General features: G+C 43.8%; 2 protein-coding genes and 1 long non-coding RNA gene across 3 annotated transcripts; 2 read left to right on the top strand and 1 right to left on the bottom strand.

Annotated features, from left to right (window-relative positions):
• Window positions 1-22,249: 22,249 nt before the first annotated feature.
• On the top strand, window positions 22,250-22,885 carry LOC139050356 (tigger transposable element-derived protein 4-like). The gene has a single exon (XM_070526594.1). The coding sequence runs from the start codon at window positions 22,250-22,252 to the stop codon at window positions 22,883-22,885; it is 636 nt and encodes a 211-aa protein (XP_070382695.1).
• A 1,704-nt stretch (window positions 22,886-24,589) lies between these two features.
• Window positions 24,590-40,418, bottom strand: LOC135921443 (uncharacterized). The gene is made up of 11 exons (XM_065455806.2): window positions 40,235-40,418; window positions 35,717-35,811; window positions 34,746-35,031; window positions 32,655-32,744; window positions 31,990-32,052; window positions 31,796-31,855; window positions 30,679-30,732; window positions 29,493-29,543; window positions 28,416-28,510; window positions 25,951-26,173; window positions 24,590-24,787 (listed from the first exon to the last, which is right to left on the bottom strand). Exons 1-11 carry the CDS (start codon window positions 40,416-40,418, stop codon window positions 24,675-24,677), a joined length of 1,314 nt encoding a protein of 437 aa, XP_065311878.2. The 3' UTR covers window positions 24,590-24,674.
• Window positions 40,419-42,200: 1,782 nt separating this feature from the next.
• On the top strand, window positions 42,201-47,050 carry LOC139050623 (uncharacterized). The gene is made up of 3 exons (XR_011508981.1): window positions 42,201-42,424; window positions 43,632-44,892; window positions 46,472-47,050. It is a non-coding gene; the product is annotated as an uncharacterized lncRNA (long non-coding RNA).
• Window positions 47,051-70,387: the final 23,337 nt, after the last annotated feature.

The raw sequence follows: 70,387 nt of genomic DNA, 5'->3' as shown, positions 1-70,387 counted from the left end.
GTAGATGGTGAAGGGGAGGGAGGGGGGCTTCTCTTGTCGTTTACTGTATTTTTATTGGATCAACTTGCATCCTAATAGGCTAAGCTGGATAAAAATATTTTTTTTTACTTAACCACTGTCCCCGAATGTCAATTCTTAGTTCCAGCAACATGCGGTGTTCCTCATTGATCAATTATAGGACAATTACTATTCTTGATACATATTGTTACGCGCAGATAACCAGTTACAAGATGCATTTACGAAGATACAGTACGTTGACGGAAACGAAAGAGAGCTCATGCAGGCTACGTTGTCTTTTCGTCCTGTTTGGAGACGTCGTGATTCTCTTATTCACCTCGACATCGCACAACTGCCACCGGAAATATAAAGCACCGCCGCCCTGTGTGGAACAGCTTTAGGCGTGCGACGTGAACGACGTAAGGTGATGACATGCGAAGTGGCATGATTGAGCTGATGGCGACTATATCTCATAGGTAACATTAGCCACTTCGTGTTGGGCGCAGTAAGGGCCCTTCCAGCACGGAAGGAGGTTTTCCCAGAGCCCCATTAGGCTGTAAGGGCGCCAAGTACCGCTAGGGGACCTGATGAAATGTGTGCGTCATGACATCAGCGATCATGAACACTCTTTTGATTTTTTCGGAGGCCAACAGTTCAGTACGGGCAAGCTGCCGCACGTGGTCAGCATGGGCAATAGCACTGTGGGACTATCACATTATAGCAAAGCACTAAAGCGTAGGGAAGTACAGCGTCCAAGGGGCAATGCAGGAGCGAGACCCAACGACACGTAAAACGGAGCTTAACCGGAAGTTTCATGGTGCGAGTAATTATAAGCTAACGTGGCGCAATGTAGCGCAACGTTCCAGTCACGGTGGTCTGGAGTAACGTACTTAGACAGCATGTCTCTGATGGTCCGTTGCAGTCGGTCAGCCAGGCCACTGGCCTGAGGATTATAGAAAGTAGTGAGCTTGAGCTTGGTCGAAAACGAATACAAAGCCAGCGCGAGTGAACTGCCCAGTCAAATAACGTTTTCCATAAAATTATTTTCCAATGACTGTGTTTTGTACATATTCCCTCTAATGCTTCCGATCGAATTCTGCTGCAAAGCGACCTTTTTCCTCATGGCGTTCCAATCAATAAATGACACTTTCTATAAATAAATGTAAGAGCATCCGTATGTCTCACCATAATAATACAAGAAATCTTGCTGATTACACTCTTCATAGCACACCACTGGAAGCTGCCACATGCTATAAGTACCTTGGAATTTGCATAACTGGAAAATCTTTTCTAGAGCATGCTTGCGAATTATGCATTGTTTCGTTCTAGTGACTATATGTACATTATATATATGTTTCGTTCTAGTGTTTAGTTCTAGTATTTAGGAGTTTAGTTTGAATCGGAAATGCTTTGGGAAATACAAAATTGGTAAGCTATGTTCCAAATTGCCGTATGGTTGTCACATATTGTTAAAAGCCCGTCAATGTGTTGACCTTCAAATTTTACTGATAGTTTACTTTGCGTTTATACAGAGTCACTTTTATTATCCTTTAGGCAGTACGTACAAAACCTATGTAGAACCTTTCGTTGGTCTTCAAAAACATTCACTACGAATAGTTGCCTTTTCTAAACATACTGATCCAAGTCAACTTCTGTTTCAGTTGCTTCGTGTTCTGCCGTTCAGTGAGGCGTAGTAAGTAAAAGATGCTCAGGCAATTAATGCGATAATACGCTTTAATAATTCGCTACCAATCACAATAATTTTCCGGCACGAAGCACGAAGGCAGCTACTAACAACTGTGTTAACTTACCATGACGTCACAATGTATATCGACAGAGACTCGTGGAGTTCAATGGTAGTATAATATGGAACGCACTCCCAGGCAGTGGAAAGACTAGTCAACACTTTGTACATTTAAAAAAAAACTTGTTTTATGAATGCTGATGGGGTCTTTCTATTTGTATCGACTGCCAGCTGCATTGAGCTTTGTGCTGCACTAGAATATAGTAGATTACCCTTTCACTTTTATTTTGGAAATGATGAAAGCCGTTGCTTGTCGAGGTGGACGACGGGTGTCACAAGGCTAAGAGCCTTTTAGGTGACTTTCACCGAAAACAAGGCTGACACCAATATTTGCATTCAATATAGAGCTTTCCGATGTTGGGTGGTTGCCAGATTTCTCCGTAGGATGATCATGTAAGAGTGCAGGTGTTGAGTATCGGGGTACACGTTCATTCCAGAACAGTGTGAGGACCGCTTCTGTCATCTCGCTCCACCAAATGCATGTTTTCGCCTTACTCTCTGTGCCTCCTAAAACTGGATACATACAGAAAAAGCACCTACCACCATCAAAGAATTGGCGAAAATTGTTCAGGACATGTCACTGAAGCTTGACAAAATTGATGTAATCAGGACTGACCTTGACGAAATCAAGGAAGCGACTCAGTATATTAGTAATTCCTTTGATGATTTTAAGACCAAGCTAGAGAGTGCCTGCGCGGATCTCAAGACTCTGAAAGACGACAATGAGCAGCTTAAAAAAGAAAACCTGCACCTTAAGCAGGAACTTGCCGCCACACAGAAGGACGTGATTGATTTGAAGCAATAAAGCAGAGCAATGAATTTGGAAATTAAGGGTCTTCCTTTCACTGTTGATGAGAACCTCGAAAATACCGTGCAGGTACTTGGAGCTAAACTTGGTACGGAAGTCTCCGCATCGGACATTGATGTAGTTCATCGCGTATCAACTAAAGATAAAACAATATTCGACATGGTTGTCCGATTTACATCTCGCAAAGTCAGAGACAACTTCCTCCAACTCGCAAAAAGGAAGAAACTTTCCACATTAAACTTGCAATTCGAAGTAGACAATCCTATTTACATAAATGAACATTTATGTCGGGAATTGAAGATCTTGCTCGGCAAGACCACTCAGAAAAGGAAAGAAAAACAGTGGAAATTTTCCTGGGTTTCCAATGGAAAAATTCTTGTCCGGAAAACTGAAACCACGTCAGTCATTCACATCACTTGTGAGGCAGACTTGAATTTCATTGTATGATTTTGTGGCCTCATCAGTAGGTAAGCCATTTTCAGAAATGTGTAATGTGTCGCATCTGAACGCGGCTTTTTCAGCTGCGCATAATCTGAAGATACTACACTGCAATATTAGAAGCTTAACTAAAAATATTGACTCTTTGCCGGTTTTATTAAAGTCCCATTCCTTTGAGTATGATATAATCGCGTTGTCAGAAACGTGGTTGAAACCTGATGAATTCTTTAATATTCCAAATTTTAATTCAGTTTATCTCTCGCGACCAACAAAGACGCGTGGCGGAGGAGTTGCTTTGTATGTACATAAGAATATTCCTTTCAAGCATTGTCCCAAACTGACATGTCAGGTTCCCGATGCATATGATTTCTTATTCCTTGAGCTGAGTTCCAAGTTAACTGTAGGTGTTTTATACCGTTCCCCAAGTTCGCACATTAGTCTTTTTCTGGATGCCTTTGAACCTGCTCTAGAACATCTCGCTTCTATGAATAATCCTGCAATAATATGTGGAGATATTAATATCGACACTCTTAATGACAATGCAGCACCATACGTGAACCTGATTGAGTCTTACGGGTTCCTTAATCAAACAACACAACCAACTCGAGTCACCCCCTCCACAGCGACGCTCATAGACCATATCCTATGCAATTTCGAAACCTCACTGTCTTTCTCTGGAATTATTGATGCTGATATTTCTGACCATTTTCCGGTGTTTTTTCTAGCATCGTGTTCTCCTCTCAAAAAGAAATTAAGAAACGCGTGAAAACAACCATTCATCACAGCCTGTTAAGTTCCCGTATACGCACTTTAGTGATCAATGTTGAGAACCGTAAGAATATAACAAAGAATTCGACCTCCTTATAAATGTTATCTCATCTTGCTTTACAGAAACAATTGTTAATGCAAAATCTTATTATTCTGACCCAATATGTCCTTGGGTAACGACTGAGGTCTTAGCTGCTATACAAACTAAAGATAAATGGTACAGAAAGCACAAGCAGTTCAAAGCTAATGAATACTATCATATACAATATAAAATACATAGAAATAAAGCTCTGGCCTTACTTAGTAAATCCAAAAAGAAGTATCATACAACTCTTATAGAAAGCACCCAACATGCCCCACGGAAAATGTGGAAAATAGTAAACTCGGTCATTACACTTCGAGAGAAGGATCATATATTGCCAGAAATTATCCCACCTACTAGAACCACAGAAAGCCTTACGGAAGACTTCAATCAATACTTTTGTAATATAGGTCCAACTCTTGCGAAACAACTAAGCATGCATGAAGCCCCCGAGCTCCCTGCTCCTGTACTTAATTCTTTTGTTTTTGATGACATTACTCAGGATGAAATCATTTCTACCGTTAAAACAATGACTGGAGGAAGAACATCAGGTAAAGATTAAATACCCTTACTCGTCATTAAACAGCACATCGAGGAACTGAGTGGGCATTTAGAAAAATTATTTAATGCATCCTTCTACATGACCACATATCCAGACGCATTTAGAATAGCGCAAGTTACACCAATATACAAGTCCGGTAGTAAGGATGACATCCAGAACTACCGACCAATATCAATACTTAGTGCCCTTAACGCAGTATTTGAGAAGTTATTGGTGAAACGTTTTACCCATTTTCTAGATAAATATAGCATACTAGTAGATAACCAGCACGGTTTTAGGAAAAACAGATCTACTTCCACGGCTGTACAATATTTAAGTGAATTTATTAACAAAGCATTAAATAACAAAGAGTATGTAGTTGGCATTTTTGTTGACATTAAAAAAGCGTTTGACACTGTGAACCATGATATACTACTATCAAAACTACATCGGTATGGATTCAGAGGTCAAGCGAAGCAGTTTTTCGAAAGCTATCTTTCTGGTCGCAAGCAATGTGTTAAAATCGATAAATCCGTATCAAGCGTTCATTCCATCCTTTGTGGCGTGCCTCAGGGCTCGGTATTGGTACCATTACTATTTGCCTTGTACATAAATGATCTGCCAGATGCTTTGAATTATGCCGAAACTATTATGTATGCTGATGACATAGCCCTTCTCTTCTCTAGTCATGACCCTAATATGCTCGAAAGGCAGGCTAATAGTGATCTTTCTCAGATGTGCCAGTGGTTTTTACACAATAAATTAACAATACACACCTCAAAGACTAAATGCATTGTGTTCTCTAGTCCATATAAAAATTCATATAGCTTAAATGAGTTACGAATAGGCGCAAACCCCCTCGAACGAGTCGATCAACAGGTATATCTTGGTATAACTCTAGATTCAGCTTTCAATTTTAATCCTCACATAATTCGAGTAAGCAGCAACTTGAGATGGGCTTGCTTTATCCTAATAAAAGCTAGAAAGTTCTTCCCGCTTCGCTCATTAAAAATTTTGTATTATTGCCTTTTTTCAAAACAATAAGACTTACTGCGTGGAGTCCTGGGGACTTACGTATAACACGTACTTAAATAAAATAGTAATTTTACAAAAAAGAGCACTTCGAATAATAACACATAGTAAACACACTGATAGATCCGCTCCGCTCTTTCGTCACTTAGACATTACACCTTTTTTTGCTATGCGGGATTTCAAACTAGCTTGTGTGGTTATACATATACTAAACCACAACATCTGACTATCATCATCTGTTTTTGTATATCCATCTCGTCCAACTAGAAATTTTTTCAGTTGTCGTTTTAACCTTCCAGCTGTTAATAATGTGTACGGTAAAAGAACTATCGCCTATGCCACTGCTAAAATTTGGAACCAACTGCCTGCTAACTTAAACGTAGGTCAATTCTCAATCGCCGATATAAAAAATTTTTTCCCAAGCCAGCAATATTCGACTCCACTATAAGTCTGTGTTTTTTCTTTGATGCATTCTTCCTGTTATTTTTTTTTTCCTTTTTTTATGTTGTCCTCCGAACTATTGTATAATTTCCTGAGCATTTCGCCTGTCTTTGTGTATAACTGTAGTATAACTGCTGTTACATGAATTCTGTGTAAAATACTGAGTTGTCTCGCTATAATCATTTTTTTTTTCGCACTTCCTGCATGGGCCCAAGTCTAGCCGAGAAGGCTAAGGGCCCAGATGATTCACATGTATTTCTTATTAGTCGTTTGAATAAACTGATTTTTGAATTGAATTGAACGAGGAACGCATGAAAAATATCAATTGGACAGATAGTGAATTGGGGGCTGTGACCGTGCCCATCAAGAAGAGAACGCAATTAAGCGATCTTTCCGCTTTACCATTAACGTCTTTGACGCGAACATCCGTTCATCAACGAGAAACAAGCTGAAATTATCGAGGGATTATGTAAATGATTTTGTAAGAAAATTAGTGAGTTGTCTGGGCACACATCAATACCAACATGTTTTTACCGCGTCCTTAAGGATTCAGTGAAACATCGAACACATTGATCTGTGTCGCCCCCCCCCCTCCCTCTTTATTTTGTGTCATCGAAGTGACCTAAACTAAATGTCGAAAGGTCCTGGGTATGTTGGAGTTGCATTGTATTTTGGAAGCGTAAGAAACATGCCGTAGTACAAATTCAACGGCGAATAATCATTGTAACAGATCCTATGAAAATTAATCTTATAATATTGTGAACAGTTCTTCTACTTGCGTGTAATAGTCTGGGGTGAGTTAGTCTGGGGTCAACTACCCCAACACATACTGGATTGTATTGGTTCTCTTTTTGCTTCCCCAAGAGGAACCTAATGGTACGGGGAATAATTTATTAACCTGTAAATATTTGGCTGACCTAATGACCGCAGAAAGTGCCATCTGTCGCACTGCGCTCACATCCCTTGCGCATAGAAGTAATAGAGCCGCCAAAATTGCTTACAGTATCTACAAAGTACAGCATTAATAATTCTGCAATTCATGACCTGCAGATGTGGTTACCCGCACAGCTTGCACAAGCGTAGATTTTTGCAATATTGAAGTTCACGAAGAACCCGGTAGACGGCTGCGCAGTGTGAAAAAAGTGAAGTAGTGTTTCCAGGCAGCTTGACCTTCAGGCACTCGAAAACATCCGCAGCGTAGTCATAGTATGTCGAATGTGGCAAGTGTGAGTTACGTGGTACACACAGCGAAAGAAAAACCGAACGTGCCTTTTGGTAACGATTTTCACAAACATTTTATGTCGCTTACTCTTCGGGAAAACAGAAATTGTTAAACATTATTGCCTTGGTCGCTTTTGTGATCGAACCAACCCTTTCATTATAAACAAACACAGTTTTCAATATAAAAAAAATGTTATAGCCTATGATCCGGAGTTCGACATCCCATCGATTGCATTGTTAGTAAGTTTAATAATCAATCCTCCTCGCAGATAAATGTTACACATTGTGCCTCTATGTGCCAAACGACATTTTGATAGCCGAGCAGTAAGTGTTCACGAAGAGTGCTATACTTGTCCAGACAATATTTTTGTATGTTTTGATGACTCTGGTCCTGGTGCATTTCTTCGTTTCAATCACAATGTCACAACATTCCAATTAAAACCAGACAAAGCACTTGCAGAGTGCACACCTGCTAGTTTGCCCTACATGCACTGTTTGTGAAAAAATTTGGCTCGTCATCCCGGCCCTGCGAAAATGGATGTCCAGCGAAACTGTTGAAAGCCACAACTACCACTGCCGAGGGGGTATGCAGTGATTTATTGCTTTAAAGTAATGATATTGTCGCAACGGCAAAAACAGTGGTTATAGAGCGCTATACAGGAGCCACAACAGCGGGTCGCCTTTTTATGCCGAGCGCAACTGCGACTTCTTCTTCACTGCGCCTTGACAAAACGCTCACGCCTACTGGCGTTGTCCTCTTCTTCATGGAGTACTGGCGCGGCATTTGCGTCCTTCCGTAGGAAGCATCGTCCCGATGCGCAATTCAATCGGGACAAAGGGACAATCGGACAGTGTACAATAGAACACAGTCACACACACATACAAAAAACCAGAACAAAAAAAGCAAAAATTAGGTCGACAGGTACGGCTTCATCCGTACCACATGCACTACTTCGGGAAAGTGTTTGCAGCGACTCGACCTGTGTTACTGTCGGGAACGACCTCGTAATTCACGTCGCTCAGGCGCCGAATCACTCTGTACAGCCCAAAGTACCCTCTTAGGTGCTTTTCGGAGAGCTCACGACGGCGTATGGGTATCCAGACCCATACTTTTTCGCCGGGTGTGTAGGAAACGGACCTGTGTCGAAGATCGCACCGTTTCGCATGTTGGTATTCCTGAATGCAGATGCGTACGTGGGCAAGCTGTCTGGCTTCTTTAGCGCGCTAAGTAAATTCCTCAACGTCGGCAGGTTGTCGTCAAATGCGTGTGGCAGCATGTTATCCAGTATTGTCGTGGCTTCGGGACCGTGGACCAAACTGAATGGTGTCATTCCAGTAGTTTCCTGTCGAGCGGTATTGTAGGCGAATGTTACCTAAGGCAAAATCTGATCCCTGTTCTTACGTTCTACGTCGACATGCATACAGAGCATGTCTGCGAGGGTCTTAATGAGACGCTTGGTTAGTCCGTTCGTCTGGGGATGATAAGCAGTTGTTTTCCGGTGGCTGGTAGCACTGAGTCTGAGGAACGAGTCAACAAGTTCGGCAGTGAAGGCAGTTCCTCTGTTGTGATGGCTAATTTTGGGGCGCGGTGCCTAAGAACAACATATTGAATGAAAGAATGAGCTGCTTCGGCTGCTGTGCCCCGCTGGGTAGCTTTCGTCGCCGCGTAACGCGTCAGGTAATCGGTGACAACGATGATCCACCTGTTGCCAGCCGTAGAAGTTTGAAATGGGCCCAGGAAATCCATTCCAACTTGGGCGAATGGCTGGCCTGGTACCTCTACCGGATGTAAGAGACCTGCGGGCTTGCCGGGAGGTGCTTTGCCTCTTTGGCAATCCACACACTCTTGCACGTGATGCCTTACATCAGTGGGTAGCTTCGGCCAGTGATACTCCCGCCGGGCTCGGGATAATGTTCTCGTGTAGCCTAGATGACCTGCGGTGGTTTATCGTGGCATGTTATTGGTATTTTTTTTCGAAGTGACGCTGGTACGACAAGCAGGTACGTGATGCCACTGGCACAAAAGTTCTTCTTACAGCGAACATCGTTCCCGAGGCAAAACGACGGCAGTCCTCTGGCATGAAGTTGGGGAACGTCTTTATTTGGGCCTTTCAAGAAATTATTTAGTGGCAGTATCTCTGGGTCGTGGCGCTGCTCCTGTGAAATGGCGACGGCGTACACAACGCCGAAATATGCAGCGTGCACGTCCACGTCATCAGTACCTGCGGACTCGACGGGTGACCGCGAGAGGCGGTCGGTGTCGGTGTGCCTCTTCCTGATTTGTCAATTATAGTCATGTCGAACTCCTGAAGCCTAAGACTTCAGTGCGCCAAATGGCCAGATGGATCTTTCAGTTTAGTCAGCCAACAAAGGGAATGATGATCGCTGACAACCTTGAATGGACGGCTGTACAAGTACGGGCGAAATTTTATAACCGCCCACACCACGGTGAGGCTTTTCGTCTCGGTAGTCGAGTAGTTTTCCTCCGTACGAGAGAGAGATCGGCTGGCGTAGGCGATTACTTTTTCGAAGCCGTCTTGCCACTGCAGCAATACGGCACCGAGACCAACATTGCTCGCAGCGGTGTGAAGTGCTGTAGCAGCATGCTGGTCGAAGTGCGCAAGAACAGGAAGCGCTTGCAGGCGTTGGCGTAGTTCACTAAATGCTACTTGCTGATTTTCCCCCCACAGATAGGGAACATCGTCGCGTGTCAGGCGTGTTAACGGCGCTGCAATACATGACAAATTCGCAATAAAGCGTCGGCAATATGCGCACAGCCCCAAGAAGCACCTCGCTGCCTTCTGGTCGGACGGTGTGGAGAATTCGACCACAGCGTCTATTTTGGCTGGATCAGGTCGGACACTCTCGTGACTGACGACGTGGCCGAGAAAGCACAGTTCACTGAAACCAAAATGACATTTCTCGGGCTTTAACGTCAGGCCAGCTAAGCGTATGGCTTGGAGAACAGTGAGTAACCGGCTTAGGTGCTCCTCGAATGTAGCTGAGAACACTATGACGTCGTGTAGAGAGACCAAGCATGTTTGCCATTTCAGACATGATAGTACCGTGTCCATTCGACGCTGAAAAGTGGCAGGCGCTGAATACAAACCGAAAGGAAGGACCTTAAATTCGTAAATACCGTCGGGGGTCACGAAGGCAGTTTTCTCACGATCTCTCTCATCGACCTTGATCTGCCAATACCCGCTTAGTAGGTCCATTCATGAAAAATGACGTGCATGCCGCAGCCTGTCCAGCAAATCGTCGATGCGTTGCAGAGGGTAGAAGTCTTTCTTCGTGACCTGGTTTAATTTGCAGTAATCATTGCAGAATCGCAAACTGCCACCTTTCTTTTGGACTTATACCACGGTGACGCCCAGGGACTTTTCGAAGGCTGTATCGCACCATCGTCTAGCATCTTCTTCACTTGTTTTTTAATATCTTCACGTTCCATTGGAGATATATGTTAGGTATTTTATCGAATCGGCCGCGTGGTATGATTCGTGATGATACGGTGCTTGGTCAGTGGTGTTTATTTGACCTTTGACGTAGTCGAAAAGCAATCTTTGAACTGGTGTATCAGCTCCAATAGGCGCTGCCACTTCGAAGGAGGCAGGGTGGAGCTAACGTCGAGAGACAAAGGTGGCGAGGGCAGCATGGTTGTTTCTTGTAGAGCGAAACAATCTTTCACTTGGGTGATGTCGAAGTATGCAATTGCGGTACCCTTCTGGACGGGACGGCTTTCGTTGCTGAAGTTCGTTAAAAGGACTTCCACCTGCACATCAGTCATCAGTCATGTCGAGTACATCAGTCATGAGCAATAACGCAATAATTTGCTCCGCAATAACATCCCCGTGGCCTGCTACGAGGATGTGATTGTCTTTGTGTCATGCTGCTTTCATGATACAGAGACAAGGCGGCCGGATCGTGGCTGAATGGTCCCATCTTTGGCGATTCGGAAAAGCTCATGTTGCCCGTCATTCCTCGTGTCGCCATATGGGCTGGCAAAAAACTTCACCGTACGTTCCGGAATGTTGATGACTGCGCCGTGATCTCGCAGTAAATCCATCCCCAAGATGAGGTCTGTGCAGCAGTCGGGGAGAATGACGAAAGCGGCAACGTAGCTGGAATCACCGATGTGAATTCGGGCGGTGCATGTTCCCGTTGGTGTCATTAGCTGACCTCCGGCACTTCTTATGTGGGACCCTGTTCACGGCATGTTCACTTTCCTAATGCTGTCGGCCAGCTCTTGCCGCATAATTGAGAAATCTGCGCCTGTGTCAACAAGTGCGGTGACGTGATGTCCATCCATGAGAATGCTGAGATCGGCACGGGCAACGTCGTCGGCGTGAGTTGAGTCATTTGTACTCACTTGTGTTCCTTTGTTGTGTTTGTATGGTTCGTTTGTTAGTATGGAGACTTGTGTTATTCCAGTTGCTCAACCGTCACAAGGGAATGGCGCTTCCCTTGGTCGAAGGCTTCCCCGTACCCCAAGACTCTCCTCAAATTTGCGACTTTTCGCGGGCTTGCCGAGGAGGGCCGTCTCGAGGCGAGGCCGGGCTGTGGGACGCTGGGAGAGCGAACGAAGGCAGAAAGACTCAGAGAAGCTGGTGTGCACGAGCACCTTATCACAGTCGCTATGACCAGATTTTAAGATGTCAGAGGAAGTGCTCTTATTTGCATAACTGTAATTTGAAGAATGAACGATGGTGTATCTACGCGCGCAGTTATTTATCCTTTTCTCGGGCTATGAACATCACCCTCTAAAAGCTTACAGTTATCGGTCAGAGCAAGACGCGTATACATGATTGGATCTTACTCAGATGTTATTGATGGTTCCATGCGTTATCTGTTGTCATCGAAGCTTGTGTAATCTGATTGTATGCGCGACGAGAATTGTGCAGTACTTTCTCGAAGGCACGCGGGCACCATTTATTAATCTCGAAGCTTCGATGACTCTTGTAAAATGCTGACGCGCTTGATCGGCAGATAAGATTTTCGACAATGGCTGAATGTGCCACTAACACTTAACAAGGCAGCGCCCAAACTTCTGACGTCACAACCCGCCGGCCGACAGCGGAGCTCCTGCAGCAACGTCATCACTCTGCTTGCTTTCAACGCGGTCTCTCTGATTCGCTGTTAAGTTTCGTTGCTGCCGCTGAAAACGTGGTGTCCTCATTGTACGTTGTGCTGCGCTTGTGCTGCGACTGTAGCCTCTATAGTGGATACTTGTTCGCATCGCCATGTCTTATGGCACGCACGACGCCGAAGAAGTTTTATGTGCTGATATGCACCGGCAATTACGATACTGGGAAAAAGCCGCAAACCTCTTCTTTCCCCAAACATGAGCACACGGGAACAAAGTCGATGTGTGCCATTCCCCGAAAAGATTTCACATCAATGCATATACTAAGGTGAAACTTTTGTATCAGTTGTATTCGCCCTGCAATTTTTTTCTCAGCACGCGTTTTCATTTGCAGGTGAATGTAATTCGTGTTCGTGTAGTAGCAAACGATACAAAGCGTTGCGAACTTCTCGCATTCGTGACATCACTATTTTTTTACAGCTTTTTCTCCCTATGCAAGCTGATGATTTTCTGAAAAGCTGAATTTTTGCCTGTGTAGGTATCCTGTAAAGGTTGGCCTGTGTAGGCTTTGTGTTTTTATCTGTGTAGCAGTTTGCTAACTTGCTAGCAAACTGTGCGGCTAAGATACTTTTGAGCATCGTTTGCAAGCAGAGAAACGACCTTGCATGTGTTTCAAAAGAAGAGAGCACAAAAAAAAGAAAGCTCGTATCTTCACTGAGAAATGCATATTGACAATTCACTGTCTTGCAATGCTAAATAGCATATTTCATGCATCTTGATTGTTGAAAAGTAATTGTGAATTTGACTTACTGCTTCTTTGCTTGTCTTATCTGGATTGCGTGCTCCTGACGGCAACTAAAAGCTGCGCTTATTTTCTGCAGTCGAGTACCCTCACATTTTAACTGCATATAGGCTATTCTTCTTCGCTGCTCACGTAACTGATGCACTTTATGTGAACGCTACTGTGCTGGGGTACATTGTTTAAAACATTGAACGCATTTGAATGTTGCTCTGATCAAACGATAACTGAACTTCGTGCATTAAAGAATCACTACATATCTAGTTTATATGCGTATACTTGTGGATGTTTTGGAAATGTTCATATACTCTATTTGAACGGCCTTGTATGTGTGACCAAAACAATGAAGTAATTTGAATTGAATCTGGTATGGAGAAACATTAGATTTCAGGGCACTCAATCTTTGGTCCTCAATTAGCAAATTGTGCCCTTTTGAATACTCGTGCTGCACTGTGTGGATGTTATTGTCATCAAAGCATTCTGAATAATCTAAATAAACGCTACGGAATGCGGTTGTGATACTACGACATTTTAACGAATGGGTTGGCTATTGAATACCTAACAATGTCACATTAAGAATAGCTCAGCATATCGGGGACTTGGCTTTCTGATTCCGACAACAACATGACCGGTTTTCCACCTTATCAACCCGAGTATTGTCATCGTCCAACTAACAGTCATGGTGGCGCCGCCATTTCTGTTTCACAAGCTGTCACCTACGCTCGCAGATTTGATCTGGCAGTTAACGTGAATCATTGTGAGTCAGTGTGGATAGAAGTCGACCGGTCATTCCTTAATAACAATAAGAACTTGATCCTTGGTTGCATTTATCGCTCACCGTCACCTTCCCTTAACGATTTCTTGCTTTCTCTTGATGCAGTATTGTCCAAGCTAGCTTTTGAAAATAAGGATGTGGTGATTGTAGATGATATTAATATTAACTTACTTGACACAGAAGCTACCTCGTACACCACTTACACAGATTGTTTTGCTGGATTCGGTTTTGAATCACTCATTGACTGCCCAACTAGGGTAGCCTCTCGTGGGAGCAGTACGCTTATTGATCACGTGTTAACTAACATATCACCATCGATCTCCTTGCTCCGGGGTTATTAATACTCACATAACCGATCATTTTCCTGTTTTTCTTACATTTAACATTGAAATACATGAGAAGTATAATAGCTACTTTACTTCCGTATTTAGTGCAGATACCTTTATTGAAGCCATCAGTGAAACTGACTGGTCGCCAATTAATTCTATGTCTGATCCCGAAGAAGCACTAAACAAATTCTGCACTTTATGTTTATTGGCCGTTTCGACTAACACACGCACTGCAAAATGTGGGAAAAAGTATAAATATCCGCGCAACCCAAGGATGACGGACGGTCTTCAAGAAAGTTTAAGAAAGAAGTAAGACATGTACAAGAAAACTAAACGTCAGCCCTTTAATACTAGACCAGCAAGGCGCTATAGTAGGTATTGTAAATTACTGAATGTTGTGCTTAAACAGGCGAAAAAAAAGTACTACGAAATAAAATTTGATCAGAATAAGGATAACCCCAAAAAGCGATGGCAGTTATTGAACTCTTTTCTTAACAAATCGTCTGTTGATGCATCTATAACCAAGATAAATTACAATGGTCTCACTCTTTCTGAGCCCAACGAAATTGCTAATGCTTTTTACACTAATAACAACACACATGCGCAGTTGCATAATATTTTGGGCCGTAGGACACTATCATTCTTCTTGTTACCAACTACACCAAATGAAGTGTGCTCCACGATTGCTAACCTTAAAAATACAGGGCCTGGCTTAGACAACATTTGCGTCCGGCATTTAAAACTGATTTCGCATTTATTTTGGCACGCGCTCTGTAATATTATCAACCTTATGTTCAAAGAAGGTGCATTCCCTTCATTTTTAAAAAATGCCATGGTTATTTCTGTTTTTAAAAAAGGCGACAGACACGCAGTTAATAATCACCGATCAATTCCAATTCTTTCCTGCCTTGGTAAACTCATTGAGAAATTATTTGTGAAACGTCTTAATAACTACTTAACAAAGTTTAAATTGCTAAAGAACAATCAATTTGGTTTCCGCCCAGGAAGGTCCAGGAATCTAGCTGTTCTATCTCTAACTGACTACATAAAAAAACATGTATTGATACGGGAAACTTAGTCGGATCTATATTTTTAGACTTCAGTAAAGCTTACGACACGCTTAACCATCAAGTCCTGTTCAATAAACTTGACTCTTTTGGTATAACCGGTCCTGCGCTAACATTCTTAAAAAAATTATTTACTTGACCGGCCATACACAGTACATGCAGCAAATACTTTCACAGTAACAAAATGTATTAGCCAAGGTGTACCACAGGGATCAGTTCTGGGCCCTTTGCTTTTCCTTTTTTATATTAATGATCTTCCGGGTGCTCTTAACTCCACCAACTACGTTCATTGCATTTTATACGCAGATGACACAACCATATCTTCATCTGTCAAGTCTGTTACTACTCTTACTTCTAAGTTAAATATTGCATTAAGTAATATTATAAAATGGTGTAGCAACAATTACTTAGTTCTTATTCCTTTAAAAACTAAATTTATGTTATCCAAAAGTGCTCAAAGGGCCTTAACGTCTATTCCTGAAGTAAAGCTTGGAATTCATTTAATTCCCGTTAGCACCGATGTCACTTTTCTTGGCATACATCTTGAGACTAACCTTACATTTCGCTCTCCCTTCCAACATCTCAAGCACAAGACTGCGTTTGGTATACGTGCATTAATCAAAGCTCGCCCTTTTTTTTTTTCTCGTGAGGCTCTGCTAGCGTTGTATTATGCGTTCATTCATAGCCACATTAGCTATGGCATTGTTTCATGGGGCAACACGTACGCTAGTCACTTATCATCAATTCAACATATTCAATATCAGTCAATACGCATTATCACTTCTAGTTCCATGCAATCCAATGCCTCTTTGTTACTTCGCGAGTATAATATCCTGCCTACTAATAATTTGTTCCAATTTAAGATACTCATGTTACTCCACAAGTTGCTTCATAATAACCTTACGTTTCCGTTCATTGCAACTGACCTTCTACAGAATAAAAATATGACCAGATTTGCGGCTAACAACAATTTCTTGTTACCCATGGTTCATACCAATTACGGCTAAAAAACATCTTCCTTCGCTGCAATTTCTCTTTGGAATGAATTACCATCAACCATAAAATCCTGTAGTTCTCTTGCAATCTTTAAAAATCACCATAAGCATCATTTCCTGCGATAACTTAAGTACGATCTGGCGGTGTACGTTTGAATTTTATCTCACATGTCATTTCTTGTATTTCATCCATGCTTTCTTCCGACTTTCTTTTATAACGTGCTTTTTCGTGTTTGATTGTAAATGACATGTCTAATGATGTATTTGATCTGCAGATGTTGTTTATAATACGCTAATTTGATGGCTATTGATATCACCATCAATGTTGTTATTATTAACCGAGGGTCCCACTACAGTTCTTTCACTTTGGGACCCTCGTCTGTATAGTTGCCATGTAATTACTTCTTTTTTTGGAACCAATAAATCTGAATCTGAATCTGAACGCCACTCGGTTTTTTTTTCAAGTAACGCACGACGTCTTAATGCTGCGAACTGCCCCTCCAGTTTTCGTGAATGAGTATCCCGGCCTCACTCAGGCACGCTTCGTGCAAGGGTGGATTGTTTTTTTATCAAATGCTAGCGCGGAACATAACTAAGACGCTGAATTGCTCGTAAAGAGAAAAGAATCTTTACGAAGCCGGGCGGCATCACGCATTCAATGCATGAGTCGCAACGCACCGCGCTCGGGCAGGAGCGAGCTGGCAGGTGCGGGGAGACGTAGGCTACAAGGCCGATCCAAATAGGTCGCGAAGCTTCATGCGAAAAGCGATTCAGAACAAATTGTCACCGACATCAGCAAGGGTGGTTATGGGAGCTGCGATTCAAGAGCGACAATGTTTGGAGGGAACAGACTTCGAGAAGGAAAAAAAAGCGTGTTTTAAATAAGGTGACGCACAGTTAGGTTCATTTAACGAAAATAAAATTCATAATCACTTCTATATATGCGTGACGAGTAAATAAATGACAACTCTGTTTTATTTTATCATTATCAATAAAGACTTTTTTTCAGCGCCCATCGCCGCTCTCGCTTGCAAAGCAATGCAAGTCTTGAAGTGTGCAGAATGGCGCGGTCGCCAAGTTCGCCTGTTACATGTACGCCCGCTTGTCGACGTTTGTCTGAATTTGGTGACGCGGATAGCTTCATCATTTCTCAACCTTATCATGTAAAAGGAGTCAGTTACGACCGTCAGATAGTTGCTTACTTTAGTTGTTTTCGTGCGACTGTGCAGGCCAACGGTCTTAGCGTCCAAAGATAGAACCAGCACTCTACGCCTAAAGCTTTCGTCGGCCTCCAAAGAAAGTATCTGTTCTGGCGTGCGATTTCGACACCGGTACGGCTGACGTTTTCATGCATCGTTTTCCGCGCTGAAAGCTCGAAACACCCATCAAGTCGAATGGTGACCATTTGAAGATACAGCTCTAATGACAGGCCACCAAAACCAATTTCGTGCCTTTGAGAATAAAATGACGTCACCCCTGTTTCTAATGGATATGGCGTCACGTTGTTTTTTCTTCCGCCAGAAGTGTTCCCTCCTCACACAGATGGCGCTAAGCCCCGTGAACCCCGATGAACCACCATGTTTTGAACATATGGGCTTCTACGGAAGTTTTGCTACCAGGTATATGTACCTTGTAGCCTACGTCATCTCACGTGACACGCAGGCCTGAAAACCTGTCTGGGAGGGGTTGCATGAGCTCGCCGCTATCGTTGTACTTTGAGTGTAGCCTGTTATTTAGGGCACAGGTTCGCTAAATAAAACGCTAGTTGCGTCATTCATATTACTGCTGCCTTGTTCACCCTCACTACTGCCTGGCATCTGGCGGAGGTGCTGGGTACGTTCATGCACCGAACGCCCCCGAAAAGCAGTTATCCAAGCCTCAACCCGCAGGACAGCACCAACGTGACCCCGGACCTTCGAACAAGCCGCAGACTACCAAAGTCACCCACGGAACGCGGTGGTCTATCCGAACAGAGCCGGAGGATTAACATGGATCAAGAACAAGCCAGCAGAAACGCTGATAACAACGGCGTCGCCATCAACTGTAGTGCTTCAACTACCCTGGGAGCCGCGCCTACCTTCCGCAAACTTTCATCGAAAGGCTCGTAGACGTGGTTCTTGAAATTCGAGAGGGTGTCAGCCTACAACAAGTGGAACACTGAAGATAAGTTGCGCCACGGCTATTTCTCATTGGAGGACTCCGCCAGGACCAGGTTCGAAAATCGGATGTCTTGGTTAACGACATGGCAAGATCTGTTCTGCAGCGACTTCCTGAAGAGTTTCACAAGCGTCGTCTGAAGAGAAATGGCCGAACTTCTACTACAAGCCCGATTGCAGCTCCCCAACGAGAACATCGCGGCATTCACGGAAGAGATGACGCGTCGTTTCCGTCAATATCTGAGGAGAAGAAAGTACGTCTTCTCATGCGCGGTGCAATACAAGGACTCTTAGCCGGGCTAAGAGTCCTTGTATTGTCCTTGTAACCGTGAGTCCTTGTAACCGTACCAGAATTTCTTTCAGAAGCAACGACGATTGAGCAAACGTTAGAATTGCGCACCACGCTATTCAATCAGCGCTCAATGCCAGACTCTACAAAAGTTCCAGCCCTCCGCTCCAACGACTGGCGAGAGACCTTGAGACAGGTTGTGAGCAAACAACTCCGGAAGATGTTCCCTGCGTTGCAGTTCCAAGTTAATTCGATTTCTGACGTAGTCGGACATGAAATTCAGAGGTCATTGGAAGTTACCGAAGTACAGCCGGCATTGCCACACCCTCAGGCTGAAGCGATGACTTACGCTTCCGTCGGCTGCTCTCAAAGAACACCTCCACGCCGACCCCAAGGTCCCGTAACGCCGCAGCTACGTCGTCCGCCACCGCCCCCACCGCTAGCCTATCCACCCGTCGTCCAGTGCAACTACCCAGAAAAGACGGACGTCTGGCGCGCTCCTGACCACCACTCGCCCTGCTGCAACGGCAGAGAAGCGGGCCACGTGTATCGCCGATGACCATACCGGGATATGGGACTGTGGGATCGCCGACTGTATTCGCTGCTTTCGCTGCTTTTTGAGTGTAGCCTGCCTTTTAGGGCATAGGTTCGCCCAATAAGACGCTAATTTCGTCATTCACAGTTTGGCTGTTTTCTTCACTGTCACTACTAGGTGACAATATACATCAAAATGCAGTGCCTTCCTGAAAGATCATCAACAACAACGATTAAGTATTATAGCACTAGTAATGGTAATTTTTGCAGCTGCCGACGGTGGTCGTGTTGCTGTTTGTTTTTCCCTTTGCCACTCCTCTTATGGAGGCTGCTCCTTGGGAATCCTAACTGCACAAGCTGCCGTCGCCGCGGCCGCTTGCGCAACACTATCGTTTACAGTGAAACGTATGTGGGGAGCGCTACGTGCTTCGCATGGTTATCGGGAGTGCCGTATCCTCAATTATGCGGTTCGGATGCTTGTTTTGTGCATTTTCTTTAGTGAATGCTGTTCTGTATGTTGTATGCGGGATTACAAAGGATGTACGCACTTTTCGCCTCACTTTGCTGAGTGCTTGAAGCCTATTCCTTTTGTACGAGCCACTGATCCTGCCTCGCACTGCCGCCGGGATCACTCTACAGTTTTTACTAGCTGACGCTGGCACAAAAAAATGCCGACCTCCGAGATGCTACAGCTTCGTTCTTTAACGGCGCGAACAAACGATCACAGGGAGAGTACACAAGGACAGGCCTGTCCATGTGTACTCTCTCCGTCATGGTTGATTCGCGCATTTGAGAAACACTGAACCAATGTAACGACGCACCCGACGAAACAATGTAACGACGCATAAACGACGAAACTGGTCGTTTATGTTGCGTGTATGCAGCCGGCATTCTCTCTAGCGCGCGAGCGTGTGGACCCGCTGCGCCATCTAACGGCATATCACCGCCGTGAAGTGCTCGCGTGGCGCATGTGTAAATACATTTTCAGGCAGTATACAGGGGGATTCACGAAACTTGAACCAGTGATTTAACGAAAATGGTTAACCGCAACTGAATGAAACCACCGAAATATGGTTCGCCGTCAGGTGGCGCTCCTGGGGATATTTTTGTATTGCGCTTAATTTGCTAATTAACTAAGATACATAAGGCTAAATTTTTAACATTCCTATTAGAGCCAAGTGCGTTTCGTTACGTTGTAGAGGGCATTCGAAAACGACGGAGAACGCATATCGCAATTGGGGCAATTCACGGCTACATCCGTATATCGCCGCGCGCAAAGAGCAAGCGCTGAAACATGCACGCTCGCCCTCTCGGAAGGACGTGCATGCGTGCAGGCGTCGGTCTCGACACCAGGGGTGCGTCGCTAGAAGGGGGGGAGGGCAGTTTCCACGTGCTCGCGCACCCCGCAATATTTTTGTGGGCGAGTGCACGTTGGCACAAAAAAATGGAACGGTCGTTTTCGAATGCCCTCTACAACGTAACGAAACGCACTTGGTCCTAACGGGAATATTAAAAATTTTGCACAATTGATCTCAGTTAATCAACTAATTAAGCGCAATATAAGAAGATACCCCAAGGGGCGCCACATGACGGCAAAACATACGTCGTTGGTTTCATTCAAAGGCGGTTAACCGCTTTCTTCTTTATATCCTTCGTTCAAGTTGCGTGAAACACCCTGTACAGATCTCATTACACATCAAGAGCGTTATACACAGCCAATCACTGGATAGTATTAAAGAATTGTTCGTGTGCCTGTCTGCCACGTACTGAGTACCACACACTCAGGAACCCAAGTTTGCGTCATAGCGGCTCATTGCTAAGCGGCACATACCTGGTGTACATACCCACTGAGCTAAGTTGGCGCAAAAGAGGTTCGTTTAAGAACCAGCGGTACATAGTAACACATACCCGGTCACTCAGGATGGTAGGAAAGGGGTTCACTGAAGAGTGGAATATGCCCCTTGTCAGATACCCAATCTTAGTCCGACTGTTGGTTTCGAACCCTGTTTCCACACAGAAGCCCACACAGAACCTCAGTAGTACATTCCCAGTCAACAATTCCAACAAGGCCATGTCTGTTGGCTATGCGGAAATCTGGCATGTTGGCTTGTGGGCTTATGGGTCTGTGGGCTTATGGGTCTGTGGGCTTATGGGTCTGTGGGCTTATGGGTCTGTGGGCTTATGGGTCTGTGGGCTTATGGGTCTGTGGGCTTATGGGTCTGTGGGCTTATGGGTCTGTGGGCTTATGGGTCTGTTGGTTCACCGGCCTATTGGCTTGTTGGAGTGCACGGCTAAGCCTACATATTAGGCCCGCACATACACAGCCTTGTGTTATTTGGCAGAAAATAAGTCTTTTTCTGAATACCTGACATTATTTTTATTTGCATCAAGTACAGGGTACAGGAAATACACAATATTTATAGTGTACTTGCTAATAATAAAACATTACTAAATGTACATTACCACATTATTACATTACTACAGTAGACTCGCGATAATTCAAACTGATAATTTGTACTTTTGGTTAATTCAAACAAAAATCAAATTTTTGGTTGGCTTGCCATGTTTTCAATGTATTTTAAGGCCGCTTAATTCAAACACCGCAATTCGGTTAATTCGTACTTTTTGCTTGTCCATACCGGAAAATTATCGGCTATCGTTGCCACCACTGGTGAAAAATCTGACTTCTTATATCACCACAACAGCGAAAAATGTTAAAATAAGCGCACTATGGCCTAAAAAAATAAAAGAAAGCGAACAAGGGCCTAACAAACAAACGTTCGAAACAAAAGCCTCACGAAGGGCACATTGTTGCTCAACTTTCCGTGGTTTGCTAGCATGCTTGCTAGCCAGTTCAAAGCACGAAGTTCGAAATTAAAACACATAACCCTCAAAGCTTGTGGAAATGACAACTGTCCACCTGCGTTTGTCAAAACGCTCAAAACTGACGTAAAACCTGACGTAAAAACAAAGAGCACGAGAAAAGGAAAAAAAAAGGTGCGAAGTGACGCGAGTAGCATCGGCCGATTCCGAATCACGTGACCGCTCGTGCTTCTCTTTCCCTGGTCGCTCGCCTGCGCTGGTAGCATCATGTCTCCGCGGGGGAAGTACCGAACCCTTTCTGTGAAAGAAAAATTGGCAGCCATAGAAGAAGTTGAGGCTGGAGTGAAGAAGACTTCTGTGGCATTGAAGTATGGAATCACAAAAAGTACGCTGACAACGATTGTGAAAGCGAAAGACAAGCTGCGAAACAACGCAAGCCATTTCGCTCCCGACAGAAAAAGGCTTAGGGAGGCGGCGCATCCGGAGCTTGAGAAGGCAGTTTTTCTTTGGCTGAAGCGCGCTCGGAGCTGCAGTCTACCAGTAAGTGGACCAATCCTGCGAGAGAAGGCCGAACAACTGTCTTTGCGCTTTGGAATTGAAGACTTCAAGTGTAGTGATGGATGGGTGTCGCGATTCAAGGAGCGACATGGCCTCACTTTCAAAACAGTAAGTGGAGAAGCGGAAGCGGTCGATGAGGCGGTTACTACCGACTGGCAGCAGACGCGTCTTCAGAGCCTACTGCTTGAATACTCCCCGGCTGACATTTATAATGCTGACGAAATGGGACTGTTCTTCCAAGTGCCTTCTTCAGCAAACATTGTGTCGCAAGGGGGAACGTTGCACCGGCGGAAAGCTGAGCAAGGAGCGGCTCACAGTAATGGTTTGTGCCAATATGGATGGTAGTCACAAGCCCGAACTTTTCGTTGTTGGCAAATCGAAGCGTCCGAGATGCTTTAAAGGCGTCCGAACTCTTCCCGTTTCTTATGCAGCAAATACACGTGCATGGATGACGGAATCTTTGTTTGAGGATTGGCTGCGGAAACTTGACGTGCGGTTTAAGCGCGATAAAAGAAAAGTGCTGATGATAGTGGATAATTGTCCCGCTCACGGTGACGTGGAGGGGCTGGAGGCAATTCGTCTTGAATTCCTCCCTCCAAACACAACAGCTGTCCTCCAGCCTCTGGATCAGGGGGTAATCAAATGTCTGAAGATAAACTACAGAAAGCTACTCCTTAAGAGGATGCTAATGTGCATGGATAATTACATGTCATACAGCATAACACTGCTGTCGTCTGTGGGAATGCTAGCTGACGCATGGAGTGCAGTAACATCGGCAACGATACGGAACTGCTTCCAGCATGCCTTCCGATACCAGGCCACACCAGTGATACCTTGCCTGACTGCGCTCGAAATGAAGGTGAAGACTGCCTCCAAATGGAGAGCGATGAAGCAAGGCTAGTGCTTTCTGCACTCCAAGCACACAATATAGCTGCTGACCTCAGTGATTTTGCGGCTGCCGATGATAACCTCTGCGTGTGCAGGGAAGACACCCTGGACGACTTGGTGGCTGAGGTGCTGCCAGCACAGTACAGCAGCGAAAGTGAAGAGGAATCAGAAGAGCAATCCTCTGTGACAGCAGCACAGGCCTTCCACTACCTTGCCGAGGTCTGCAAATTTCTGATTGTTGAAGAAAATTCTCAAGAACAACTGGCTGCTCTTAATGGAATAGAGAACTTTGTTCTTAATGCGCGTGTACAGAAAAAACAATCAACAATTCATGATTTCTTCAAACGGTCTAGTCAGCCATAGATTTCCATTAAACTTGTTCTGGATCCTTCACCTCTGCTCTGTTTTTGCTGTGTAATTAATGAGTGAAATGTTTAAAATATGATTTAAGTGGATAATTAATTGTAATGTGCGCTGTAATCTTGCACAGAGTCATATATGCGAGAACTTCCGATAATTCAAACTTCCTGATAATTCAAACAAAATCCTGGGGTCCCTTCGAGTTTGAATTAACGAGAGTCTACTGTAAATGTACTAAAATTTCGCGTGCCACTGACGCCAACAACATCGGCACCGAGTGGTTGAAGTGGGTGAAACGCTTCGAAAACTTCATCGTAGCCTGCAGTATCACAGCCGATGCCCGGAAGATGGCCATACTACTACACTACGTAGGGGAAGAAGTGTATGTCATACACTATATTTATACACTATATACACAATATTTACTGTGCACTACCCGATCCTCCCGCAGCCGCAACTGCGTCTACCATTTGAAGCACCGGTGGCTCCAGTAACGCAACCCCTCTCTACACCGCAGCACGTAGGAAGCTCGATGACTATGACTAGTAAACAAGAAAAATAAACAATGCATAAACATGAGAAAATAACAGATAAACAAAATCAATACACAGAAACAGAAAAGCAAGACACAAAAAGAAAAGCTAAACATACAAAAACAAACAGAACATGAACAACAATAACGCAAGGGAAACACTGGCAAATCAATGCTCCCCACTTATGACAAGAAGGATGCTGTTCCACTCAACGTGAAAGTTAACTTTCACGTTGAGTGGAACAGCATCCTTTTTTTAAATACCGCAGTATGCAAAGTTGGTTGGGATGGCTCAGGGAGGGCGCGGGCGTCAACCTGCTGCAGGTGGGTGGCGGGTGCTGGCGGCACGAAGGATCATTTGCGCCGCATGTCACCCAGCTTCTGCGCAAGGTGCTTGCGCACGTCCTTGAGCCTCTTGCTCTGGGCGTCTTTAGGCACATCGCTGCCCATGTATATGCTGAAGAGAGCTGCAAGTAAAAAGCAAATGGCGAATTCAAAAACACGTTTTAAAAAGATCGGTTGGAATATGTATATACAGGGAAGGCTTCCCATAAATGCGTAAGGCTGGAGTGCTGAAACACGTTTGTGTTTATTCAGTCTGAGTGCAAAGCGAATTTAGGTGACATGTTGCCAAAGAATGCAATGCACCTACATGTTAATACAACCAGCATATGTTATAGGGGATGAAAGAGGCAAGCTGGCTTTCTGCTCCATTTGTTTAGGGTACCCGACCTCCCCTAGGAGGCACAGATGCAACCGTCCGCATGGATGCATTGTCCCACAGCCAAATGTGAGCTATGCGGCGGGAATGCACAAGTAGCAGGCAGCAGCAGCAGGCAGCAGCCACGGTCAGCAAGACAGGTGCAGGAGGGTTTGCAAAGAAAGCTTCACTTAAAAAAAAATTACGTGGATCGCCCGCCTGCACTGCGGGAATCAACGTAAGCGAAACTTTCTGTGGTGTTTGCTTTGACTGACTATATTAGCGGTGATGTTTACAGCAAATGTTTAATTTCTTCACTGTTTAGTACAATACAAGAGTGGCGAGTTAAGCGTTTCCTTGCATGCACCACTGTTTGCCTACGCAGTATACAGGCTGTCATTCACTTGTTTCGTGACTGTATCGGTTCTACCAATTCTCTGCCTCCACTCCCTACATCCTCTCTGCCAATATATCGACCACCCCTCCCGACAGTTGCACGTTGGTAGAAAGGTAAGCGCAGCAGCTTCTGCAATGCTTTTGCAAGGGATCACACATAATTACAGCTGTCAAGAGGGTATTGTGATGATGCCCAGGCAGTTCCCGAGGGCACTGTGCACATGCGACAGAATAGGAAGATTCCAACAAGCTCTTGAGTGATAAACAGCACAGCTAAACTAAACACACTGAAAGCTATCTTTATTGACAAAGCATAGCGAACCTAACACATGCAAGGAGCTTGTGGTCCAATACTTCAGCATACTGAACTTGTATGATTTATGAACGTTGCAAGGTTTGAAAAGCTGAATAAGCGAACTGTGCAGTAGTCCACTACACCAGTTGCAACAGTAGTTCACTTAAGCAGGAGTTATACTGAATTACAACATTTCATGGCATGTCACTGTATAAGATCTAATACACTATGTTGCAAACCTTTTAGTGAGGCCACTTTCTCAGGGGTTAATGCAGGCCTTGGTTCGGTCACCCCCTTCGAACGCGACTTGTTCGAAAGTGTGCCCGTCACACTGCGGCTCCTCAGTTGCTCGGGCGTCCAAAAAACGTTCGTCGCCATGCGGCAAAATAAAGAATCCGTCGGGGCCCGGAACAGAGTGCCCCATGCCTCCTTCTCGAGCCATTGACTGCTCCCTGCATAGAGCTGTAATATGAAGAATTACATTAGGCATTATATTTCTACAAGTGCAATGAACACAATCTAGTATACACTGACAAAGCATGTGTTGCATATGCCTGTGTCGGTGGACATTACATCCTACGCACTTGAGTTTTAGCAATTCACATTTCTGCATTTTCTTAAGTGTGAGCCTACCAGTGAAACAGCACAAACAATAAATTGTAAAAAAAGTTCCCTCGATGACTTTACAGCCAAGTGCAAAGAAATTTCGACTACATAAGAAGCATAGATTAATAAAGCCTAGCCAGGCAAAATTTGACATTTGAAATACAAGCGGAAAGAAAAGCTAAAAAAATATGCTTGATCCCTCTTTAATAAGAATCAGTTAAGCATGAAGTGAAACGTGTCTTCACAGAACTTGTTGCGTGTTTATTGTATGTGAAGAATTAAGCTGCAAGTTGCCATCGATGGCACCCCACCACTGCACAGAGATCCATGCTAGCGAAAGTTGCGGCATGACTCGCGAGCCAAAGACACTGCTCTGCATGCCCCAGAGCAATGCGCAGATCGCCATAAACATAGGTGTTTGCAAAACCATACAAGCAAAACTGAACAGGTTTTTAGTAAACCACTTCGTGAACTCACACTCCACTGCAACGAAAGGCACACGATTTGCGGGTTGGTGGCCGTGTTGCAGGTTTGCTTGGCGTGCGGTGTCATGTTGGCGAGTGACATTCAGCTGCTGAGTCGCTTTGGCAAAAGTAGGAGCATTTTGGTCCAGCTGCGTAGTGTTTTGGGCAGTTGCAATGCGCTTAGCTTCAGGAATATGAGTAGCAGAGTTTGCAGCATGCGCCACAAACCCGTTCTGCTTCACGCTGGCATGTCTCTCGCCGGACCAAAGCGAGATTTGCTCGTTGACGTAGCTGCCTTTCTGCGTGACTTAGTGCAGCAGTTTTCTTAGTTGGTGCCATCGTAAGTGAAGCAGTAGGTGGTGTGTAAGCACTGCCGATGCATGTTGAAGCTGCACTCCGTAGGCGAGGCGTCACAGTCTAATCCGGTGTGAAAGACTAACATGTGAGGAAAGTGTTTAAGAAACGAAAGTGCTTTATGCCGGAGTCCACCGTCAACTTCCTGTAATGGATGTGACATCGGCGTGAAAACGTAAAATATGCTCTTTCTTGACAAAGAAAGCTCCGCCATCCAGGGGCACTGAAGTGGAGTACTGCATTGTGACACGAGCACTGACAGCAAGAACTTCAGTAGACTCAACGCAGTGGAGGCTTCAATGCAGTGTAGCCTGATGTAGGCGGTGCAGGCCTTCTGCTGAGTTGACGACACAGTTTCCGCATATGGTTTGTCTTTCCTATCCCATTAGCCTGTGATGCTTCGTCAGCTATAAAGTGCAGCTTCAACATGCCTCATCAGTGCTTACACACCACCTAGTGCTTCACTTATGACGGCACCAACTAAGAAAACTGATGTACTAAGCAGAGCATAAAGGCAACAACATCAATGGGTTAATCTCGCTTTGGTCCAACAAGAAACATGTTAGCACGAAGCAGAAGACCTTCGCACATTGGCAGTGCACGCTGCCTATTGCATTCCTGAAGCTATGCACATCGCAACTCAACTGGCTGCCCAAGACACTACAGAGCGGGACAAAATGCTCGTAACTTCACTGAAGCAGCTCGGCAGCTGGACGCTAACAGGACACTGCGTGCCAAGCAAACCTGCGACACGGTCGCTGACCTGCAAATTGTGCGCCTTTCACTGCAGCAAACTGCGAGTTCACGAAGCAAACGTGCAACAACTTCTGTCAAGGCATGTTTAGCTTTCGTGTTCTACAAATTTCTATGAAGGAGGGATCAACCATATCTTTTTTATACTAAAACTGAAGATGGCGCCGTTACCACTTGCCTGGCATGAGCCCCCCCCCCCCCCCCCTGAGATTAGGCAGCACCTGCGATGTAAAATATCTCGGTCCGGACCTGTGCAAGGACTTATGTCATGGCCATCAACCCCACCTGGGTGCATACATCATCTGCTTAGGTGCTGTTTAGAAGCTGCCAATATAAAAAATCACCATCCCTGTTGTTTTGCCAAGTGAGCAGATGCAAGATATGATTGCAGTGCAATGCTTTCAAAGATCTAAGCGTACCTATAAATACTAGGCTGCATGGCCTAGTACGAAAATACAGGTTTTCATGGATCATAACTGCTCTTTCAATGAAGAAAAAAAGCAGCCCTCAAGGCATAATGAAATTACCTTTCCATCGTCCCTTTCACTGCCAATCACAGTTTGTAAGGCCTCTGAATGACCATCGAGGAGTGCTTCCTCCAACTCCTGTGAGGTCCAGGGTTCTAGTATATAACAAGCATTTAATAGGGATAAGAATTAGACACAGACGACAGTAAAGGTCAGGCAGTAACCAAACAGTCACACTGGCAGAAATTTTAAAAGAAATTACTACAGTTTTGACAAAATTATAAATCCTCACAACGATAGCTCTCGAAGTAATAAATGCAGTGAAAGTGTGCAGTTCTCAACATGCTGCTGATTTTGTGCTGTGCACTCATTGGTGTTGCTTTGCTCAAGACTTTCACCTGCACTGCCTATATGTAAAACCTGGCAGTGTTGCATCAGTTTTAGAGCACACTGCAGTAAAGCTAAATGTTGTCGCAATGTATAACAGCTGTAACAGACTACTAGAGCTCAGGTACTATGTTCATAATTTTGCAATGATTCTAGCTGTGGACAATGATAAATAAGTACTCTGAATAATTTTTTACTAGCTGCAAAGTACTGCTGATGTGTGGCAATTCATTCTACAGCACTACTTTAACTAACAAAACAACTAATAACCAGGCTGCTTTCTAATGGCTCATTATGGAATAGATGCTAACTCTAAATGGTGCTCTGCTACACAAAAGGCACCTGTAAAATATAGTGCACATGTGCGCTAAAAAAAATTCAAATAAAGAATGCATGCATGATGAATAAATGATGGCTTTTACACATTACAAGGCACCCTGTATACACAGAATATACTACAAGCTATCATGTGTCGGGGAATAAGCTTAGATTATCCGTGTATATGACATGAAAGGTGGCCTGCAATTAGTGCTTCTGAGAAAGCTTGTTGGGAGGAACCAATATCGCCATCCCAACGCAGTGATTTTGTGCACTTCGTGTGACGGAAATGGCACCTAAGAGACGCATTATGACATTTGGTTAAAATGCCACAATATTTAAGATCACAGAATATCACGAGTACCGTGAAAAAAATACTTGCATGAAAATATATATGTATCAAAAGAGCATGTTTAAGAAAAAGTTTCCTACCGAGCTCCTCTGGCACCACTTGCTCGGTGCTGCTTTGGGCATCTTGAGAAACTGAAAAAAAAAATTCAGGTTTTTTGCCAAATTATATTTGATTAGTTCACTTTAAATAACTGCTAGCACACATTTCCACTAATTATCCAAGCAATGCATCAACTAAGTTGTAACAAAGGTTATGGGCCTCACTTGTCCAAGGATTTTCTTTTATGCACAGTGCACCAGAAATGCGTGGCGGTGCACTGTTATGCTACTATGCTACTAGAGGCACCAGCTTCCAAAAAAAAAGCTTTTTGTGCACAAAATCCTGTGCACAAACGCACAGGGCGCTTGAAGGCCATTTTTATCTCTGAGGCTTGTTGTTCTGCCGGGCTGCCCGATGGAGACAACGCACCACCATGTTTGCGCAAAGAAAAGTGGAAACACTACGTGTTAACCGATACGTATGCAATATGCTGGTACGGTTTATGCGGATACAAAACACATTATGCTCAATGGGATTTGACTTTACTACTTTTAAAACGAAACTAATGTTTAAGGGGGTACGGTTTGACAAGGTTTTACTGTATTGCAATATAGAAAGCTATTCATAAAGGTTAGGCATACAAAAATCGAGAAATATAGTGATGGTTTCCTGAAAAAAAGAAGGTTGGCTCAGAAATAGTCAAGGCACTTCTGGATAAGGGTGTGTTTATCTGAAAGCTTTCTACACAGATGCGTGTGAGCAAGTGCTCGTGGAAGGTGCTACAGTATGTAGATGAGTATTGGTGAAAGTGGCTAGATAAGCATTAGCGAAAGCACACATAAAATATTGGTTAGCAGGATCAAGTGTCTCACAATCCATTCATGATGACTAAGCAATGGTGTCACAGAAATATTTACAACCTGGTCTGACATAAATCCTATGGGGCTTTTAAAGGCTGCAGCTGCAGTACTGGGTGCTGAAGATAATGAACATGCAATCTTATCGCAAGGAAGTTCTGCAAAATTCGTGAACTATAGGAAGCTTCATGAAAGTGAAAAAAATATCATGCACTCAACAGTAGCATGAAGCTGCAGAGAAATTTGTAGCCTTGTGCTGCGTAAGGTGGAGGACAATTTTTTAATTTCAAGGAATATTAAGACAACAGCAGTCATATATGAGGATGGCAAACATGAAAAAACTGGCCCTGTACATGAAGTACTATCTTACCCGAGGGCTGAAAAGCTTCCACGTCACCAGCACCAGATGGCCTGTCACTAGGTTCTGCAATGATAACACACCAGTAAGTGTTTGTACAGTAATTTCATATATTTCAAAGTAAACATGTCAGTGCAGCACCTTGCAATGATATGGCTGATTAATTTGTTCTGGACTTCAAACAAGTAACCCTAAGGCAATGAGAGAGATTGCTTTGAACAGCATTCACAACATTCTTGCCCAGCCTTGTCCCATACTGGAGCCAAGTGCCCATGGTATGTTTATGTCACGAGCTCCACTACCTTTTTCTTTTCTTTTTTCTGCACGGAATATTTTCAGATTTGCTTGGCTGTATTTCAAATGAAACCCACAGTGTTCTGCCAACTTGTGCACTGCGGACGAACCCTATTAAACAAGATGCTGTGCTGTCTCTGCTAATTTGGTGTAGCGCATAATTTTGCTTGAATTTTCAGCTGTTTCAGCCTATGTACTATTTTCCAGACACAACCATAACGAGACCACATTTGTTTACAATGTCTAAACCTGGTGCCCCTTGCGAGCCATTTACCAACAGGAAAATTTGTTTATCGGTAATGTGGTACTTCTGGCCCGAGGTGGCACGACACTGTATCCGACAACCCCTGGCACAAGCACACAGTTGAGCATTTAACATGACCTTCTTTCGATGGATTGATTCATGGGGTTCAACGTCCCAAAGCAACACTGCGGATGTGAGAGATGCCATAGTGGAGGACTCTGGAATAATTTGGCCGCACCTAAATATAAATCTAAATCTAAATGTGTGTGCTCGCGTTTCGCCCCCTTCGAAATGAAGATGCCATGGCCAGGAATCAAACTTGCAAGCACATGCTCAGTAGCACAATGCTATAGCCAATAAGCCACCACCGTGGGTATCGTGTTGAATTTCCAACTGCACACATTCCTTGTACACTGCTGGACACATTGCGGCCCCAATTTACAGTCCTGAGGTACCTTATTACAACTCAATCAATATAAATGCCGATAAACATCTCTGTGCAAGCGGCTCCTGATGGAAGCTCTCTAAAAGCAAATGACCAGTGGTCCATAAAAAGAACTACGCAACAGTGGCATATAAGAAATCTCTTACCAAGCTGCTGTGACCCACATTCCTCGACAGAAGCAGCTGAAGCCGCAGCTGCAGTGGTTCCTGAAGACCATACAAACAATGAGTTATTACAATGTGGGCAACGTATACTAGCACCCATACAGCCATAAAAGTAAGATTTATCTGAGTGTGCTAGCTAATTTAAAACTGCATATGTGCACTAAATGTTTTCTCACCCATGTGGTGCGACAGCTTGTTGGCTTCACAATGTGGCCTGCTGCGGGAGTGCAAGCCCAAGTCTGCAATGATAATGTTCCAACGACAATGTTTCTGCTACCTTCAACATGATATCAAGCACATAGATATGTAAATGTATAACCTAGCAAATGACATGACAAATTAATTGTTTTTTGGTTGTCAAAGGGAAAGCAAGATCCAATTCTGGACATGTTGTAGACCTTAGTGTATAGAACTCTACAACATAATTATGGGGCCCCGAGTTCTTAATTATAAAATAGAGAAAGAACAGAAATTGCTTGCGACTACACTGGCCCAGCCACAAAGTACCTTGAGTCCTGTATAGAGAACTTACAGCAGCTAACCGCATATAAATTCTCTAAGATGACTGGTCTGACATGTATTTCAAGTGGCTATATCCCAGACATGAACAGCTGCAATGCACAATTTTAATTTCATGTGAAATGTTTGCAATGTTTAATCCCAGGACTGAACACATGAATCACTTTTGCCAATATATCTAACGGTCAAAATTTAACTGTATAGATTAAATGCAGGTGCCTGGTTTTTTTCTGGTGAAGTAAAAAAAAAATTGGTACGATCGTATAGTGAAATGAAGACAACAAAAACTAAACTTGGAAAATGAACCACATATGTAGCTTGCCTTTTGCTTCAGCACCAGAGCTCCGTAATTGTGCAGGAGCTTCAGCACCTACTGCCACGTCCACACACCGGGTATACCGGATCTTGCTCTCTGAAATTATTATTACAACACTATAAGTCTAACTCATCAGGCACGTTATTGAGTATAGGTAAGCTGTACGTTTGTAAACATAGAGGCAGAGTGCAGGAAAAACAGGCGACGATACTGGCGTTTCTTTACTATTCACCTCTTTGTACAATAACTTTTATCCAGTAGGTCTTGAACACATGGCCAGATTTACTTATACTGCTTTCATGGAAAACTGATGGCAGTAGAGTTGGTTCAAATTCATTTCAAGTTCAGACTCTCAGTCTGCTTGGTTGTTTAGAAATAATCCGATAACTTGCATGAAAGTTCAAAGTTAGGCTACTACACATAATTCAATATAAGCAATGCCATTGTATGAAGTAGAGTCAGTGCAAAACAAGCACTGGTGATAGAATGACAGAAAGCTGAGCTAGTTGGTAAGGATTCATGATGCAAGAAAGGGGTAAAGCGTGCAGACACGGACACTAGAGAAGTGGACAACCCGAACACTGACTATCAAATGAAGGAAGCAGTGAGGTGAAATAAGAAATAAGACACAAAACTCATCTGCGCATGCCCTGAAGTGGTAGCACCACGCGTCAATTGAGAACACGTGCCGGCCTACAATGTTGGCACGTGTACCCGATTGTACCCGCACGTGCATGAATGTCAGCACGTGTACCCAACTGACACGTGTTGCTACCATTCCAGGGCATGTGCAGATGAGTCTTGTGTCTTTTTTCTTATTTCACCTCGGTGCTTCCTTCAGTTGACAGTTGGAATTCATGCTGTCCACTTCTCTAGTGTCTGTGTCTGCACGCCTTACCCCTTCTTCACTGGTGATAGGTGCATGAAAACACTGCTGCCCAAGTGATTTTGTCCTGGCTTGATGCCTGCCATTTCGTTTCTCACTTTGCCTATGAGCTGGTGCTACAGCAGATATACAGGCACTATCCTAAATGTACATGCAAGACTTGGAACAAGGGCATAACCAAAGCACAGAAACAACAAGCCCAATTTTCAACATTACTAGTGATGAATTCCAATGATGGAGTGAATGCAACTTCCGCTGCTCTTTTTCGAGCAACACTGTTGCAATAACAAAGTGATGGTATGAGTCACGTCTTCCAATGAAACTGAGAGCAGATATTGCGCTGCAACCACCTTGTAAAGCACTTAAAGCTGCTCCGCAAGAACCAGCAGAGTTGAACAGCAAGTACACACCGTACTGCCTTCATGCATGCTTTTTCAGACTTTTACTTCCCACTATGACATGGTGTAGCACCTCGTCAACCGTTTCTTGTGGTGCAGGTGAATCAAACCGACCTTAACCTGGCCATTTGCACACAGGTCAACACAGGTGGTTTCATCATGGAATACCATGGTGTGCTAAGACAACAACCACTGAAGGCAGTTTTTCTATGCAAATGAGGGCAGAGGTACCTTTACCAGTACAAATGTGAATAATGCCCACCATTCGCCATAAAGATGCGTAAACCTGCAAAATAGAATTGAAATAAGGTGTACCTCACAGGTACGCCTGTAAGATACACCGCTCCTTTACTTGGCAAACAAGGAACCTCATCAAATAAACCCGCGCAAGACAGAAGCGCCGGAAGAACACTGCCAAGAACAACTAAACAAGCAGAAGTGTAAAATAAAGATTTGTATTGGCGTTTTTTGAATTAGCTCTGGAAGAATTATAGAGAAATATATATATATATATTTGCAGAACAATCACAGTTCTTTTGGAACCCTCATTTACTGCTGTACCAATTTAAGTGCCGAAACCAACTCGTATTGTTATTTGGGAAGTTGCTTAACGATGCGTAGTCACCAGTCCCGTGCAACTGCATGGAGCGCAGGACATTGCGGTTCTAGACGTACTGTGCACACCGCGGAAGGTTAGAAAAACGCCCACATTAGCACAGCAGAGAAGTGGCTACGTCAGGTAGCTCGAACCCCCCCCCGCTGGGTGGAATTTTATGTAAAACACTATCATAAGAACATGCAAAGGTCACTCACCAGTTGTAAAAATCTTCGATGTCAGAGCTTTTTGCAGCTCTACATTCATATCCAGAGTGCTGTTCAACCTTTTCTCCAGCTCCTCTATTTTTTTGAGGAAGCTCGATTTTTGAGCTAGTAGCTCCTCTCTCAGAAGAGCAATTTCTTTTTGTGCTTCATCTAGTTGGCCACAGCCGTCACTGCAACATGTGCATTTCGGTGTGCCACCTCCTTCAATCTGAGCTGCAAGCTCCGCCTCAACTGTACTTTGAGTTTCGAGACGAAGCTGCTTGGTTGATGGTGCGGGCTGCAGTATTATTTAAAAAAAAAAGCAATGATTGTTGCGGCAATACACTAAAAGCGCAAAGCTTATTGCCTTTCACAGAAATAATATATCACATACATAAAGTAAGCCTTTGAAACTCAACAAGTATAAATTTACAATGATGTCTAAACTTCCACTTGTGACAGTGTGATTCCAGACCACCATTTGGATAGAGGGAGCATTAACAGGCCATAAACACTTCGCAATATTACAATTACAGCTCACGTATTTTTATTAAGATTGAAAGCAGGTAAAATGCCTTTTAGTTGTGCCTGACTAATTTATAATATCACATTGCGCTTTTCAATTTGAAGATAAATGTTGGAAGACATTTCAAAGCTAGCATTCATACTCTCCCCAGCACATTGGAGCAGCAAGTTCACTAAGGGACTCTGTAAGATATAAGCAAACAAAAGAGCTATGCTAAAATGAAGTTATTGTATTTTGCTTCTACAGTTCTCTCTCAACCATGCTTTTCTATACAGTAAATTGCACATTGCATTAGGTGTGCAATGAAAGTTGGCACACAATGATGGCCAAATTTGTTCGGTGCACGGACCCAATTGGCAGAACTTATGTGCTTTCATCGAGCAGACCAGGCAGTATGTGTCACAGTGTAGTCCAATACATAAATGCCAAAAAAGAAGAAAGTGTTGGGTTATCATACCTTCCCTTTTGTCCTCTTTTTTCCTTTTGTTTCAGTGGAGTTTATGGGCTTCCTAGGCCTCTTGCTGAGGAACAAATCCATTTCCTCCGACGTTTCTGCATGGCACCAGAAGGCAGTGGCATATGAGGACAGACATAAAATAATATTGTACAATACATACACACAAGATTGCCGTGTTGAAGCAATGAACGGCAATCTTGTGGACATCATTAAGGAGTGTGCAATGGAAGTCGGTGGTAACTCCGTTAGGCAGGATACCAGCAAACTATCGCAGGAGACGAAAGATCTGATCAAGAAACGCCAATGTATGAAAGCATCTAACCCTACAGCTAGAATAGAACTGGCAGAACTTTCGAAGTTAATCAACAAGCGTAAGACAGCTGACATAAGGAAGTATAATATGGATAGAATTGAACATGCTCTCAGGAACGGAGGAAGCCTAAAAACAGTGAAGAAGAAACTAGGAATTGGCAAGAATCAGATGTATGCGTTACGAGACAAAGCCGGCAATATCATTGCTAATATGGATGAGATAGTTGAAGTGGCTGAGGACTTCTATAGAGATTTATACAGTACCAGTGGCACCCACGACGATAATGGAAGAGAAAATAGTCTAGAAGAATTCGAAATCCCGAAGGTAACGCCAGAAGAAGTAAAGAAAGCCTTAGGAGATATGCAAAGGGGGAAGGCAGCTGGGGAGGATCAGGTAACAGCAGATTTGTTGAAGGATGGGGGACAGATTGTTCTAGAGAAGCTGGCCACCCTGTATACGCAATGCCTCATGACCTCGAGCGTACCGGAACCTTGGAAGAACGCTAACATAATCCTAATCCATAAGAAAGGGGACGCCAAAGACTTGAAAAATTATAGACCGATCAGCTTACTGTCCGTTGCCTACAAAGTGTTTACTAAGGTAATTGCAAATAGAATCAGGAACACCTTAGACTTCTGTCAACCAAAGGACCAGGCAGGATTCCGTAAAGGCTACTCAACAATAGACCATATTCACACTATCAATCAAGTGATAGAGAAATGTGCAGAATATAACCAACCCTTATATATAGCTTTCATTGATTACGAGAAAGCGTTTGATTCAGTCGAAACCTCAGCTGTCATGGAGGCATTACGGAATCAGGGTGTAGATGAGCCATATGTAAAAATATTGGAAGATATCTATAGCAGCTCCACAGCCACCGTAGTCCTCCATAAAGCAAGCAACAAAATCCCAATAAAGAAAGGCGTCAGGCAGGGAGATACGATATCTCCAATGCTATTCACAGCGTGTTTACAGGAGGTATTCAGAGAACTGGATTGGGAAGAATTGGGGATAAAAGTTGATGGAGAATACCTTAGTACCTTGCGATTCGCTGATGATATTGCCTTGTTTAGTAACTCAGGGGACCAATTGCAATGCATGCTCACTGACCTGGAGAGGCAAAGCAGACGAGTGGGTCTAAAAATTAATCTGCAGAAAACTAAAGTAATGCTTAACAGTCTCGGGAGAGAACAGCAATTTACAATAGGCAGCGAGACACTGGAAGTCGTAAGGGAATACATCTACTTAGGACAGGTATTGACGGCGGATCCGGATCATGAGTCAGAAATAATCAGAAGAATAAGAATGGGCTGGGGTGCGTTTGGCAGGCATTCCCAAATCATGAACAGCAGGTTGCCATTTTCCCTCAAGAGAAAAGTATATAATAGCTGTGTCTTACCAGTACTCACTTACGGGGCAGAAACCTGAAGGCTTACGAAAAGGGTACTACTCAAATTAAGGACGACACAACGAGCTATGGAAAGAAGAATGATAGGTGTAACGTTAAGGGATAAGAAAAGAGCAGATTGGGTGAGGGAACAAACGCGAGTTAATGACATCTTAGTTGCAATCAAGAAAAAGAAATGGGCATGGGCAGGACATGTAATGAGGAGGGAAGATAACCGATGGTCATTAAGGGTTACGGACTGGATCCCAAGGGAAGGGAAGCGTAGCAGGGGGCGGCAGAAAGTTAGGTGGGCGGATGAGATTAAGAAGTTTGCAGGGACGGCATGGCCACAATTAGTACATGACCGGGGTTGTTGGAGAAATATGGGAGAGGCCTTTGCCCTGCAGTGGGCGTAACCAGGCTGATGATGATGATGATGATGATGATGACAGTATTGGCCCTTTTCACGAAGCAGTTTGCTCTAGAGAAACGAGAGGGCACTTTCGACGGTGTGCCGCATGTTGCCTCAGTGAAAGCACGCAAATACGAAACCATTACCTTTTCTGACCTGCTTCTGTGCGATCAACTGTCGGAAATGCAACTGGGTGTTGTCCAGCGGCAACATTCAAGTGAAAAGGAACAGCGCCTTCCATAGTCTCCCAACACAAGAAGGTTGAAAGCCAATGAACGGATGCGACTGAAACAACAGTCATACACTTCAGACAAAGAGGCAGTCATAGATAGGCTTTTGCCTACTGTAGTTTAGCTCAACAAAGTGCCCATACATTTTTCTGTACCATATATAGCCATGCCGCCGGATTTTCCACTTCATGAGCCGCATAATGCTTTCGCATCAATAAGTGAATGGGCGCACACTTTAATAAATGCGCACAATAAATGACGGACTACACTGACAGCACACGAATGGTCGAAGGTGAATTTATTTTGACAGTTCACAGGAGTAAGCAAGTCATAGCGATACTACAAGCCATTACAATGTATAGAACGGCTACGTTCCAAGACCTGTGCACAGCAAGAACATATCTACCACAACTGAGGACACCCGCAAGCGATCAGGCAGAAAATAAACAATTAGACGGTGAACACCAAGGAAACTTTACTGAGCCAGAGATGTGACAAGCTGCTGCTTAAAAGTATTTGCTAAATAAATAACGAAGAGCTAAACACAGTGATACTGATTCACTTTGTAAGTGGAAAGTTAGGATAGCTTGGAATCCATTTTTAGCCCCACTTTTATTACAAGCACCATATACACTACTCGCATCGCTTGGACAAAGTGTAACGAACCCTGAAATCTCTGAAAACGTGTCCTGTGAATCTTTAGCGAAAGCTTTGCGTGTTGTCCACCCAGTCATCGTCTAAGACATCCGCCGAAACAAAGGTTTACAGAGCCACACCGGTGTCATATGCATCCATTATAAACACAGAAGCAGCGGTGGCAAGCAACCGACACACCATCATGTGATCAAACATGGCAGTGCCCACAGGATTGCCATGAAAAGGGTCAACAGATGACAACTGTTTTTCTTTTTAGTATCTTGCAACACAAATCTAACATTACAATAAGGCATGCGCTCAAAGTGTTCACCATGCATGTTATGTCTGACATTTATCTATTGACAAGCATTGCAATTATCTACAATAGCGAGATTTCCAGTTCATTCAAATTTTACCTGCAAGTACTACGTAAGAGGAAATTAACATGACTAGCATTGTGCATGTGTGTTAGACTCATGTAATGCCATACCAACTTTAAACAAATGTCTGCCACGTTATGTGAGGTGTTTTGCCCTTAATTAAGCTATTGCTTTTTTTCTTTTTTTTATTCTTTTTTTCTTTTCACTCAAGTAGGAGAGCCAAGAATGCAAACGCATTTCTGCAAATGACAACAGTTGTTTTCAGAGCACCGCATCAACATTCGCACTTTCAGAGCCCGTGCACTGAGATTTGTACCACATTTCCCTATCAAAAAATAAACAGTTATTATTTGAAATTTGCCCAGTCCTTGAGTTGTTGTTTTTTAACACAATTGTATTTATTGGGTCGCTCAACTAATCTCTCAATGGACTCGTTGGGACAATTATGGAAAAAGATGCCCTAGATGAGTCTTAACTTTCATACGCCGCAGATAAACTTGAAACTCCATTCAAGATGCTTAGTCATGCATGAACACGCAATGGTAGTTCTCTTCAACGACATATCCGCCATTCACCGGTTTATTATGTGAGGTGCTATATATGCAAGCAAAATTTGGTTGACCAAGCGATGCCAGTGGTTCAAAGAAACCGTCAGTTTAATAATAATAATAATATAATAATAATATTTGGGGTTTTACGTGCCAAAACCACTTTCTGATTATGAGGCACGCCGTAGTGGAGGACTCCGGAAATTTTGACCACCTGGGGTTCTTTAACGTGCACCTAAATCTAAGCACACGGGTGTTTTCGCATTTCGCCCCCATCGAAATGCGGCCGCCGTGGCCGGGATAACCGTCAGTTTAAATGCAGATTTTTAAGTTCACAAATAGCTCTCCATATCTGACTGCTCACATTATATTTTTAAGGTTTTGTTTCCCGGGATTGCTTAGCCACTGAATTTAGATTAGGTCTAATTGGCATTTTGAACCGCAATGATATCTAAATGTAGGAATTTGGATCTGCAGTGATCTCCAATTGCGAGCAATTGGGCCCCGTTGAAAACCCCAATTGGACTCAATGTTTTCTTTTATTTAACTCTTTTGTCAACCCAATATCACTATATGTACCGATACTGTACAGTTTGAGTAGCGGCTTACCTGTCAGGTGGAGCAATTTGGCTTTATAGTAGCCGCCGGAGATGTAGTCATCGCCGGTCCACCACACATCGTACAACGTACCGCAGTCAAAATCGGCGACGCTTGTCGGGTGAAAGTCGCGGATGGATTGAGGCTGAACAACTTCAGTCGTTCCGTCCACTTCATACTGCACGCACACGAGCATTTTGTTTTCAGATCGCACCGTGCACTAACCGCAGAACCAGATTGAGTTGTTGGAGCACGTGCGTAGCAGCTAGGGCAATTCCAACAAAACACACACTACGCAGGACACGCGCACAACGTTGAGCTATGGATACGACTTCAGGGGAGCGATCAAATCCGAACCATTACAATCGCGCCCCTAGTGGTTATTGATTGTAAAAACGAAACAAAAAACACCAAAAAGCGCAGTTTACTAAAAGCAGTAATCATACGTACACCACTGCAAGTGATATACCACTTTATATTTTACATTTATGCGCTGGATTTAGTTCTCTGCATCGTAGAGGCGGCACAGGCGGAGTGTCGCAGTTAGGTAGAATGTTGGGCTAGCTTGAATAAACGGGACACATTACAAAGCGGTGGGAATTATATACTGTGTTTTTGTGCGAGCTTGGCGGCGTCCACCTCGACGCCCCCTCCCCGTTCACTCATCAAGCCACTAGAAAAGTTTTTTTTTTTCCAGTGAAATAAATTCGAGTGGCTTGGTATGGAATCATGTCACTAAAAGGAAGGCTTGCAAACACAGGCACAAGTAACGAAAAGGGCAAGACAGACACCGCCGTTTGCCCCACCCTTTTCGTCTTTCTCGGCATTTTTTATTTTTTTATGTTTGCATGCCTGTCTTACATTGTCATAAACCTTTTTTCCTTCCTTCATGCAGCCAGCCCGCCAGCACATCCCCATGAAACGAGGGATGCAGCTGACATCAAACTATAGCTAGGACTAATTCGCTTCGAGGCCTCCTGTAATACTGCATCACTTTTACTCGTGACTTGTATCCCAGCCGTAAATGCGTCAACATACCCAAAACTAGATCATTCAGAGTCTGCCGTTCAGCACCTAGTGCAAAAGCTTGTACACAAATATACATATACGTATGCATGCACATATTTCATGTTTGAGAGCGGGGTCACTCGCAGTGCACGGTCATGCAGGGACATGGCGTTTCTTGCAAGAGTTTAGCCTTTATGCGAATGAAGTGAATGAACATGTATTTAAAGAAGGATTAAAAGCAACCGCGTTTCTATGGCATGTGTAAGAAACTACAGCTGCGAACAAAATTGCAGACCATGTGGTAGGTTTCTTTTAATAATGCATACGACTTCCTAACGTAGTCAATACTTAATCAACACGCCGCGTGCGTGGAATCGAAAGCTACGATAACTTCAAATACAGGGGTTATATCAGGATGTAGTATAACAGGCACAACAAGAAGAAAATATGCTGATGCCTATAACATGCACAGACAGCGAAGGAAGTATACGTAATATTTTGTACCCATATTCATGCATACATCGCGAGATTCATCCCATTTTTTCGTAGAAAACCAGCAAAATGTTTTCACTGTAAGGAGCGTATAAATGCCGTTTGTAGCAAGTATATTTACATCGACAATAAAGCCGACGTTTGTTTGAAGGCTTTCGTTTATCTGCTACCCACGAGGGCGCTTGCCTGTGCTTTCCTTTTTTACCTTTATGACAAAAACAAAGTTCACAATAGCAGTTCAGAAAGTTAGGTTATCAGAATTCATCATGGGTTATTCTTCTCTTTTTTAACATGGGACTTAAGGCAATACAATACCTTAGGGGCACAGCCCACCACCCCGTTCCAATGGGTACGCTCATAGTATCCATCCACTTATACACCCTTCCTCCATGTAGGAAACTATAATACATCCATCCATTTGTGCAGCCATCCTCTTGTGGCAACGACCGACCGTATTCTGACGCACGTTTGGCGGCATATAGTACTGAGCACGTGCTGGTGGTTGTCTCGTGTCTCCTTCCTACGTCCGTTATTTTATTTGGCGCCTTCGTTGTAATCAAGTGTATAGTAGTGAATGAAATGTCTCAAATACCGCCGAAACGTTACCGGCAGTATCTGCAGCCTGGATCGAGCAGCCAAGTCCCAAGGCAAACTCGGAAGTACGTGTCGAAACGAACCACTCTTACCACCGCTACTACTAAGGTACGTATGTATGCAATTCGCTTTATTAGATATGATTCACTGGAGTGCAAACACGAAATTAAGAGCGGTTACTAAGAAGCATATGTATGGGATGTGTTACGAAAAGTACAGACCTTCTAGCGACGTCTTTACAGCCGGCATGATTATCGAAAGGATTTCGTGTGGTTCACGTGACATTTTCTGTGTTGCGCCATTGCTGTTATAGTTTCTTTAAATCCCGTTTACTGGCGTGTGAAACACGCAACAGCGCGACACCGGCACCCGCCGCGGTAGGCGATGGCGTTGCGATGTTGAGCTCAAATAAAATAATAAAGAAAGCCCAAGGTGCCTATACCGATCGCCTAAGAGACACGGATGTGAACGCCTTGTAAAGCCTACTGTAATTCACCTTGATGCATCCTAATCCACGTTAATCCTCCCTCGTCCAACTTAACCTTACTTCGCATTAACATTCATTAATACATCTTAACCGACCTTAACCCATCATAATCATTGTACATTTACCTTAACCTAATTCACCCCCAAATCATCCTTAATACAATCTAATCCACCTTTATCCAATCACTAACCAATCGTTAATCATCTCTTATACATTGCTGGACATGCTTTGGTTTGCTTCTGGCCATCTTTGGGTCACGTGATATTTTGTGTACCTCGCAACGCGACCGTGAAACGAGACATCTAAGGCTTTCACCTTAAAATGAAATTGATGTTGGATCCCCACCACGGTGGCTGCATTTAAATGTAAGCCGAACGCAGAAATACTTGTGTACTTAAGTTTAAGTGCACATTACTCCCCCACTGTGGTGTGGCTAACAATCAGATCTTAGGTTTTACATGTAAAACAGCAGGAGTTGTTTCGTTTAAAATTGCCTGTATGCAGAGTCAGTGTGCTGAAGGTGCAAAAAGTAGTCGCCATTAACCACGGCACATCCTGGAGCTGAGGACGTAAGGCATTCCTTTAGATATGCAGGTAATTACTGTTGTTTCAGGAATTGAATATAAACAATAACAATTTCAAAAATCAGACGCAGCCCTCTTCGCATTTTATTCGTGGTCCAATACATAACTCTGCTTTGCACAAATTACCAATGTGTCAACATTCCTCAAAGCGTTATTTCAGCAGCATTTGGGTATAGAACACTTATGTTTCAAAGGATGTATGTGCGATGGTGTTCCATTTTTTCTTTGCTCCATGTTGTTTCAGAACACGCCAGCAAACCTGAACAGCCTTCCCACAGATTCCACTTGTGGCAATATCACTCAAGACCACAGTGATAATTCAAGGCAGAACAGCTCCAGCCTAGCAGAAATATCTGCTGGTGCAAATGCGAGTGCAATTGCTAGTTCTGTAGAAGAGGAAATTAGCCAAGCTGCAAGTGAAAGAGATGTTCATTGTGATGAAGATGCAAGAAGCTTCAGCAGTAGTGAACTGAATTTTGCTTCCCAGTTGAGCTCGGATAGTGATCCTCAAGAAACAGATGAAACGGACAGCAATGATGAAGAAAGTGCACAGATGCATGATGACGAAGGAACTGGGACTGAAGCTGCAGGAGGTGACGATTTCATGAAGTATTTTGCGAAACTCAGACGGGAAACCCTACCTCATCAGGCAACAACAAAAGCAGAAGCTTTCCTGCTTGTGCTCACATATATTGTCACTGCAGGACTGACATGGGCACAAGTTCAAGGACTTTTAACTCTGGTCAATGCCCTGTTTGGGGAGAAAGTTTTGCCATGCACTACCTACTCCCTCAGAAAGTTGTGGAAAAGCAAAAAAGAAGCGTTGCGGGTACACTTATATTGTCAAGCCTGCCATAAATACCTCGGACTATCTTGTGATGCCAAAAACAAGTCCACTGTAACCTGTGCTTCCTGTGGTGCTGAAAAGAGGCTTCAAGAGTTAATGAGTTCTGGGAGTTTCTTTTTAATGTTTAACTTGAAGCAGCAGTTGCTGGAACTCTTGAAACAAGTTGGCAGAACGCTCCACACTAACTTACAGAAGCTGTCATCAGGACCTCTAGTGCCAGGCGTATTTTCTGACATCACCGATGGAAGTCTGTACCGTAGTGTACGAAAGCAGATAAACATGGCATGGAGTGACATCACATTGACCTTTAACAGTGATGGGGCACCTGTGTTTGATTCCAGCAAGAGCTCAATTTGGCCAATTCAAGTAATGTTAAATGAGCTGCCAGTTTTGATGCGGTGGCAAAATGTGCTCGTCTCAGGGCTGTGGTTCTCAAGGACTCACCCACCGATGCATCTCTTCATGACACAATTTGTTGAAGAAGTCTCCAATGTTGGAACTCTGGTGTGGTCTCATGCTGGTAGGACCATTAGATCAGCAGTGCATGCAGTTGTTTGTTGTGTGGACTCTCCGGCCAGGGCAGCTATCTTGAACAGCAAGCAGTTCAATGGATACTTTGGGTGCAGCTGGTGCTTGCAGCAAGGTGAAGTTATTGATGGTAAGTGCGCTTGACTGTTACCTTAATAGGATCTTGATGAGGGCTAGTTGGTTCATATTTAGAACTGAGGTTAAACAGCGCGAATAAAACAAGGACACGAGGAAACAAATACCACAAACAAGCGCTGACTGCCAACTGGAATTTTATTCGAATTTCTCCAGCCATTTTATGCCATTTTTCAGCATAGACATGCATACAGCAGTCACAAAAAGATCTGCAAATCAGCAGCATTATAATCTTTCATCTAAAAAAGCTATTTCTTTTCCTGACAATGCAAGAGAGGGAATGCTTACGCATTTATCTCCTTCCTTTCTAATGTAGTAAGCCTCTATTATTTCCCTTTCCCTCTTACCTTTTTCTTTTCCTATGAATTTTGTTTTTTCAAATATGTGAGTGCAGTTGGCATTCGGCGCTTGCCTGCGGTATTCGTTTCCTCGTGTCCTTGTTTTATTCACGCTGTTTAACCTCAGTTCTAGACTTTTACCTGTTTTCTAAGATTATAACAAATGTATTAGCTTTGTTTTGAAGACAGGGGTAAAACTGTTTTGTGCGTTTTATCACAATCTTAATATCCATGCACTGAAAACTGCACTAACGATGCTACATTGAAATCGAGAAGATGGTGCACATTTAGTAATATGGTGGCACATTTAAGCGACAAGTGCAGGCATTGTATGGATGAAAAGCTCCAGAAAAAGTTACGAAGTTGAATTGGAAACTGTCATGTCTTTCTTTCTGTAACTCTAGAGTGGAAAGAAATAGTAACAATCTGGTTCAATTCTAGTTTGAGTGAAAAATAACATTTCATCTTGGTTTCTTGTTTTTGGTTGCATTGTAAAATCATGTGCTACTGTGATGGATATGGTGTGCAACTCCACACAGTCTTTGCAGAAACTAACCCATGTTCATTGTGTCAGGAATAGTAAACTTTAAAAAATTATCGCAGTAGAAAAAAATTTTAGTTAATGAAAAAAAAATTAAAGTATGGGGTTTTACATGCCAAAACCACTTTCTGATTATGAGGCACACCGTAGCGGAGGACTCGGAAATTTCGACCACCTGGAGTTCTTTAACGTGCTCCTAAATCTAACTAAGTACATGGGTGTTTTCGCATTTCGCCCCCATCGGAATGCGGCCGCCATGGCCAGGATTCTATCCCGCGACCTCGTGCTCAGCAGCCCAACACCATAGCCACTGAGCAACCACGGCGGGTTTTAGTTAATGAGCAGTCTTTAAAAATGTTAACATGTCAGCCCATTGCAAATGCAGGAACAGGCTGGGAAAAACTAGTTTAAACTCATTTATCAGATGAAATGCGAGTTCTTTGTTGATTGGTATTGCACATACTGAAATTTACTTTCAAAGGTGAAACATTTAGTTTTAGATGTTGCTACTGCAGGTTTATAATTAGCCTACTGTGTCAACATGGTTCAGTTCTTAAGGTTTACATACCGATAGACCTGCTCAAGTGTGCTGTAGTTAAGTGCGCAATAATATGTCTACCTATTTGTCATGTACATGATCTAGCAAGCTTTCACACAAAAATCATTCTGATGCATAAAAAAAATTGCCTTTGCAGGTACACTGAAGTACTCATTTTGCAGCGACGTGCCTGGAAGGACACACAGTGGGGTGTTGAAAGCAATGGTGGAAGCAGTGCAGAAGAAGGAACCAGTGTTCGGCATAAAAGGTCCATCCACTCTGATCAAGCTGCGAGGCTTTGATCTCGTCTGGGGCCTGCCTCCTGACTACATGCACTGCGTCTTGGAAGGTGTGACCAAACAGGTTACTGAAATGTGGCTGTCAGCTACAGGTTCCACGTGGTATATTGGGAGGCACATAAAGCTAATTGATTCGAGGTTGCTCTTGATAAAGCCACCAATAATCTTTTCAAGATCAGGACGGCCTTTGTCAGATCGTGCTTTTTGGAAGGCTGCAGAGTGGCGCTCTTGGCTTCTTTTCTACAGCCTTCCATGTGTCTCTGACATATTGCCCCGACCTTATCTGACACATTTCGCACTTCTTGCAAAGGCTGTGTTTCTTTTATTGAAGGATGTTATCCTAGAAGATGAAATTTGTGCTGCTGAGAGGTCCCTCTTAGCATTTGTTCAGCAGATGGCCAAGTTGTATGGGCAGAATGCAATGACTTTTAATGTGCATCAATTATTGCACCTCACAAAGTCGACACGAATGTTTGGCCCCTTGTGGACTACATCAACGTTTCCCTTTGAAGATGGAATTGGCAGGGCACTGCAGCTTGTGACAGCAGCTAAATATGTGCCTGCTCAGATTGCTGAACGGTGCATCATGCACCAAACCTTCAGAACAGTTTCAGTGCATATGGACCTTCAACCAAGTCTTTTGTCTGCCAAAAAAGAGCTTGAACATAGTTATAAGCGATGTTCTCAGACATGTGTTCTTGGACAGGCACAGCCAGTTGTTTATATGCCAGATATCCTAAAGGGGCTTTTTGTTTCGAGATTTGGTAATGTACCACAAGTGTCCAAGTATTTCAGAGCCCAGGTAGGCACCTAGATTATTCACAGTTCTGAGTATTGTGTGCCTAGCAAAACTTGCTCTTGCTATGTTAAAATGTCTGATGGAATGTACTGCTTAGTTCTAGGGATTTATGCAAAAGTAGGCGTTATGTACTTTCATTGTCAGCAGCTGCTCACTACACCATGTCCATTTGATGTTCTGCACATATTAGAGTGCCAGCTTCCACCTCCTTCTGTGAATAATTTCTTGTATTGTTGTGATGAAGTGTCCTTGCAATGTGTCTTTCTTAGTGTCTGTAATAAGTCCTACTTGTGCGAGTTGCCCAATAGGCTTGAAAAAAATTAATAGCCACTAGGCCATCCAGCGGCCAAGTTCACTGGCAAGTCATGCGTATTCTGTAAATGTGCATTTAAGCGTAGGGAGTGACTCGTGAATGAAAGCTCGTGCACCTTATTGTTACAAGTGTGAAGTACAGAGAAAGCAGTTGGCACGGCCATGTAGCGGCCAAGTTCACTGGCAAGTCATGCGTGTTCTGTTGTGTGCTTTTAAGCGTAGGGAGTGACTCGTGAATGAAAGCTCGTGCACCTTATTGTTACGAGTGTGAAGTACAGAGAAAGCAGTTGGCACGGCCATGTAGCGGCCAAGTTCACTGGCAAGTCATGCCTGTTCTGTAATGTGCTTTTAAGCATAGAGAGTGACTTGTGAATGAAAGCTCGTGCACCTTATTGTTACAAGTGTGAAGTACAGAGAAAGCAGTTGGCACGGCCATGTAGCGGCCAAGTTCACTGGCAAGTCATGCGTGTTCTGTTGTGTGCTTTTAAGCGTAGGGAGTGACTCGTGAATGAAAGCTCGTGCACCTTATTGTTACGAGTGTGAAGTGCAGAGAAAGCAGTTGGCACGGCCATGTAGCGGCCAAGTTCACTGGCAAGTCATGCGTGTTCTGTTGTGTGCTTTTAAGCGTAGGGAGTGACTCGTGAATGAAAGCTCGTGCACCTTATTGTTACGAGTGTGAAGTACAGAGAAAGCAGTTGGCACGGCCATGTAGCGGCCAAGTTCACTGGCAAGTCATGCCTGTTCTGTAATGTGCTTTTAAGCATAGAGAGTGACTCGTGAATGAAAGCTCGTGCACCTTATTGTTACGAGTGTGAAGTACAGAGAAAGCAGTTGGCACGGCCATGTAGCGGCCAAGTTCACTGGCAAGTCATGCGTGTTCTGTTGTGTGCTTTTAAGCGTAGGGAGTGACTCGTGAATGAAAGCTCGTGCACCTTATTGTTACGAGTGTGAAGTACAGAGAAAGCAGTTGGCACGGCCATGTAGCGGCCAAGTTCACTGGCAAGTCATGCCTGTTCTGTAATGTGCTTTTAAGCATAGAGAGTGACTCGTGAATGAAAGCTCGTGCACCTTATTGTTACGAGTGTGAAGTACAGAGAAAGCAGTTGGCACGGCCATGTAGCGGCCAAGTTCACTGGCAAGTCATGCCTGTTCTGTAATGTGCTTTTAAGCATAGAGAGTGACTCGTGAATGAAAGCTCGTGCACCTTATTGTTACGAGTGTGAAGTACAGAGAAAGCAGTTGGCACGGCCATGTAGCGGCCAAGTTCACTGGCAAGTCATGCGTGTTCTGTTGTGTGCTTTTAAGCGTAGGGAGTGACTCGTGAATGAAAGCTCGTGCACCTTATTGTTACGAGTGTGAAGTACAGAGAAAGCAGTTGGCACGGCCATGTAGCGGCCAAGTTCACTGGCAAGTCATGCCTGTTCTGTAATGTGCTTTTAAGCATAGAGAGTGACTCGTGAATGAAAGCTCGTGCACCTTATTGTTACGAGTGTGAAGTACAGAGAAAGCAGTTGGCACGGCCATGTAGCGGCCAAGTTCACTGGCAAGTCATGCCTGTTCTGTAATGTGCTTTTAAGCATAGAGAGTGACTCGTGAATGAAAGCTCGTGCACCTTATTGTTACGAGTGTGAAGTACAGAGAAAGCAGTTGGCACGGCCATGTAGCGGCCAAGTTCACTGGCAAGTCATGCGTGTTCTGTTGTGTGCTTTTAAGCGTAGGGAGTGACTCGTGAATGAAAGCTCGTGCACCTTATTGTTACGAGTGTGAAGTACAGAGAAAGCAGTTGGCACGGCCATGTAGCGGCCAAGTTCACTGGCAAGTCATGCCTGTTCTGTAATGTGCTTTTAAGCGTAGAGAGTGACTCGTGAATGAAAGCTCGTGCACCTTATTGTTACGAGTGTGAAGTACAGAGAAAGCAGTTGGCACGGCCATGTAGCGGCCAAGTTCACTGGCAAGTCATGCGTGTTCTGTTGTGTGCTTTTAAGCGTAGGGAGTGACTCGTGAATGAAAGCTCGTGCACCTTATTGTTACGAGTGTGAAGTGCAGAGAAAGCAGTTGGCACGGCCATGTAGCGGCCAAGTTCACTGGCAAGTCATGCCTGTTCTGTAATGTGCTTTTAAGCATAGAGAGTGACTCGTGAATGAAAGCTCGTGCACCTTATTGTTACGAGTGTGAAGTACAGAGAAAGCAGTTGGCACGGCCATGTAGCGGCCAAGTTCACTGGCAAGTCATGCCTGTTCTGTAATGTGCTTTTAAGCGTAGAGAGTGACTCGTGAATGAAAGCTCGTGCACCTTATTGTTACGAGTGTGAAGTACAGAGAAAGCAGTTGGCACGGCCATGTAGCGGCCAAGTTCACTGGCAAGTCATGCGTGTTCTGTTGTGTGCTTTTAAGCGTAGGGAGTGACTCGTGAATGAAAGCTCGTGCACCTTATTGTTACGAGTGTGAAGTGCAGAGAAAGCAGTTGGCACGGCCATGTAGCGGCCAAGTTCACTGGCAAGTCATGCCTGTTCTGTAATGTGCTTTTAAGCATAGAGAGTGACTCGTGAATGAAAGCTCGTGCACCTTATTGTTACGAGTGTGAAGTGCAGAGAAAGCAGTTGGCACGGCCATGTAGCGGCCAAGTTCACTGGCAAGTCATGCGTGTTCTGTTGTGTGCTTTTAAGCGTAGGGAGTGACTCGTGAATGAAAGCTCGTGCACCTTATTGTTACGAGTGTGAAGTACAGAGAAAGCAGTTGGCACGGCCATGTAGCGGCCAAGTTCACTGGCAAGTCATGCGTGTTCTGTTGTGTGCTTTTAAGCATAGGGAGTGACTCGTGAATGAAAGCTCGTGCACCTTATTGTTACGAGTGTGAAGTACACAGAAAGCAGTTGGCACGGCCATGTAGCGGCCAAGTTCACTGGCAAGTCATGCCTGTTCTGTAATGTGCTTTTAAGCATAGAGAGTGACTCGTGAATGAAAGCTCGTGCACCTTATTGTTACGAGTGTGAAGTGCAGAGAAAGCAGTTGGCACGGCCATGTAGCGGCCAAGTTCACTGGCAAGTCATGCGTGTTCTGTTGTGTGCTTTTAAGCGTAGGGAGTGACTCGTGAATGAAAGCTCGTGCACCTTATTGTTACGAGTGTGAAGTACAGAGAAAGCAGTTGGCACGGCCATGTAGCAGCCAAGTTCACTGGCAAATCATGCGTGTTCTGTTGTGTGCTTTTAAGCATAGAGAGTGACTCGTGAATGAAAGCTCGTGCACCTTATTGTTACGAGTGTGAAGTACAGAGAAAGCAGTTGGCACGGCCATGTAGCGGCCAAGTTCACTGGCAAGTCATGCGTGTTCTGTTGTGTGCTTTTAAGCGTAGGGAGTGACTCGTGAATGAAAGCTCGTGCACCTTATTGTTACGAGTGTGAAGTACAGAGAAAGCAGTTGGCACGGCCATGTAGCGGCCAAGTTCACTGGCAAGTCATGCGTGTTCTGTTGTGTGCTTTTAAGCGTAGGGAGTGACTCGTGAATGAAAGCTCGTGCACCTTATTGTTACGAGTGTGAAGTACAGAGAAAGCAGTTGGCACGGCCATGTAGCGGCCAAGTTCACTGGCAAGTCATGCGTGTTCTGTTGTGTGCTTTTAAGCGTAGGGAGTGACTCGTGAATGAAAGCTCGTGCACCTTATTGTTACGAGTGTGAAGTGCAGAGAAAGCAGTTGGCACGGCCATGTAGCGGCCAAGTTCACTGGCAAGTCATGCCTGTTCTGTAATGTGCTTTTAAGCATAGAGAGTGACTCGTGAATGAAAGCTCGTGCACCTTATTGTTACGAGTGTGAAGTACAGAGAAAGCAGTTGGCACGGCCATGTAGCGGCCAAGTTCACTGGCAAGTCATGCGTGTTCTGTTGTGTGCTTTTAAGCGTAGGGAGTGACTCGTGAATGAAAGCTCGTGCACCTTATTGTTACGAGTGTGAAGTACAGAGAAAGCAGTTGGCACGGCCATGTAGCGGCCAAGTTCACTGGCAAGTCATGCCTGTTCTGTAATGTGCTTTTAAGCGTAGAGAGTGACTCGTGAATGAAAGCTCGTGCACCTTATTGTTACGAGTGTGAAGTACAGAGAAAGCAGTTGGCACGGCCATGTAGCGGCCAAGTTCACTGGCAAGTCATGCCTGTTCTGTAATGTGCTTTTAAGCATAGAGAGTGACTCGTGAATGAAAGCTCATGCACCTTATTGTTACAAGTGTGAAGTACAGAGAAAGCAGTTGGTACGGCCATGTAGCGGCCAAGTTCACTGGCAAGTCATGCCTGTTCTGTAATGTGCTTTTAAGCATAGAGAGTGAGTCGTGAATGTTGAATATAAATTGCAAATTTGGGACTGCTTTCTTCCAACATGCCAATTCAAAACCAAAAGTTTTCTATTCCAACAAGGACAACTTTTCCGCTTCTGGTCTTTACCACTTTGACAAGTGCAGACAGGCAGTTGGCTTTATTATGAACGCAAATGTTCAGTTAGAAATAAATAAAGCAGTTGATATTTCCAGTTTCGACAAGCAAGAAGTACAGATGAACAGATTTAACCGAATAGTGCAGTTTGAATTAATTGGCTTTTGAATACGTTGAAAACGTAATGGGCCAACCAAAAATTAAAGATTTATTTGAATGGACTGAAAGTACGAAACGTCTGTTTGATTTATGATGAGTTTAATCTACTGTCAACAGGCGTCGTATGCCTTGCTGCACTCTCGTCTCGATTCCAGCTGCTTCCATTTTGTTGCACTCACGGTCACATATGGGCCACACACCCCCTCGTTTAAGTCATGACGGCAGTGCGCTGCTTCCATAGTTGCATGCAGAAGTAGGTGGGTTAGAGGAACCTTAGAAACACGGAACAAAACTTAAAAGGACATGGCAGTGCAGGAAACCTTGTGGCTAGTGCCTGCCTGTGCCTCTGACAATGGCTACCTAAAAGCAGTGTCGCTTGACGCAGTTCTGAATTAATGACTTCAATAGAAACCTAATCGGGCCTGCCACTTGGCTGTGTGATGTGTGCAGTATGCCAGAAGCAGTGAAGAAAATGCTATTTGGGAAGTCGGCTTTTTGAACAACATTCATATATTGTATTGAAAGACCAGGTATGGTAAAAGTGCATCAAAGATGTGAACAATGTTTTGTATCCCTGCCACGGCGGCTGCATTGCAATGGGAGAAAAATACCAAAATGCCCGTGTCCCGTGCATTGGGGGCACGTTAAACATCCACCGATGGTCAAAATTAATCCGGAGACCCTCGCTACGGCATGCCTCGTAATCAAATTGTGGTTTTGGCATGTAGAACCCCAGAATTCCAGAATTACTATTTTTGAGAGTGAATTGTTCATTGAACTTTGGCACGATGTGCAAGAATTGATGTAGAAGAAAATTTGCTGTTCTGAGATCAGTGTTTAGCCTGTTTCTCTACTCTACACACAAGTATTATAGCAAGCATGCATTACCAACCAATACAGTCTATATAGTATAATGTGGCCTTGTGGGACATCATGCCCTTTGGATAGTGAGAGACAAGTCACATACCTGACAGTAGCATGAAGCTTCGTGCTACTCTTGGTTTCATGACTTCTTGCTTTTCTAAAATGTTCTCCCCCTTTTGCATTACCACTGAACTGATTTGCCACCTTTTACTCAAGTACATAAAAACAATTGTTTTTGAATTGTGATTGTTTGTTTATTATCTTTTGGAGTAATTGGTGTCGAATTATGTTCCTCAGGATTGCTGAAGTAATAAGTGGGCTGTGAAGCTGGTTCATGTGCGATTTTGATTTTCCCTGATCAGTATCGGAGCAAGATGTTCTGTGATCAACTTCATTGTGACTGTGCTTAGTGTATGCCTGTATGATTCCTACATGTGCTGTCATGCTGGTAGTTTTCGATGCCAAAGTTGTGTGTGTGTGTATATATATATAAATGTATGTATATACCATGATCAGTGGCTGCGGAGTGTAAGAATTGATGTTTCTACCAGTGTTCTTTCTTGTATTATATCTGGTGCATATTGAAAGAAATACCTTTATGTGAGAATAAACGATGAAAATGAAAAATGTGATGTGCTTGGTTTTTCAGCAGTTTTTTTTTGACTTGCTGTTTTAAACACTACTGCTGTCTAGAGCTTGACAGTGGCGTTATGACAAAAAAGCTTGTCAAATTCGCTGTTTCCAAAATGTATGCATACATATATGCACTGTGTTGGGATAATGGAGAAAGAAAAGAGCAGGAGAGGCTCCAAAGTTTTTGTATGCTTACGGAAGTGTGTGGTGGAAGCCCAGTGGCATTTTAGCTTTCCCTGTTTTTGTTTATGTAGCAAATAGCAGCAGTAGCTAAGGGAGCCAGCCACACTCTATGACATCTTGGTTCAGTGCAATGTGTGGGGCAGCAGCGGTTAGCTCTGAGATGAGAAAAGGCGGGTAGAGAGGAAGAGCTGCTGTAGCTGAGACTTGCATTGTACTTTTATCTTTTAAAGTGAAGCATTCTTTGCCTCTTCCTTTGACTTTCCCACTGCTGCTGCTGTGGCAGTTCCCATACAAGGGAGGTGGGGTGAAGGTGATGCGAGAAGGCAAACTAAGCCTTTTACTATGCGACAGCGGTTACGGATAAACTGGATAAGCTTAACTTTAAGGTACGGCACAGTACAGTACGGAATGGAATGTGATGAATAATCCATTTGGAAGTGACCACTTCCCTATAACTTTAAACTTAATAACGCAGCATGCAAACCCTCCTCGTGTTCCCATTAGGAAATTGGCATCGGCTGACTGGGAGCATTTTAAAGAGCCTACTCATTTATCACCCGATTTTATAAATAATTTTAGTATAGATGATGCTGTCGCATATTTTACTGCTTTTATTTGTGATGCTGATGAAAAGTTTATCCCGCAAATGAATGGTGGTTCATCTAAAAGACGTTCCCTGGTGGAATGATGACTGTAGAAATGCGCGAAAGAGGCAGAATAAGGCATGGGGAATATTGCGCCGATTGCTGAATACAGAAAATCTAATTGAATTTAAACACAAGATCGCTGGGAAGGTGGATACGACGTCGGGCGAGGAGAGAAAACTGGGCGAGGTTCCTTTCAGGTATAACTTCGTACACACAGGAGGCAAAAGTTTGGAATGGCGTAAGGAAGGTAAAAGGGCAGCAAATAAATCCGTTGCCTCTGGTGAACGATCAAGGGTGAACCCTAGAAAAACAGGCAGACACCCCCTGACATTTTGAGCATGTGTCAAGCTCAATACACTACTCAAAATCTTTCATAAAGTCCAGACAAATAGAAGAACGTAAGGCATTTGAGCGGAAATCCCCACAAAACGCACCATACAACCGTCCTTTCTGCATTGCCGAGCTGAGAGCTGCCTTGATCGTTAGCAACAGCTCTGCACTGGGACCTGATAGAATAATGTACGACATGATTAGGAACGTACACACTGACACACAACTGTCACTACTTGCACTCTTTAACACTATTTGGGCTGCTGGATATCTTCCACCCGCATGGAAAGAAGCACTCATGGTCCCTGTTTTGAAGCAAGGTAAAGATCCTTCGTCAGCGACAAGCTACCGTCCGATAGCTCTCACAAGTTGCCTTTGTAAGCTGTTTGAGAAAATGATTAACCGGCGACTCATACATATCCTTGGAATGAACAAAATACTTGATCCCTACCAGTGTGGCTTTAGAGAGGGTCAGTCCACAAACGACCATCTCGTGTGCATTGAGGGGTATATTAGTGACGCGTTTGTACACAAACAGTTTTTCTTATAGATATTCCTCTATATGGAGAAGGCATATGACACAACGTGGTGATACAGGATCTTGCGAGACTTGTCGGGAATGGGCATCCGTGGCAATATGCTAAACCTGATAGAAAGTAATCTGTCCAATCGCACCTTACGTCCTCGTGGAGTGTCTGGAAGCCGAAAGAGAAAGAAGGAAACATTTTCCTCTACCATATCAATATTGTCTACCTCTGCATCCCGGTATGTTTCTTGGTTAGGAACCCCTTTTTACCAGCAAAGCTGTCCTAGGTTTCTTGAATGATGTGGTTTTACATGTTAATAGCCCAATATTATCGTAGCGCATCCTCTCTCTAGAGGATACTGCTGTGATAGTAGTCCTTGTACAGCACACGCCTTCAGGTTCTTGCGCTTCAAGGACTCTGTTAGGGCAGTAGTGCTTTTTAGAACTTTTATCCGAATGACCAATTTTAGCACATCGTAACTCTTTTACAATGCACCTTTCGCATCCTTGACACACTTCATAGTCATTGTCATAGTTTTATTACATGTAGCTCTTACACACTTTACAGTGACCGTCTTTTAAGCCCCTTTACAGCTCTGTAACATTCATTGCTTGTAATTTATCGCTTCCCTTTGATCACATTACCATTGGCTTGGCGCTCTTTGGCCAAACCTGGCCCTTGCGCCATAAAACACCACGCATCATCATCAACAGTACCTTCCTGCTATTTCTGAAAGATAATCACCATGCATATATGTCAAGCGGATAAATTACGCAAGGCTTGCAGAAGCAAAGCTGCATTAATTAAAGCACAACTCGGGCTCCAGGCGACACTACGAAAGCAGTTGACTGTGAAATCAACACTTCTGTGCCTGCCGCGGTAGCTTTGCGGCTATGGCATTGCTCGAAGTCGTGGATGTGATCCCAACTGTGGCAGCCCCATTTCACTAAAATTTAGGACACGCTAAAGAGTACCACACTGTCAAAATTAATCTGGAGTTTGCCACTATGGCATGCCTCAATCCGATTGTGGTTTTGGCACGTACAGCCCCATAATCCAACTCAAGTTTAATACAGAGGAGACGAGGCAGTTTCCATACAAGGGAGATCGGGGGAAAGGGACGCGAGAAGGCAAGGTAAGCCTTTTGCTATGCGACAGCGGTTGTGGGGAAACTGGATAAGCTTAAGTTTAAGGTACAGCACAGTACCTTCCTGCTATTTCTGAAAGATAATCACCATGCATATATGTCAAGCGGATAAATTACGCTATGCTTGTAGAAGCAAAGCTGCATTAATTAAAGCACAACTCGGGCTCCAGGCGACACTACGAAAGCAGTTGACTGTGAAATCAACACTTCTGTGCCTGCCGCGGTAGCTTTGTGGCTATGGCATTGCTCGAGGTCGTGGATGTGATCCCAACCGTGGCAGCCCCATTTCACTAAAATTTAGGACACGCTAAAGAGTACTACAGTGTCAAAATTAATCAGGAGTTTGCCACTACGGCATGCCTCAATCCGATGGTGGTTTTGGCATGTACAGCCCCATAATCAATTCAGAGATGATGAAATATGGCTCTTAACAATGCCTTAAGCAAATGTCTCTCGCAATGTGTTCTTTGTACGAAACAAACAGCAGTGGTGCTTGCAAGGTAGCATTTAACACCAACTCGCCACTCTCGTGTTATACTAAACGTTGAAGAAATTAAGCTTTCGGCATCAACATCACTGCTAATTATCTACAGTCAAAGCAACCAAGACAGAAACCTTCACTTACATAAATTCCGACAGTGCGTGGGATCTGGATAATATTGAAATGAAGTGTTCTTTGCCCCTTTCTTCGACTTTCCCATAGCTGCTGCTGCTGTAGCTGGTGTTGTCTGGCATACCGTGTCAGGGCGCTGGTTCAGAGCGCATACATATACATGGAAGAAGTGTGGCAGAGAAGAAACGAGATGTGAGAAACTTGTTTGTACCGCACCGCATTGAATGTGCACAATGCCATTTGGAGCTTCCTGGGTGTCGCCGCATTAACCTCTTGGTAGGTGTAATTATCTGTGGCGCCTAACAGCTTTATACTAACATGCTAGCCCAGAGGAAAGCTAGATAGAATTGTGGAGAGGAGGGGGAAAGAGGGCAGAGAATGGGTAGAATCGATGCAGTCACGAAACGAGTGAACAGCAGCCTTGCCACTCTTCACTTGCAGTTCCCGTACAAGGGGATGGGCGATAGGGAAAAGGTGACGTGAGAAGGCAAGGAAATACTGCTACTGTACACAGTGGTTGCAGGCAAACAGAATAAATTTAAGTTCAAGGTACAGTACAGTACGTTTCTGGTACTCCTGAAAAATAAACACCATGCAAATTTGTGAATTGGGCAACTTATGCAGGGTGTGCAAAAGCACAGCCACAATGAAGTGCACCTTAGGGTCAAGACGACACTACGGAAGTGGTCACACGTCAACACTTCAGCCCCCGCCGTGGTAGCTTTGTGGCTATGGCATTGCTTGAAGTCATGGGTTTGATCCCGACTGCGGTAGGTGCATTTCAACGAGGGCAAAATAAAAACTGCTCGTGCACTTAGATTTAAGGACACATTAAAGAATACCACGGCATCAAAATTAATCCAGAGTCCGATACTATCGTGTGCCTCATAATTTGATTGCGGTTTTGGCATGTACAGCCCCACACTTTAAATAAAGTTTAATACTTCTGCCAAGATGTGATGTGCTATGTGAGGCAAGGAATGTGTTCAATCCTCTCAGAGGTTATGAAGTATGGCGCAAAACACCATCTCAAGTAAACACCTTCCGCTGCGTGTTTTGTCTACTACACAGACAAACACCAGTGGGGCAGGCAACTCAACGTCTAACGTCAACTCGCCACTCTCATGTATTAAACATTGAAGGAATTAAAGATTCACTGTCAGCATCACCGCTAGTTATCTTTGATCAAAGCAAACTGCTCAGAATGCTTTGCTTACATTGATTCCCACAGTGTGTGGGATCTGCATAATTTTTCTTCCTGTATGGATAAAGCTGAAAACTAAATTAAAACTGATTTTTCATAATGAGCTCTTCGACACTGCTGGCCTAGTTTTGAACATTTGGTTTGATTTTCAGGCATTGCATAGCGATTGAAATCTACACCTAGAAGGTAATTGAAATGGCAATTCTTCAGTTAGCTGATAGCTGAGCAGCTCAAGCAGCACAAGCTGCTCAAGCAGCACACTCAAGCATTCAAGCACACTGTTCAATAGTGTGCGAACTTAGCAGTAGAGTAGCAGTAGCAGCAGTATAGTAGCACTCTGAAGAGCAATGCAAACAATTTGAGCAGTAAGGTTTTAATGATTATTTTCTTGATTTCTCTGTCGCTCAGTAAATAGACAGTTAAACTTTAGCTGTGTTCCATGGCTCCATGGTCTGTTGCTTGGATGTTTGTTAGTAGCTGCAAGGAAAACAAAGCTGAGAAGAGTGTGGTGCTCTAATGTTGAATTTTTTTGGTAGTGCAGTATGCAAAGCAGCTGTATATTGCAAAGATCTTAACTTGTTAGTAACACTGCTGGGTAGACTTTCTACCACGTACGAGGTACGTATTGGCATGCCTAGTGATAAGGCATAAGTCACTGTACAGCATGGAAAACACTGAGGTGAACAGGCAGAAGTCATGAGGCACTGCACTAATATAAATTTATTTGGTAAAATATATTAGGTCTCCACAAGCAAACTATCACGCTGATGGCTAAGAAATCACAATTATTCTAATAAAGCAATTGATACTGCTGACATCGACATTTCGTGAGTGGGATATCTTTTTGGCATTATGAATCCTCACATTAGGAGATCTCTCTGTTTGCTCTCAATAGTGCATTCTTTTACTAATGGAGGCACACACTTGCTGCAATGTGCTGACAATCTGCCTCCATGCACACACTTGATCGTGTAGTTCTTTTATTCGATCATGGAGACAATGGCCAGTCTTTCTGACAATGTTTGCTATGTGTAAGGTGCATGACGTATAAATATTTGCAAACTCAAAAAATCATTTTCTTGCTTAGGCTGGTTCAACATGGGCGTTATGGAGATGGCCTGGAAAGGTCTTGGTGCTGCAGTACACATAAATGGGTTGCATGGTTGCTAAAGATCGCAAAAAAAGTAACACGAAGACACAAGGCAAGCTAAAGACCGCATGAACACCGAATAACATCAATAAAACTGTTTAGTTGGAATAGGCTGATTATGAGGCTAAACGGTTGTACTGCGCTCGCACAATACCGCAAAGGTACGATAATCGCGGTAATCTTTCGAGCAGTGCGCTAAGGAAATGTCGGAGCTACCTCGCGCATTTGGCGGCCGCTGAGATGTCAACACATCAGCAGCGCAATCGGAGAGTGCATGCAAGCAAACGCGCGAATTAAAAAAGGTCGTTCGCGCCAGTTTCTTGCGCGATAACGTGCGATAAATATCAAAACAGTGTCATCTGTAGTAGCCCTGCGCCGCAGAATTGCGTGATCGATCAAGTCGAATTTTCACACTCAGATCAAAATGGTTTTCGCGAGCGCACTCATTTTGGCCGAGCCAGGCTGCTGTGTCAAATGGCCGTCGCTTGATCGTTTGGCGTATAATAAAAAGCAGCCACGGCATCTGAAAAGCTATGTGTGTCAGCATAACAGTGCGTACAAATACAGTCGTCTACACAGCCACATTTCATTCAGCGAAGCGCCGCGGCGATCGAGTGCGACGTAGTACATACATGTACCTGCCGGCAGCTGTTTTCACGTCTTTCGCGTAACAGCGGCATAGGCACCGCGCCGTGTCGCCGCTTCCCGCTTGCACTGTGCGAAGGGAAATGTGGTCTATTTCTAATTGCTACAGTTGAAAATGAATCGCAATAAAAGCACTTGTCAGTTCAAATATGCCGATGACGTGCACATATGCATATACGAACTGGTTGACTGCGCTGCATATATATCCTTCGCTGAACGTAAAAAGCGCTGATAGAAGTTTGTGCGTTTCAACTATCGAAGAATGGTTCAATTTTTTCGAAGCACGAGAACGTATACATATACGCGGAGGCGTGGAAATCGCGCTGTCGATGAACGGCGCTGATATATCAAGTGTACGCAGTCGATCGGCAGTTTTGCCGGCATTGCATGGAAGTTCGCTGAAGCTCTATCGCACACTGCGAGGACTCGCGTTTCGTCAGTCACGTCGTTGCCGGCCTAATATGACTGTATATTAAGTGGTCTGCCTACTAGTTTGTTTGTCAAACGTATTTAAGAAGCCCAAAAGTTCTCAGCACACACGACGCACATGTATGATTCCGCAATCGTATTGCTGTTGGAAGGGGTCTTGAAGCAACATATTCAAAAATTTAGTTAGGGTCGCCTATAGTTTGAGGGACCTTCATGAATCTTATTGGTGTGGGAAGCACGCCGATAGAAAGCTTTGAGGGAAATCCAACCAGCGTATTGCTGTAGGAGGCTCGCCTACAGGAGGTTTGAGGTACCTTCAAGAATCTCATTGGTGTGGGAAGCGTGCCCATAGAGCGTCCTGGGGGCCCTTCAAGAATCTTGTGGGTGTGGGAAGCGTTCCCACAGTCTGTACTGAGGGAACATCAGTATTCTTATCGGTGTTGGAAGGGCGCAAACAAGAAATCCTATCGGACCCTCAAGAACTCTGTGGGTCCAACAAGATCGCTCTGTCGGATTTTTTGACTGGGTTAGGCCACGTACTGCTGAGTGACCCAATATCGCGCGAAAACGGTTAGGTATACAGATAGGCAGATAGACGGGCGTGTGAATAGATGCCGGAAAGTCGTTGAAGTATCTGAAGAATGACAATCGCAGTAAAAGACAACATTTGCGCTGCGCTTCGCATCCCCGTACGAAAATGGACACGAGTAAGTTCATGTCTATCAACACGGAATGTGCTTCTAACACACCCCGTTCAGGGAAGAACACATGAGGGACGTGCCTGACTTATGCAGTGGTAGCTTTTAATGAACAATAAAGAAGTATTTATTTCAGCGGCACTAGTATTTTACTCTGTTACGTTACGAATAACTGTGTGAAGGTGTGATAAGCGTGGCTTTCTTTGATGCTTATTGAGATGCATTCACTACGAAATCAAAACTATGACCGTGGAGTCGCTACACAAGCACAAGCGATGACGGAACACTTGTGACATCTCGCCAAAATTAAAACGAGGTGATAAACGTGACTGTCCTGTTTCCCACGAATATATAAGCAGTAGAAGAGTTGCAGAAAAGGTACGTAAAGTGTTGGGCAACATTGCTTTGACGAAAGAAACCATAGGCCCAACGCTCGATCATTTGTTCTTCCGAAGCGACACAATCGTAAAATCTTGATCGCGTTTGAAGGCCACGTCCTATGGCAAAATTGAAAGACACTTGGATGACTGCACCATGCATGTGACTGCAGGCAATTAAACGCAAGTGTCGTTACAAAGGGAGGTGCGCGTCATTTGCTACTTTCGAATAACAAATGCGACATTTCCTCCAGGTTTTGTCATCCAGTTCTTTATCTTCTATCCGAAAATTACAATAGGTATGGTAAACCTCACATGATCAACTGAGTTCTCGCGTCATAATTTTAATTGTGATGTAAATACACGCCACCATCATCATCCCACACGAAAGCGAAGCAAAGATGCTACGGTTTTTATTCCGTCACCCACGGGAAAAACATTTTACATCTCAGTCGCTGCATCACTCTGAGGGAATATTAGTTAGGCACTACTTTGCAAGCGGGCACTTTTGCTAGTACTTATCCGGGCTGCAGCTGCGTTCTCTCAGGAACAAAATAGGACACACGCATTGTTGCAACATAAGAGTAGATATAACAGGGGCACCAGCTGTCGGGATGTTTCATAAGAGAAGAAAAAATACGCTTTTTACCTCCTGTTATCACCTCGAACAGCGCGTATTCTAGATAATATAATTACGCTATTACCAAACTAATCTCTGTTTGCTTACATTTCCCACCAGCGTTTTCATTTTTATACTAGATTTTGCTTGTAAAGTTACTGCTCGCACACACGCACATCGTTCTCAGCGGCTCTCGGAGTCATTCGGGTTCTCAGACAAAAATTACTAGCACGTGGCGACGTCACATAAAATAAGGGTTAGCCTTCTAGGCCACTTGCTAGATGTTAGCTCAAACATTTACCTGGTGTCTTTGTACATTCTTCTTCTTTATTGGAAGGGGGGGGGGGCGAAAGGTGAACTTCCCGCAGCACATGGCGTTCGCACTCACCATAGAATGTACAGTCGCGGACAGAATATTATGGACCATGAAATCTAAGAAAAAGCTGCATATCTCCGCAACCTCACAATGCAATCGGGTATTTGCATTTTGGACGTCGACTAGAATATGCTAACAACGTTGTCGTGGGCAGTTTTACTGGTTACTGCTACAGGCTGCTCGGGAATTGAACGTTTTCGGAAATCCCGTGGTCTATTTTCTTCTGTCCGCGACTGTACATACCTGCAGGGAGGCCGTCCTGATGTCTGTGACCAATGTGGCCTTTTGCTTTACAGCTCAAAGCTAATTCTAAATGAGCACATTGATTAAAAATGAATGAATGAATGAATGTACCAATGAAAAGAGAAATTAAACAATCAGTAAGTCAGTGGTTGAATTTTGATTCCATCTACACAAACAGAGGTTACGCAAAACCTGCAAGTGCGTCATACTGAAAGCCATAGGCACAGCGCTATCCACACTGTGTGAGGGACGCGAAAAACTTCCTTCCTGCTCCACGTAAATATCGCAGGTGAGAGTAGTAGGAAAGAAGGAAAAGAGGTTAAGGCAAGCGGGTAAGGATAGGAAAATTAGAAGGAGTGTAAGGGAAAGTTGACAGGAAATTGAAACATTTATCCGTCAGCATCCTTTGCCATGGGTACGGACCTGGAAGCGGGCGTTTATTGTCAAATTTTAAGTACACAAGTGCAAAAATAAATGAAATCTTGCCTCATCCTCACTTACCATCCGAAGTTACAACGAATTTTTTTCTACTTCTTTTCTTCAACAATGGTTTTCGATCTTCATTATTTCTAAGTGTCGTTTTGACATAGGGGAATCGTATAGTTGTGTTGTGCTCATCGAGTAGTTGCTTGCTGACGTTAGTGTCCTTCTGAGCTTCGTTGACCTGTCCTTTATTTTGAGAGAGTTTATTATTGTTGGTTGCTGTTAAACAGCCTATTGTATTCGTTTGTACGATTATGAACTGAACCGAATTTTATTTACGCTTTCCTTTGGTTTTTATCTTACTCGCTAGTACTAGTACTTTCTTTATTATTTCATGTCCAAAAGATGGAGCTCTGCGCTTATATTATGGTACTGGTTTCACGGTTTGAATTGTTCTGGTGGAATGTTTCACTTCTGGTCGAGCAGGTGGGAAGTACTCCCTCCACAATGGATTTTTTCAACTCTCGTTCTATTACAAGTAGTTTTATGTACGTGGTCTAAAGAAGTGTGTATTATTTGTTTATTGTATTAAGAAAGTTTACACCTGTGCATTTTCTTCGTTCAATAATTCGACAACTTTTTCAATTATTTTTTCAGCTTTTCTCGCTTTCATTATATCCGGATTTCACTTGGCTATTCGTTTTCACAGGATTTGTTCCAAATCTTGCGCTCTTGTTCTGAAATTGGAAAATGTTTCATATAATTATTAAAATTATAACATTGTTCTTGGCAGTGACAAGGCGCGCTTGCTTTAATCCTAAATGTGTCGAAATAGAAGGGGGATCTCCAATGTTCTAATATGCCTTGTGCTGAGTGGAAATTAGTTGGAAAATGTCTAGGAATGTTCTGTGTTTGCACTTTTGATCCACTTGTACGCATGGCTATGATTTCCTGCCTCATTCTAGGAGTTTGCTTCATTTATCCTTAAATATTGTATTCAATTTCAATAAATCTTTTCGGCATTGGCACGCTTAGAGGTTCCCTTATTTGTGGTGCCTTCTTTCGTAGCTCATCCGCTGATATTACCTCGGTCTCCCCTGTGACCCTTGATTCGTAGAATTTACATTGTTTTGTTTTGTTCGAAATTTTGTTTTGATATCTCTTTTTTATTCGATCCTTATTTAAAGCATTTCTCGAACGCTGTGAACTAGACAGATAATCATACTTGAAAATGTCCTTGTAGTATCGTGTCTTAGGTATCTTCTAATACATTTAGTATCGCTATTTATTCTGCCCCAAAGTTATGGCTATACTAGGGGGGCTTATAACGACATTATTTGAAAAACATCCCCTGTTTCATCTAAAACAACCAAAGCCGCAGCTGCAGCTCCATTTGTCTCTGAACCGTCCGTATATACCCTGAAATCTGATGTTTCATTTGATATGATTCAGCCAAACATCTGTTTCACTCATTATTTCCTTTGCTGTGAGTGCTGTCTCATACAGTATTTTTTTTCTTTATAGGGAGAAATATAGGCGGGATATTACATAAGTTTAATGTTAAAATGGAAGTATTTCTATAAGCCTTAGAGATCATTACGAGAGGAATCCAAGAATTGATCGCAACTTCCTGTGTGTTACAGCTTTATCAGAATACCGGACAAGCGCTCCATACACTATCATTCTTTCTATTCCCTGCTTGAAAATCTTACTTATTCTGTTAGCGTTACCCACGACTATGTTTTTTCTGCCTAACCAAAAGACAGGGTTGAGTCAAATCGTGCGCCTGATATCTTCATTTCATTTACTTGTTTTATGCTGTCTCCTCCTAGAATAATGTGCTTTGGGTGGTTGCTTTATGTTTCACCCATTAAAATTTCTTTGAAATAAATGCAATTCCCTTTTGTTTTGCCGTTAGTGTAATAGTTCCAGTATGTGAATCATTTTGCTTCAGCCTCATTTCTGAAACAGAATTCAGCCATTGTATCATCTCTAAATGTCTGTATATTAACCTCTGTAATTGTTTTTATTTGCAAGATATCCGAGATGACCAAGTTCCAAAAGAGAGGGCTCAAACGTCAGCCCTGTGGTGAGCCTATCTTTACTGTCTTTGTGATGAAACTGTTGCCACTTATACATGGTATCTCTCTGTCTGTAATATATTCTCTGTTACTGATAGAAGATTTTGATAGCAGTTATATTTATTGAGTTTCTCTGTAACATTTAAAGTGCTAACCATGATAGGACCTTTTTATATCTACTGACATAATTAATGAAATCAGTCAAGTTTTGCACGTTGAATTCCTTTTTAACTTGTTCTAGAGCGAATGCTTTGGATGTTCTGTGAGTTCTATGAGTGTGGATGATCTATGAGTTCAAGGACATCATACGGGTGTCCTTGAAAAAGATCGCGCATAGAGAAAATAATACGTTCTGTCCTTCAACGATTTCTCCAGAATATTGCCAATGAATGAGTTGACAGTTACTGGCCGATATTTATTTTCTCCTTGTTTTTCAGCTGATCTTTCTTTGGGTGTTAAAACTATACTTAATCTTTTCCATTCTTTTGGGAAGTATCTTGTTTCTAAACATGCGTTAAACAGGCTTATAGCAAACTTTTTAATGGGAATTATATACCTTTTGAACAATACTGTCTCTAACTTCTTTGGCCACATTTGTCCTCAAGTTACTGACCACGCAGTCTATTTCGATTTCTGTGAAAGGCACGTCTTGATTTATCATGCTTTACCCGGGTGTTTAATCCCCTGCCTTTATTTAGTAAGTGTACCGAATACCCTCATTCAAGCTTTCCTCTTGCACGTTAATTCTGTTCTCTTCCCCTATCTATTTAAGCTGCACACGTTTCATCCACTTTTGAGCAAGTTGGAAAGAGTTTTTTCGAAAATCCAACTAACAGTTCCTTCCAGGTTTGTAGTAGTTACACCAACTTCATTTTTAAGGCCGGAAAACATTAGCATTCCTTTAAATTGTTCACGTGCTATTTTGTACAGTAGAACAAAATAATTGCGTGTCATCTTTGTGCATACGCTTTGCCAACTTTTGATTTTGGAATTTTCTATCACATCTTATGCATCATTTTTCTTGCAGTATTATTTTTTAAATTTTAATTTTATATACCCCTTTGCGTGCTATTTTGTATGGCGGAATAAAAGAATTGTGTGTAATCTTTGGGCGTATGCTTTGCCAACTTTTGATTTTGGAATTTTCTATCACATCTTATGCATCATTTTTCTTGCAGTATTATTTTTTTAATTTTTATTTTATATCCCCCTTTGCTCTTTGCTATGGTCTACTTTTAGCTCGCACCGTTGCCCTTTCTAAATCTAATTGCTCCGACCACCAAGGGTATTCATTAGTATGTTCTTTTTTTTACTTTTTAGTGTACTTCTTCTCTAACTATCATACTTGGCCACTACGGAAGCAGGCTAGCCGATAGCAAGCGAATCCTTCTTTCGCCTAACCACTTTGGCGAATGCGCCACCTCCTTGCACGAAACTATAAAAGAGAACCTATTGAAGGGACGATCCAGTTGATGTCCTACCACTCAATTTCTGGTCTTGCTCAGGCGCACACGATACATGGTGTCAGAAGTGCCCGCAGCAGCGTGGCAGGAAGCAAGAGATGGACGCCTTAGAACTACCCTGCCCATTGCTGTTGACCGGCAACGTCAGAAGGGACTGGAAACTCTTCAAGTAAAGACTGGACCTGTTCCTGACGGCTACCTCGACAGACCGTCCCAATACAGAAGCGGTTAAGGTGGCCATTCTCCTGAGCGCCGCGGCTGACCAAGCGCTTGAGGTCTGTAGCACTTCACATTCGCCGAAGGTGAGCTCAAGGATGACTACGAGACACTAGTGTGGATGTTTGGCGCATTCTGTATAGACAAAGGGAAATAGATTTACGAACGTCATGTGTTCTGTGATGAGGGAGAGCAATTCGAGAGGTTTGCACGTGACCTGAGGACGCAAGCCAAACTTTGCAATTCCGGGACCCTTGATGAGTCTATGATTAGGGACCCGATTTTATTAGGAACTAATAACAAAAGTGTAAGGGAGAAAATATTGCGGGACAAAACCTTGACTCTACAAAAAGCCGAAATCATGTGCAATGTAGCTGAAGCGGCGGCACAAGAAAATGCGGCATGGGCCAACGAGCCCATGCAGGTAGACTTCTCTCGCCAATATGAACACGGCAAAGAACGCAAAGGCCGGTGCAAGCACTGTGGGCGGATGCACGCGTTATGGCAATGGCCAGCCTACGGAAAAACCTGTTACCAATGTAAAAAGAAGAATCACTCTTCATCGTGCTGCAAAACCCCGCAAGTTCACGGCATTCAGGAAGATCATGAAGATAGCTTTGATGTCCTTGACGATAGCATCTGTGGCCTAAACACGCAACCAGGAAAAGACTGGACAGTGCATGGCATGGTCTCTAGTCTCGAGATAGAGCTGGAAGTCGATACGTGTTCCCAAGCCAATTTGATTCTGCTTAGTATTTTTCAACGCATCTCGAAAGTGAACGCGTTGAACAAAAGCGCAAGAGAACTGGCTGCCCACAAGGGCTCCGAGATCAAGCATCTCGGTGTCTCCATTAAAGCAGTCGAGATAAATGGTGCAAGAGATACTGCTTTCTTTAGCATCAAGAAAGGACACCAAGCAATCATTGGCTTGAGCACATGCATCAAGTTCGGCATTGTCCAGGCGAACATCAACTCAGTCAGGCGAAGCGGAAAGGTAGTGCCCGAAATAGAATTTCCGCATGTGTTTCGTCGCACGGGCTGCGTACAAAGAGAGTGCAAGAGGGTTCTGCGACCAAATGCGGTTCCAGATGCACAACCTGCTCGGAAAGTACCTTTGGCACGGAAGCAACCATTGCGTGACGAGCTGGCACGCATGGAGGATTTTGCATGAGTAAACCAGTTGTGCGCAAGCCTGAGTGGACGTGGTAGTGTTGCTCGACTTCATCGTCATGACGGCAGCCGATCTGCTGCCTGTGAATCACTTGTAATGAAGAGCTTGAGTGCCGTGTTTCTCGGGCTATAGATTTTGTTCACTCTTGACTTTGTCGGCACGAACAGCCATTGCTAAAGTAAAAAAGAAACACAACCGTGATTTTATCAAGTTGCAAGAGCAATGACGGCGAAACGTTGCACACGCGAAATTCCTTGTTACGATTTGATGTACCCCTGATTGTAGTGAAGAAGGTTTAAGCTGTCTATTTTCTGTTAATTTTTCTGTAGATTAGCACTTTTGCACCGCATGGAGGTCAGTCTTTTTCCAATACGAAATGTGGGAATAAAAACAAAACTTTCAGCTTTTACTTGTGTTGAGTTTTGGCAGACTGACAAATGGGCCAGCTTTAATTGATATCACTTCACAACGCACGAACAAAACGAATGATTGTGCCGGGAAGTTTTCTTTACACATGCCCCTCCCCCCCCCCCTATATCCGTGAACTACGTGAAACGTAGCTCTAAACTTAACTACCAGTTTGGAATTTCAAAGTCACAACTTTCACGAAATAACAATGTGTAACATTTTAGCCGTGAATATTGGTAGTTAACGATGGTTTGCCATATATATGTCAATATTTCTCCATATAGTTGCTTGGCGCTGTTGTGTACGAGCGATGTCTCAGTGCTTGAAGAGATGGACAGAAGCTTGCAAGGTAAACGTGGCAGAAAAAAAGCGCCTCGTAAGCGCGGCACACTTCAGCCGGTCCTGCTCCGCGAATTGGCCGATATCGCTGCGCGGCCAGCGGGCCTGCAAGAGAGCACGACGGCACGAACACATCCCCCTTGCATGAGAAGTGGGAACATAGTGCTTCCACAGGAACTCTGCTCCTCCCGGCTGCGCACTCTGTTACTTCAGCTGCTGACCTCACCAGTAATGTCGTGAAGGCGTTGTTCTGTTTGTGAATTATTTCTAGTTGGTATTCAGCCGCCGACAGGTGTGTAGGCGGCGCTGCCGAGACGTATCGGCATGCGGCCGAGCGTCCCAAATGGAGCTGTAGGAAGTTTACGCACCCTGCTGTTGGCGTGCGCTCCTCCAGAATGTGGTGTCCTTCGAGAACGATGCAGCTGCGTGTTAGTAGGTAAGATGTGCTGTGATCGGTACATATCTATGAGTACGGATATGCCTTTGCTCTTAAATAAATTTGTCTAACCATGTAAAGAAACCCTTGTCCTATTCCTCCACCTTCCCAAGCTCGTACTCGTGCGTAAAGAAGCAACTCTCGTCCAGAAAGGGACGGACGATGGCGTGGACCCGCTTAGCCTCCGTGTGATGCCCCAATAACGTAGGCGAGCTACCCGTTTCGGTGCGTACCGGCGACTCCGAGACCACGGTAACCTAACTCTTATGTGTGCGGATGTTCTGTCAGTGAGTGGAGTTTTCAAACTTGATACTCCTCCGCTATAAATACCCCTGGCACACGTATATATTGAAAACCTTCTTCCATTCGTTCTGATGTTCTTGCAATAGCGATGCGCATATGCCGATGGCTGACGCGTCCACCGAGATCTTTGTTCTTTTTTTTTACTTCTTCAAAAGTGGCCAGAAGCGGCGAAGATGTTAATGCCTCGCAGACGTCAACCACTCGCGCCCATTGGCTGTCGTCCACTCAAAACCATGTCGTCCTTGACGAGGCTTCGCAGCAGCGCCGTTTTATCGCTTAAGCTGCGTACATACATTCGAAAATAGTTAACGACACCAATCATTCTTCTCAGAGCATTCTTGTCTTCCTGAACAGGCATGGCTCGGACGCCTTCAAATAGTTCGGGGCTTGGCCGCATGTCCCTTTTTTTGATTATGTCACCTATCAATGGCATCTCCTTCATATCAAACAATCAAACACACAGTTTTCGGGATTCAACGTGAGTACTGTTTTTTCTGCTCTTTCTAGCGCCGCACGAAAACGTTCGTCACGCTGAGCTTTGTCAGTGCCCCAAATAAGGACGTCGTC

Source organism: Dermacentor albipictus, chromosome 10 (assembly GCF_038994185.2).
Source record: "Dermacentor albipictus isolate Rhodes 1998 colony chromosome 10, USDA_Dalb.pri_finalv2, whole genome shotgun sequence".
Taxonomy (NCBI): domain Eukaryota; kingdom Metazoa; phylum Arthropoda; class Arachnida; order Ixodida; family Ixodidae; genus Dermacentor; species Dermacentor albipictus.
The sequence above is the reverse complement of the archived record's forward strand: the minus strand, read 5'-3'. Positions and strand labels throughout refer to the sequence as shown.

Excerpts from the sequence above, each read along its gene's own strand:
- LOC139050356 (XM_070526594.1), top strand. The coding sequence starts at position 22,250 with ATGTCTCCGCGGGGGAAGTACCGAACCCTTTCTGTGAAAGAAAAATTG.
- LOC135921443 (XM_065455806.2), bottom strand. The coding sequence starts at position 40,418 with ATGCTCGTGTGCGTGCAGTATGAAGTGGACGGAACGACTGAAGTTGTT. Across the intron at positions 35,032-35,716 it reads AAAAGAGGACAAAAGGGAAG|CCCGCACCATCAACCAAGCA; the intron begins GTATGATAACCC and ends ATAATACTGCAG. Across the intron at positions 32,053-32,654 it reads CTCTGGTGCTGAAGCAAAAG|ACTTGGGCTTGCACTCCCGC; the intron begins GCAAGCTACATA and ends TTATCATTGCAG.